Source organism: Triticum urartu, chromosome 3A (assembly GCF_056163025.1).
Source record: "Triticum urartu cultivar PI428250 chromosome 3A, HENAU_Tu73, whole genome shotgun sequence".
NCBI lineage: Eukaryota > Viridiplantae > Streptophyta > Magnoliopsida > Poales > Poaceae > Triticum > Triticum urartu.
Window position 1 is genome coordinate 737743546 of NC_141875.1, and position 72089 is coordinate 737815634.

The following is a 72089-nucleotide window of genomic DNA, read 5'->3' on the forward strand; positions in this document are numbered from 1 at the left end:
TCTTCTTTCCACCAAATCCAAATCCTATGAGAGAGAGTTGAGTGTTGGGGAGACTATCATTTGAAGCACAAGAGCAAGGAGTTCATTACCTACACACCATTTGTTACTTCTTGGAGAGTGGTGTCTCCTAGATTGGCTAGGTGTCACTTGGGAGCCTCCGACAAGATTGTGGAGTTGAACCAAGGAATTTGTAAGGGCAAGGAGATCGCCTACTTCGTGAAGATCTACCGCTACTGAGGCAAGTCCTGTGTGGGCGTTGTCCATGGTGGGATAGACAAGGTTGCTTCTTCGTGGACCCTTTGTGGGTGGTTGCTTCTTCGTGGACCCTTCATGGGTGGAGCCCTGTGTAGACTCGCGCAACCGTTACCCTTCGTGGGTTGAAGTCTCCATCAACGTGGATGTAGGATAGCACCACCTATCCGAACCACGGGAAAAAACATCCGTGTCTCCAATTGCGTTTGAATTCTTCAAACCCTTCCCTTTACATTCTTGCAAGTTGCATGCTTTACTTTCCGCTGCCTATATACTCTTTGCATGCTTGCTTGAATTATGTGATGATTGCTTGACTTGTCCTAAATTAGCTAAAAACTGCCAAGAACTAAAATTGGGAAAAGGTTAAGTTTTTATTTGGTCAAGTAGTCTAATCACCCCCCCTCTAGACATACTTTCGATCCTACAAGTGGTATCAGAGTTTTGGTCTCCATTTGCTTGATCTCCATAGCTTTTGGTGGTCATAGCCTTGGTTTCACAACCTAGGAGAGTATGGCGTCTAGCGAGGGAAATTATCACCGTAGAGGTCCTTACTTTAATGGTACTAATTTTGCTAGTTGGAAGCATAAAATGAAAATGCATATTCTTGGACATAACCCCGCCGTTTGGGCTATTGTGTGTGTTGGCTTGCAAGGTGACTTCTTTGATGGGAGAGAACCAAACCGTGAATCTACCGCGGATGAGTTGAAGATGTTGCAATACAATGCTCAAGCTTGTGATATTCTCTTCAATGGATTGTGCCCCGAATAATTCAACAAAATCAGCCGTCTTGAGAATGCAAAGGAAATTTGGGACACTTTGATTGATATGCATGAAGGTACCGACTCCGTCAAGGAATCCAAGTTGGATGTGCTTCAAAGCCAACTTGACAAGTTCAAGATGAAGGATGGTGAAGGTGTCGCTGAAATGTACTCTAGGCTTGCTCTCATCACAAATGAGATTGCCGGCTTAGGAAGTGAAGAGATGACCGATAGATTCATCATCAAGAAGATTCTGAGAGCCTTGGATGGAAAATATGATACCGTGTGCACATTGATCCAAATGATGCCCAATTACAAAGATCTCAAGCCAACGGAGGTGATTGGAAGAATTGTTGCTCATGAGATGTCACTTAAGGATAAAGAGGAACTTCACAACAAATCAAGTGGTGCCTATAAAGCCTCATGTGAAGCCCCTACATCATCGAGTGAGAAACAAGACTTCAATGAAGAATTGAGCTTAATGGTGAAGAACTTCAACAAGTTCTACAAGAGTAGAAGCAAAGATAGAAGCTTCAAGTCAAGGTCCTACAATGACAAAAGATCTTCTAGTCGAGAGCGAAACTGCTACAATTGTGGAAGACCCGGACACTATTCCAATGAGTGTACGGCTCCCTACAAGAGAAGAGCAGATTCTCCAAGAAGAAGAAGCAAAGAATCACCACCAAGAGAGAGAAGGAGTAGAGATGATCGTTATGAACGAAGATACTCACGGAGAAGCAAGGATTCGGAAAGGAAGGAAAAATCATCAAGGAGCTACACAAGACAAAGACATCAAGCTCATGTTGGTGAATGGGTATCCGGCTCCGACTCCGACAGCCACTCCGAGAGAAGTTATCACTCCGACTCCGAAGATACTCAAGATGAAGGTGTTGCCGGTCTAGCACTTGTGTCAACCAACTCCTACGACATATTTGACTCACCAAATGAAGGAATTGGAAGATGCTTCATGGCCAAAGGTCCTAAGGTAACACACCCCGAGTATGTTGATTTCAATAGTGATGAAGATGACCTGTTAGGTGATGATTTGCTTGTTGAAAACTCTAGTGATGAATACTATGATGAAACGTCAATTAAACATGCTAATCAAGATAAAACGAATGACAATGATAAGGAGAAGATTGAGGCTCTAACTAAAGAACTAAACACTCTTAAGTTAGCTCATGAAATTATCTTCGAAGATCATCAAGAACTTTTAAGAGCTCATGAGAAATTACGCTTTGAAAAGCTCAATCTTGAGCAAGAGCATGAGTTCTTAAAGGCGATCAATGATGATCTCCGCAAGAAAAGTTCTTCTTACATTGCCAAGCGTTTACTCTTATCTACTTACATGCCTCAAGTCAAGTCTAGTAACAAGAAAGATTCTTCCTCTAGCAGTAACAATGATCATGCTAAATTCAACATTGTTGCTTCTAGTAGTTCTCTTGATTCCACTAATGATTCTCTTAGCCAAGTTACACTTGAGCAAGAAAATAGTTTATTGAAGGGAATTATAGAGAAAGGAGTGTACAAAAGCCTTGCCGGGAGTAAGCAATTCGAGGAAATTGTGCGCAAGCAAGGAATGCACCGGAAGAATCAAGGTGTTGGTTTTGAACGGAAGTTCAATGCCAATGGAGTTGAGTGGGAAGAAGATCAATACCCCAAGACAAAGTTTGTTCCTCAACAAGAGAAGTATGATACTTCTTTCAAGGGGACACAAGCTCAAGATGATCTTCCACCACAAGACTACAAGCAAAAAGGCAAGGACAAGCTTCAAGAGGAAATTCATGCATTTGAAGAAGCTCCAAAGACCTTAGTCAAGTGGATTCCCAAGACTACTTCAAGTTCCACTTCATCAAGTACGACTACAACTCCAAGGATTCCCATCAAGATGATGTGGATCCAAAAGAAGAAGAACTAGAGAGTTCTTGAGGGTGACTCCGCCAACATACTTCACTCTTATCATTTTGGCAAGAACAAGTGCAATCAACTTCCACATCTTGCACTAGTTCAAGGATTCACAAACCCTCTTGTTGGTAAGACAAGGGACAAGGTAACCTAAAAGTTTTCATGGACATCATCTTGTGGGTGCATCACTCTATGTCTATGGATATCCTTGTTTGTTCCTTGTGGGACTAACCCGTGTAGGTATTGAAAGTGCAATTCACTCAAATGGATAGCTCCAAGAGATCTACATCAACATTGAGCATCCACATCTTCAATATCTACATGAAGTCATCATCGACAAAACCCAAGGTTAGTTCATCCCTCTTAGGGGGGATATCACATCTAGGGGGAGCTTTACTCTAAGACTTGAGCTAAAGCAACTCTAAAGATGTGAACACAACAATGCTTTATGTAAAAGTGGTAACCCCACTTGAGCTTAAACGATGAGTATGACCTATGATCAAGTGTTCTCACTTGACTCCTAAGTCAATATACTCATATATAGATGACCTAGTCATCGCAAATTCTTGATAGATGCTAGAATTGGTTGTGCATGCCTTGCCACATATTTCATTTGCCATCTTATTGTGTGAGCATGTTGGTTGCATATTTTACTCATTCGAGGACATCCACTTGTTGTTTTTGATTGTTTGGTTTTACTTTCTTTTGCCAAGTGGATGGACAAGAATGCCTAAGTACCTCCTCTAGCTATCTATGCTTTTCTCGTCTCAAATTCTATTCATGCTGCATCACAAAATTTGATCAAGTCAGATTTGAACCACTCTGTGTGAGGAGCGCTCGGAGTCCCCGATTCGTCATAGACTTAAACTTCCAAAACCTCTTTATGATTCTTGGTCTGACCGATACTCCACTTTCGGTCCTACCGAGATCATTAAGTTGATCTAGGTTTTCGATCTTGGTGCAACCGATTTGAACATTTCGGTCACACCGAGTTTCAGTAACTGCACGCAGTTATGAATCTCGGTGCCACCGAGTTGTTCCACTCGGTCACACCGACAGGGTCGGGCTATATATAGTCACGGGCAAAATTTTGGAAATTTCTTCGAACTCCTTCGCCCGCGCGATAGCCTGCTCTGCCCTCGTGGTCTCCGGATCGTCTTCTCGCCGCCAGCCGCCTCCTAGCTGGTCTCCGTCGCCGTCAACGGGAATTCTGCCCCGCCGTTGCCGCCGTAGCAAGTCCCCGCCGAACTAGGGTATGGACTTGATCTTTGTGCTATTCCTCAATCTGATTCCTAGCACATTGTGATCATATTGATTCTTGCCATGATTGAGACACTCCTATCCAGTCAATACGATCATAGATTAGGTTTGATTCGAAAATTCTAGGTTTAGATTTCCGCCGAAACCATCTCAGACCCACCGAGTTGAAAAACTCGGTCCCACCGATTCGGCTTATGCCATTGCACAAGTGAGACTCGGTCTGACCGAGAATTACTTATCGGTGTGACCGATTTTGGAACTCTGTGAAACCCTAGCAGTCTCGGTGCCACCGAACTGTGACTCGGTCCTACCGAGTTCACTAGTTTAGGTTCCAAAACTGCTTCGGTATCAGCGAGTTTGAAAATCGGTAGATCCGAGATGATTTCAGTGGGAAACTAAAACTAAGTTTTTGGATCATTCTTTTGCAAAAATCTTTGCATTTTGTGATGCTCATCCTTTCTACCTCATCTATAATCTGTTCACAGGGTCAGCAGTCAGTTTGCAGCATGTCTGATCAAAGAGATAGCCAGAATGTGTCAGAACAGCAAGTGGTGATGAGTGAGGGCACTAGTCCCTCAAGTTCTTCAGATGAAGGCAGCAGGAGCACTCCTAGCAATTTGCCAAAGGCTGCCACGAGACAGAGGAAGAAGAGGACTTCAGATTCCGAAGATGAGGACTATGTGGCAGAGGAAGAGGCCACTTCCAAGAGAGTTGAGCCAGCTCAAGGCACAAAGCCAGGGCTGAAAATCAAAAGGCCAGCAGGCAGGCAGCCAATGTCAAAGGCTAGAATGTCAACTGAGAAGCCCATAGAGCCAGTTGCAGCTGAGAGCAAGAAAAGAAAGGAAAGGGTGAAGAAGACTGTGGCTAGAGTGCTTGGCAAAGCTTCCATCATGGAAGAGGAAGAAGAAGAAGAGGTAGTTGCACCAGCGCCCAAGGCACCCAAGCTAATGGGAGATGCCATAAAATCAGGGGGAGCTGCCTCCAAGGCCAAGCCAGCTCCAAAGCCAAAGCCAAAGAGGAACACAAGAAGCATTCCTGCAGCTGAGAAGAACAAGGCCCCAGTGCCTGAGACTGTTGCTGAAGAAGAGGAAGAGAATGTCCTAAGGAAGCTAAAGCCCAAGATCCCAGACCACAACGATGCTCATCCTGTGGCTGAGGATATGAAGCTCAGGAGAGATTCAGGGCTAAGGAAGTGGAGAGAAGCAGACCCGTATGCTTCAAGGAGAAGGAGCGCAGTTGACTACAGGTTTCACACCTAGGAGCAGCAGGATTTTTATGAGACTGTGCTGCTAGATAAGAAGCCCATTGTATGTGATATGAGATGGGTCGACTGGGAATATATCAAGGAAAACGAAGAGCACTATCCTGGAATGCAAGACAACTTCATAGCTTGTGGAGTAGCTGACTTTGTTGGGTAGAAGCTCACAAAGTGGAACGAGGAGCTTATCGTGCAGTTCTACTCCACGGCACACTTTTATCCAGATTGGAGGATCACATGGATGTCTGAGGGTACGAGGTACCAATCCACTGTTGAGGAATGGGCAAAGTTGATCAATGCCCCAGAGGAGCATGATGATGACATGGACATATATGCCAAGAAGAAGATGGACCAAAACTCAATGTCAAATATGTACAAGGAGATCCCAAATGAAGCACTTGATACTTTCAAGTTTGGCTCAGTACATTACCTTCTGTCAGGGCTCCCGACTATCAATTGGATCTTGAGGCACACCTTATTGCCCAAGTCAGGTGATCACAAGATGATCAGAGGCCATGCTATCAACTTGCTACATGTGTTTGATGTGCCTCAGAAGTTCAAGGTGATGAGCCTCATAGTGGAAACAATCAAGAGGACTGCAGCAGATCAGAAGAGGAGTTGCGGATATGCCCCTCAGATTCAGGAGCTCATCAACTCCAAGATGGGCACGGGCATATATTTATTGGACAAGGAACATTTGCCCATCCGTCCAGATTTTGAGAACAATGAAGTTGTGATGAATGAGAACGAGCCATCGTCTGCACAAGCTTACGCAAAGAAGGAGAAGGCGAGGAAGGAGAAAGCTGCCAAGATGCCAACTCAAGAGGAGGCATTTGAGTATTTCTTGAAGACTAAACAAGAGCAGCTTGGTTACTTGATTGCATCCACGCTGAGGATTGAGCAAAGTCTGGCCACCCTCACTTAGAATCAGCAGAGCCTAGAGAGAATCATGGAACAGAAGTTCTATGACTTGGATGTCAAAGTAACGGAAGTTTAGTCTGCAGTGGAGCAGCTCCAGGAGGACATGCAGGAGAGGAGAGGCAGGACTACTACTCATGCCTTTGCCAGAGTGCCAAGAGGTCCGAGGTCGTCTGCCGTGCCAGTTGCTGACACAAGAGCCACCACTTCAGCACCAGCTACAACCTCAGTTCCACCAGCTCCAACATCTACTTCAGCTCCAACTCCAGTGTCTACTTCAGCGTCTACCGAAGCCTTCGTCCTTGGAGTGATCCGGACTCCACCACCACCTGAAGATCAAGCCTGAGCGTCGATCTAGCACTATGCATTTTCTAGGAACTTTTTGGTAACTTGTTTCCAAAAGGGGGAGAAGATGTATAGATCATAGGCTTCGAGAGAGAGAGTGTTGCTTTTCTCTCTTGCTTTATTTGGTGGTTTTTCGAACTTGTTTGCTTTTGAGTGCTTGAGATACTATGTCATTATTTGTGAGACATTGATGATCATGTGTTTGATCATAAGCTACACTTAATGCTTGATGAATGCTATTATCTTATCTATCTTATGTGATCATTCACTTTTCTTGGTGATGAGTGCATGTATTTCATTCTTATCATTTTAAGCGCTCCACCAAGATGTATGTGACATGGAAGAGTAACCCATGACTCTAACTCCTTGTGCATTTGCAGTCCAAAGCAAATTTTAAATATGCACAAATTTAGGGGGAGCTCTTACTTATCACATACTTCTCAAAGCGACGATATATTTCATGCTTATTATCATTTGTCGAAGCTTTGATCTATATGTTGTCATCAATTACCAAAAAGGGGGAGATTGAAAGTGCAACTATCCCTAGGTGGTTTTGGTAATTCATAACAACATATAGCTCATTGAGCTAATGCTATTCCAAGATGATTATTTCAGGAAAGCTCAATGATTGGCATGGCATGGATGCGAAAGTGGAACCCTCAAAATGCTAAGGACAAAGGATTGGCGCAAGCTCAAAAGCTCAAGACTCTTCATTTTATATTTTAGTGATCCAAGATCACATTGAGTCTTTAGGAAAAGCCAATACTATCAAGGAGGGATGAGGTGTTGCTTAATGAGCCTCTTGCTTCATGTGCTTAGTGATATGCCCCAAAACCCTCAACTACTTTCCCATATCCACATATGACCTAAACCCTAAGCCAAACTCGGTCCTACCGATTCTTCCTATCCGGCGCCACCGAGTTTTCACTTGTCATTAGCCACTGCCAAACTATAGCAATTCGGTCCTACCGATAGGGATCTCGGTCTCACCGAGATGGGGTTGCAAACTCTTTGTTTCCCTTTCGCAACTTTTCGGTCTCACCGAAAGAGCGAATCGGTCCCACCGAGATTGCAATGTAAACTCAGTGTTTCCCCTTTTTAACTTTTCGGTCTCACCGAGTTCCACTCGGTCTCACCGAAAGAGCAAATCGGTCCCACCGAGTTTGCCTGACCAACTCTCTGGTTAGCTAATTACCAAATCCGGTCTCACCGAGTTTGTGTAATCGGTCTCACCGAGATTACGTTATGCCCAAACCCTAACCATATCGGTCCTACCGAGTTGCATGTCAGTCCCACCGAAAATCTCTAACGGTCACTAGGTTTACATTTTTGGTCCGACCGAGTTTATTGATTCAGTCCCACCGAGATTGGAAAACTATGTAACGTTTGGATTTTGTGTGGAGGCTATATATACCCCTCCACCTCCTTCTCATTCGATGAGAGAGCCATCAGAACACATACACCATTCCAACTCATATGTTCTGAGAGAGAACCACCTACTCATGTGTTGAGACCAAGACATTCCATTCCTACCATATGAATCTTGATCTCTAGCCTTCCCAAGTTTCTTTCCACTCAAATCTTCTTTCCACCAAATCCAAATCCTATGAGAGAGAGTTGAGTGTTGGGGAGACTATCATTTGAAGCACAAGAGCAAGGAGTTCATTACCTACACACCATTTGTTACTTCTTGGAGAGTGGTGTCTCCTAGATTGGCCAGGTGTCACTTGGGAGCCTCCGACAAGATTGTGGAGTTGAACCAAGGAGTTTGTAAGGGCAAGGAGATCGCCTACTTCGTGAAGATCTACCGCTAGTGAGGCAAGTCCTGTGTGGGCATTGGCCATGGTGGGATAGACAAGGTTGCTTCTTCGTGGACCCTTTGTGGGTGGTTGCTTCTTCGTGGACCCTTCGTGGGTGGAGCCCTGTGTGGACTCGCGCAACCGTTACCCTTGGGTGGAGCCCTGTGTGGACTCGCGCAACCGTTACCCTTCGTGGGTTGAAGTCTCCATCAACGTGGATGTAGGATAGCACCACCTATCCGAACCACGGGAAAAAACATCCGTGTCTCCAATTGCGTTTGAATTCTCCAAACCCTTCCCTTTACATTCTTGCAAGTTGCATGCTTTACTTTCCGCTGCCTATATACTCTTTTCATGCTTGCTTGAATTATGTGATGATTGCTTGACTTGTCCTAAATTAGCTAAAAACTGCCAAGAACTAAAATTGGGAAAAGGTTAAGTTTTTATTTGGTCAAGTAGTCTAATCACCCCCCCCTCTAGACATACTTTCGATCCTACACTCCTCCCTCCTCCTCCTCCCTCCTCCCACCCCCTCCTCCCTCCTCCCTCCCTCCCTCCATCTCTCCTCACTGATCTATTCTTGTATAATGTAGTTTTTTCAAGCGTTTTTTCAATACAATAGAATGTAGATTATTTGCGTGGAATAGAAAATTTTCAGTATAGGTCTTTTGAATAGAAAATTTTCAATGGAGGTATTTGAATATAGTAGATTTTATTTAGTAAGTGGTTAATAAAACTAGTTTATTTAGTAAGTACTTAATAGAACTAGTTTATTTAGTAAGTGCTTAATAGATCTAGTTTAGAGAGAGGGACCTATATTGGCAAATTTAGTTATGTTAGGATTATATATAAGATATTTTGAAATGTTTTTGTTCATATTTTCAACCAAGTGGCTCAATAGTGTTGCTCAAATAGGATATGTGCTTGCCCAAGTGGCCATGTTTGCAGGGAACACCTCTGAGTGGCATATGTTTTGCTGGAGTGTTGATTAATATCCGTTCCGGCAAATTTCAGGCGCTCGATATGTCCTTTTTAGCCAAAGGTCATGCCGGATTTTTCTATGAATTTTGGCATGACTTGTGATAGAATATGTAGGAAATAACGAGTGGCTCGGATTTTCGAGAAAGATAATTAAACGACATTTCGGGTTGACTTTAAATCTATCGGGACTCCACCAATGGCGGAGCCAGGAAATGTGGATCAGGGGGGCCGAGTGCTGTCAAAGTAGGTTAGGGAGGGCCAAAGCATAGTAAAATAGAGTTTTAGCATCAAAATAGTGCTAATTATGCACTGTTCATCAGTGAATTATTAGCAAATTCCCAATGTCAGGGGGGCCAGGGCCCCTGCTGGTCCCCCTGTCTCCGCCACTGGACTCCCTCATATATGAGAGAAGAAGAATGCCGACTGTTGTCGTGGGGGTCGTTCGTCCTCTTCCTTCTCGTGATAGACCTTTTGGTAATGCACGGGAAGGAAGAGAAGAACGACCATCACCGACGGTCGCAAATGTCAGAGAGGAATCAGTGAGGGAGAGTCTCCACCATATATGTGAGGACGAAGAATCCCGACTGTTGTCGTGGGGGTAGCTTCTCCTTCACTCCCGTGTGCTAGACAATTTGGTGTAATGCACTCGGGGACGAAGGGACGAGCTACCATCACCGACGGTCGAATATATACACCACAGTAGCTGAGAGTTTTCAAGAAAATACTCGAAAGACCGATAGTCAATCCGTGATGAATAATAATGATCTAATTTAGTTTTTGTAGTACATATATTTAATTTTAGAAGTTTAATCTTTGAATTATGAACATGAGAAATGTCGTCCGACGACGATAGGCACCCGGAGTGCGACTGGTGCGGTGACGACCGGGGTCTGTGCGACAGGCCTCACCTGGTAGAAGGTCGGCGCTTCAATATTAAGCTCCACGAGACCTTCTATGTTGAAATGGTACGCAATGACGACAAGTGTTTTTTTGTAATTAAGCACGACTTCTGCTTATTCAACGTGTAATTTCCGTCTTTTACAATTCGACTAGCTTATCCCATGCCATGCAAGACTCTATGTCTTGGAGAAGCTGGATTTTGAAGATCATGAAAATATGCAGACAAACATAGTCCACCTAAGGACCCATCATGGTTATGATTTTTCTATAAATCTATACAATTCTGACAGCGTATCCCATTTTGGTTGCCCAAATTGGGAAGCACTTTGCAAGACGTATGATTTTCATGAGGGTATGCTTGTCACCTTGGATCTTGGTGATTCTGACATCGACGAAGAGAATATGGACATTTGGGTCCTTGTTGATCCGCTTCCAATTCTACCAAATATACGGAAGATGGTAGAATTAACTTACTACACCGATGGCGCAGAATTAACTTATCAGGAAAAAGATCAGCTTATCTCATTTTTTTATTGATGTTGAGAATTACAATATCAATTATCAAACTCCTAAACATTATGGTCAATACGTGCCACTAGTGCACGTGTTGAACTACGATAACATCCATGGAGATGGCATGGGAAGATTTTTTTACTATTACGACATCCGTGCATCTTTTGCATAAATTCTTCTAAAGCTAAACTAGATTGCTAACTACGACGTTATTACTATGTGTTTCAACAGAAAATCACAAAGGATTGTGTGCCTCATCTGATGTTTCAGAAAGGTCACCTTGATGTTATTAGCTTACTGCCAGGTCATCCCAGGCTTCACTTCTATTCATATCGGATTTCTAAAACCGATGAAGACATGACAATCAAAGCATGGAAAAAATGTATGAACAATCGTAGGGAGCTACTTGGAAATAACATTGTGCAAAGCACAAGAATTGGAGACAGGATAGTTTCCATTCTCCATAATGGAAAGTCAGGGCATATCTTGTTTTATATTATTTTACCTTAGAGAGGGTAGTAGGTCCTATGAGAGAGGATTAGGTCCTAGGTACAATGTATTATTATGTGCTACAACGTGTTAGAGTCATTGATGATGATGATGAGGAGGAGTTGTGATTATGACTAGTGGCCAAGTTGTTATATGAAGTCTCATGGACGAAAATGATGATCATGAGGAGTTGTTATATGAAAATGATGTATTATGATGATAAGTTAATGATATGATGATGATCATCATCATGGTGATGATGAGTTATTATATCATTGGTGAAAGAACCGCGGATTAGTTTCAAGTGGATGGATCCTAAGTGGTCAAGTCATAACAACCTCTAAATTGCTACTGTATGAAAACTTGTATAATGGTGTATGAATACGACATAAAATAAAAATGAAATAAAATACGTAATAATAGTAGTAGCGCGGGTAGAGAGACGCGATGCTAGTAATTACCAGTAGCGCCTTCTGCAAGAAGCGCTACTACTAAGTAGGTATAGCAGTAGCGCGGGTAAACCAATGCTACTGCTAACCTTTAGACCATAATACACACATGAGAGCCTGGAACGGAACTCCTCGAAGGTGGAAGTCGGCAGGCCCTTAGTCATCACATCGGCGAACTGTTGTGCAGTCGGGACATGGAGGACCCGAATACGTCCAAGGGCCACCTGCTCGCGCACAAAGTGAATGTCCAGCTCAATGTGCTTAGTCCGACGATGATGAACGGGGTTGGCGGAAAGGTACACCACAAAAACATTGTCACAATAGACAACCGTAGCCTGGGAGACGTCATGATGCAACTCCTGAAGTAACTGTCGTAGCCAGGTGCACTCGGCGACGGCGTTAGCCACAACTCGGTACTCAGCCTCCGCGCTAGAGCGCGAAATCGTAGGTTGTCGCTTGGACGACCACGAGCCGAGTGAAGGGCCGAGGTAAACGCAGTAGCCAGAGGTGGACCGACGGGTGTCGGGGCAGCCGACCCAGTCCGCGTCGGAGTAGGCCACCATCTCCAAAGAAGTGGACGCCGTGAGAGTAAGCCCAAGAGCCACCGTGTCGCGGATGTAACGAAGAATCCGCTTCACGAGGGTCCAATGGGAGTCACGAGGGGCATGCATATGCAGACACACCTGCTGAACAACATACTGTAAATCCGGCCGGGTGAGAGTCAGATACTGAAGAGCACCAACAATGGACCGGTAGAATGGAGCATCCGACGCGGGAGAGCCCTCGAGAGCAGAAACCTTGGCCTTCATGTCAACAGGAGTAGCAACAGGGTGACAGTTGAGCATGCCGGCACGCTCAAGTAGCTCGTGCACATACTTCTGCTAATGAAGAAAGAAGCCGTTGGGTCGCTGAACGACCTCAATGCCAAGGAAATAATGTAGAGTGCCCAGGTCCTTGATGGCAAACTAATAACGCAGCCGGAGAGTAATCTGCTGAAGAAGGGCTGTGGAGGAGGTCGTCAGGATGATGTCGTCGACGTAGAGGAGCAAATATGCAGTCGTGTCGCCGCGGTGATAGACGAACAATGAGGCATCCGAGCGAGTGACGCTGAAGCCCAGTGTCTGAAGGAACCTGGCGATACGCTGGTACCAGGCGCGAGGTGCTTGCTTGAGCCCGTAGAGAGACCGGGACAACAAACACACATGCCCAGGAAGAGATACGTCGACGAAACCGGTCGGCTGCTCACAGTAAACCTGCTCCTCAAGATGGCCATGAAGGAAGGCATTGGAGACATCCATCTGATGAACCGGCCAGCCTCGGGAAACTGCCAGCTAGAGAACTGTGCGGATCGTGCCCGGTTTGACAACCGGGGCAAACGTCTTGGTGAAGTCGACTCCAGCGTGCTGCCGAAAACCACGGACCACCCAGCGAGCCTTGTAGCGCTCAAGTGTACCATCCGAGCGGGTGTTATGGGGAAAGACCCACTTGCCGCTGATGACATTGGCGCGAGAAGGCCGATGAACCAGTGTCCAGGTACGGTTCCGCTGAAGAGCGTCGAACTCTTCCTGCATCGCGGCAAGCCAGTGAGGACCACAAAGGGCTGCACGAGCAGACACAGGGACCGGTGACGGCTCAGTGGTGGAGGCGGCGAGAAGATACTCGTCGCTGGAGTACCGTAGACTCGGGCGATGGACGCCGGCTCGAGCCTGAGTGACGGGGCGAGATGGCAACTCGGTGACTGGCGAGGCGGTCGGTGAAGCAGCCGGCGAGGCAGCTGGCGAGGCCGCCGGTGAGATGGGTGGTGAAGAAGCGTCGCCCGAGGCCGCCGAAGCGCCCGCGCCCGAGGCCGTCGAAGCGCCCGTGCCCGAGGCGTAGGGGGCGGGCGAAGTGGGGGTGGCGGGTGAGGCGGGGGCGCCGCCCGAGGCACCCGAGGCGGCGCCTGAGGTGGCTGGTGAAGATACCGGTGACGGGGCAGCCGACGAAGAGGCCGGCGAAGATGCCAGCGAGGTGGGCGATGCGGAGGCCCTTGACGGAGTCGGCGAGGACGTCGTGGGGGCGCGAGTCGCAGCTCGTCCCACGACGGGAGGACCGCCGAAGCCCGATGGCGGTCCAAGACTCGAGCGGGCCTGTCCACCTGACGGGGTCGATGGAGGGCCGCCGGTGGCCGGCGGCGACGGGGCGGCGGGAGGTACCTGCTGAAATGGAAACACCGTCTCATCAAAGTAAACGTGCCGGGAGGTGAATACATGATGTCAGAAGGGATCGTATCAGCGGTATCCTTTGGTGTTAGGTGGGTAGCCGAGGAAGATGCAAGCGACTGAACGTGGTGCAAGCTTATGAGGCGCAGTGGCGGCGAGGCTAGGATAGCAGAGACAACCAAAGATGCGAAGGCCATCATAAGATGGGGGCGCACCAAAGAGGAGATGGTGAGGGGCATAGTTCCAGCGTGGGCGACATGGGCGGATGTTAATGAGGAGGGTGGCGGTGGCGAGAGCGTCCGGCCAAAACCGGGGAGGCACATTAGAGTGAAAGAGTAACGTGCGGACGCAGTCATTAAGAGTGCGAAGGATACGCTCGGCACGACCATTTTGTTGGGACATGTAGGGGCAAGTGAGGCGGAAGATAGTGCCGTGGGAGGCTAGAAGGTTACGAACAGCGGCGTTGTCAAACTCTTTTCCGTTGTCAGTTTGTAAAGCAAGGATAGGACGACCGAACTGTGTGGTGACGTAGGAATAAAATGTAGTGAGTGTGGCAAGAGCGTCGGACTTTCGACGAAGAGGAAGCGTCCACACATAATGAGATAAATCATCTAAGATCACCAAATAGTATAGGTAGCCCGTGTTGCTTGCAACTGGGGATGTCCAAACATCACTATGCAATAACTGAAACGGAAAAGTGGCAATAGTGTAGGTGCGCTAAAGGGAAGACAAACGTGCTTGCGAAGACGACAAGCCTCACAAGTATGGTCGTCGATCTTATTGCATGAGAATGAAAAGCTCTTAAGTATTTGACGCAAAGTGGTGGAGTTCGGGTGCCCCAAACGAGCATGTCAAAGGTCGACACCTGCGGCGAGGGAAACTGGGATGGTGGAGGCGGCAGTGGAGGAGTGCACCGGATAGAGCTCTTCAGGACTATCACAACGGTGAAGGACCATCCGAGTATGGGCGTCCTTCACAGAAAAACCGACATCATCAAATTCAATGGTAATGGAATTCTCACGGGCAAGACGACGAACAGATACAAGGTTTGTAACTAAATCAGGAGACACAAGAACATCAGACATAGTGATAGGTGTAGATGTGGAAGGAAACGAAGCACGACCAACATGTGTGATAGGTTAAAAGGAACCGTTGCCAACGGTGATGCAAGTAGGAGTATGAACCGGAGTGGAGGAGGTGAGAGTACCGGGATGAGATGTCCCATGTTTATTTTGTGTTGCACAGCCTATTCTTTCGCAGCTTGCCCGCGTCGCCTGTAGCTGCTTCCCGCGTCGCCCGTACTCCAGCTTCCCCCGTCGCCCGCCAAGTCCTACCTCGCTAGCACCGCTCAATAGGAGCTCATGTACGTCCGGCTGGCAACGGTGGCTTCCCGATCGCCCGTACTCCAGCTTCTACTTCGCCTGCTAGCCTGGACGAATCCTCGTTTCCTTCTACTTCTATATTAGTTCTCATTATTCACCTGCTAATCACTCCGTCGCCGTCGCCGTCGCCATCGCCGCCGCTGATCACCATTAGCATAATCCATCCATCTAGTCTAGCTCTGATACCATGTAAAAGGGAAAAAATAGACTGTGCAACACAATGCATTGATCGGTGCACCAGGCATGAATATATGAGTACAGAAGGGGCCACAACCTCAACTATACAGAGGAACTAGGAGGTGGGCCCAAGACACAATATACACGTACACAATATATTCAACACGTTTCATTACAAAATAAACACGGGGCATCAGCAGTAGTCCTACGCTTGGCCAAATTGTTTGTTATTGACCAACAACCAAAGACACACATGATTTTTTGGCGGTGGCGGGGGGGAGGGGGATGGCACTTTCCAAAAGGCACCCTTAGAGCATGATTAATAATATAGCCAGCTACTGGCTATAAGTCAGTGCCATGTCATCTACAGTCCATCTTATAGTCAACATGTACAATAGTAGATCAAAAGAGTGTACTACTTTTTTATTATGTGCCCGCCTTTCATTCTCACAAAGTGCCTAGGAGCACGTGATTGAACTGGCTCTTCACGAAGAGCCCGCTTACCTTCTCTCTCCTCCTCTCTTTCCTCTAACTAAACAGAAATATATTAGTTTAATTCTTATAGCCCGCTGACTCAGCTCTATTGTACTTGCTCTTAACCTGCGAAATCATACCACCATAGTAGACCACCTCGCAAAATGTTTTTGATTGAGTACAAACCACTAGCATGTAGCATCAATTTAAGAGTGTCAGGGGCAGATGTGAGGACAACAGGTTTAACCAAATCAACCAGTTCATGCCACAAGGCAATGCCATTTTGATCCACACACCTCTTGAAGGTTAATTTCAATTGGCGACCATCCCAAACTTGGGGTAAAGTGCTCTCTTGCTGAATACAAATGATAAACAGATCCCAAAATGCTTTAACGGAGAAATCTCTCACCCACAAATCATGCCAATAGCTGACACTATTACCACCAGCAACCGCCCACGTACAAAATGGTTTTGTTGCATCAAGTGCCCATGTGACCGCTCTTCCAAAAGGAAGATCCAGAACCATGTTTAGCCCACAAAATTTTATTCTTTCCTATTTCTCTTTTTGCTTTTCTCTCCTTTTGCCGGTTTTTGTTTCTTTTTTCCCAATTTTCGTTTTCTTTTTTTCCTTTTCCAATTGTTTGTTTATATGTTCGAGTTTTCCCAAAAAATTCGCAAACGTTTAAATATGTTCTTGTTATGAAAAATCATTCATGTTTTCAATATTGTTTGTCAGTTTTGAAAACTGTTTATGTTTGAAAAAAAGGTACTTGTTTTTAAAAACTGTTCGTATTTCCAAAAAATGTTTGCGTTTTTCAGAAAATGTGCATGTTTTCGAAAAATGTTAAAAAATTGAAAACAATTGTGTTCCTTTAAAATGTTCAATAATTTAAAAATGATAATGTTTTTAAATATTGTTTGTAAATACAACAATGTGCAGGATTTTCAAAATTTGTTCGGGTTTTTGAAAAATTGTTGCGAATGTTTTGGTACTAAATTTCACAATTTTTCGAAAAATGTTCGGAATTTCAAAAAATGTCCCCATTTTCGAAAAATGGTCACAAATTTTTAATATTTCATGTTTAATGTTTTTGCAGGAGTTTCAAAAATGTTCCAGAATCAAAAAATTGTTCGCAAATTTCAAAACATGCTGAAAATGTTTCCGTTCAAAATTATCACAACATTTCAAAAATGGTTCCTGTTTTGAAAACTTATTCAGAATATTTTTAAAAGGTCCATATTTCCATTTTCAGGATTTTAAAATAATGTTCCTGTTTCAAAAAAGTTTGCAGATTAAAAAAATGAAATGTTTTAATTTTTTGTTCGGGAGTTTAATCTTTTCACCTTTTCAAATTTTGTTCTGGAATTACAGAATGTCCCCGTTTCAAAAAATTGTTCATGATTTTCGAAATTGTGGCAATTTTATAAAAAGAATTTCATGGTTTTCAAAATTAATTGCATTTCACGAAACATTCAGGTTTAAAAAATGCATTTGAAATTCCAGAAAAAACATCGGATCTGTGCTCGATAATTTCTTAAAGGTTTGCGCTGTATGCGACTGTTAATGCTTGCTAGCTCTATTGGTAGTAGCGCAATGTCCCCAGGACTAGATTCCCGGTTCGATCCCGCCGGGCGCTTTACTTTTTAGCCCGGCTCGTAGTGCGTGCGAGTACAACCTGCAGCAGAGAGTGGTAGCTAGGGGCTCCCGCTTTCTCGAGCCGCACGTCCCCCTTTCTCAGCCAATTTTTTCGTGCCGGCGTCTAAAAAATGGCTGAGTCGCGTCTATAGAAGCCCGTTTTTTATCGATTTTGCCCGAAATTGATGCCGGCAGACCCAGGCCGAACCCGGCGCGTTAGGGGGCACCGGGGGACGCGATTTTGGCATGAACAAGGATTGGCCTCCCCGAGTCAGCGTACGCCGCTTCGTCGTCCTCATCGCCTCGGTTCCCGCGGAAATCAATGCCAAGGCTGCCGCGTCGGTCAGCCTCCATTGATGCCTCACGGGCGGCGAATGAAGGCGCCACCGACGCGCGTCCCGCCCGCTCCCGCCACGCGTCACCCGCCATGCAGCCTCTCGCCGCCCCGCTGCGGCTATAAAAGTCGACCTCCCCGCCTGTGAACGCCACACAGTCTCAAATCTCCCTTGCATCCGCCGCACAAAAAGCACCACTCTCCCCCCTTCCCCGCCGACGAGCAAATGGCCGAGAGGTTTCCAGGCGACGGAGCGGCGCCGAACGGTTTCGGCCGCCGCCATCTCCAAGAGCCGGAGGCGCGCCTCCTCTACGGGGCCGAGTATCCGACGCTCCCGGACATGCGTGTGCCGGGGGCATGGAGGCTGAGCGCCGCCGGCGTCCCGGTGCCACCGGTGCCCGAAAGGGCGGCACGACGGGGCGAGATCGCCTGCATCAACTCGTCCCTAACGCAAGAGCAGCGGAACGAGCCAAGGTACGCCGCTGACAGCGAAACGCTGTGGACGATGTACTTCGAGCGCCGCCGCCAAGAGCAGATCGCCTCCGCCAACGGCATCATCCCCCGCGGCCGCCTCAACGCCGACGGGCGGCGCGAGTGGTGGGGCATGCCGGGCCGTACCCTCGAGGCCGTCCTCGAGCACATCAAGACCGGCAACGTGCCGCGCCTCGAGTACCCGCCGCGGCCGGCCTTCTCTCGCCGTCGTGGCAGCTCCTGGACGCCGAGGCGAATGGAGCCGGGGACGTCCTTGTCGTCGGGCTCCGGCTCGCTCTCCTCCGGCTTGACGCCGCTCCGCCCTGTCAAGCCAGAGCCGGAGGAGATGCCGCTCCGGCGCCGCACCGGCAGCGGCGCCCTCGTCATCAACGAGGGTGCCCAGCCCTCCCCGCGTTCCCTCCGCCAGGTCCGGCCGAAGCCCGAGCCGGGTCTGCTCCCCGTGAAACCGGAGCACGTCGACATGGTGGCCCCCGACGACGAGGCCGCCCTAAAATGGGCGAAGGAGGACTACGTCCACGAGCAGGTGCGCCGCCAGTGCCAGGCATACGCGGAGCTCTAGGCCCGGCGCCGCAGGAGCGAGGAGGACGGCGTCATCGTCCTCGACGACGAGGACGGGGCCGGGCCATCCAGCGCCCCACCGCGCGTCAGCGACCTTGGCCAGGGGTGCAGCAGGGACGACGTGGCGCGGGACGACAACGACGACGACGGCGACTACACCCGTTTCTACAGGCTTCTTGGCATGTAGATGGCGGGTGGTGGACGCGGCGCACTGGCTAAGCGTAGTTTGGCGTAGTAGTAGGGTGTAGTTTACATGTTTTATCTTTTTTGTACAAATTTTAATAAAATTTCGCTGAGTTCGTGCTAGATCGCCGAGTTTGCGCAGATTTGTACGAAATGTCGCCGAGCCGCGTGATATTGGCGGCGACTTGGGGGCCAACGACTGGGAACGGAGTCGCCCTCACGCGCCAAGCTAGCGTTGATTCGTCCCCAGGCGGCTCTTTTTCGGCGCCCTGGGCCAAACGGCTGGAGATGCCCTAAGAAAGAAGTCCATTTTTCACCCTCAAATGTGGCCAGAGAGACAAATAACCCCCTGAACTTCAATTTGGTGTGATTTTGACCCCAAAATCCTTAAAACCGGGAAAATATTTCCCCTAAATCTTTCAATCTGTTAAATAAAAAACGAAAGTGCGTGCTGGTGTCAAATTATAATAGTTTAGTTGGGCCCGGCCCCAGCTGAACCCAATACGTCGTCAACAAGGCCCATCCTTCTCCTCATTCTCGACTTGGATCGGATCCCTAGGGCAAATTCCCTTGCTTCCATTCCGTCTCCTCGGGCACTCATGGCGGCGGCGCAGCCACCAGCAGCAGACTAATTGCCGAACCCGGCCGCCATCGCCCCATCCTCCCTACCGCTGCAACCCAAATCGACGGAAATGGTCGGGGCAGGGCGTTCCACCCCCACTGACGCCCCCGCCAAGCCGAAGCGTCCGTGCCATGCACATGGCGACGGCGGCGGCGATGCCGATGGCAGCAGCGGCGGAGAGGCCGACAGCGACCGTCTGAGCGCCCTGCCGGACGAGCTCCTCCACGACATCCTGTCGCGCCTCAATGCCCTGGAGACGGCCGGTACGTGCGTGCTGTCCGCGAGGTGGCGGAACCTCTGGCGCGCCGTGCCGTGCCTCGACATCGACGAGCGGGAGCTCACCGCCAAGCAGCCTTTTTTCGTCAACTTTACCGGCAACCTTCTCCGCGGACATGAGGTCGCTCTCCTGGAGGACCTGAGGGTGTACCTGCGCTGCGGCATCCTCGGGTGGTCCGCCCCTTGGGTCCGCCGCGCCATAGGTCTGGGCGAGGCATCGCCTTGCCGGCTCAAAAGGTTGCATCTTTCCCACGTGTCATCTCTGCAGCCGACGGAGCTCGCTAGCCATGTCAGCTCCCGCTGCCCTGCTCTCGAGGACTTGAAACTGCAAGAGTGCGGCTTCTTGGCCACCGGCTACATCAGGATCGTCTCCTCCTCGCTCAAGAAATTGGTCCTCGACGGCAACTATGATGAGGACGGCGCCGATGAGTTTTTCGTCTTCATTATAGATGCTCCTGCTCTTGTCTCTCTTCGCTTGGGCACCTCCTATGATGTTGATTCCATTGTTGCTCCTAACGAACCACATACCATGCCGTCTCTTGTTGATGCATCCATTCAGCTATCCATTGGCTGCGACCTCGCCACAACCGCGTACGAATCTGGTCTTCTTGCCGCTCTCTACAATGTCACAAGCCTGCACTTGTTACATTTTGGGGTCACTGTATGTTCCACATCTTCTTGGCATCCATTTTATCCTGTGGTTTTTAAATGACATAAACTGATTTCTTGGGTTACAGTTGTTGTGCCGTCAGGATTATTTGGAGTTCCCTGTATTGAAGAACCTGAGGACCTTGTCTCTGGACGAGTGTCATATTTCCAACGACTTTATGGGTCTGGAGCCTTACCTGCGCAAGTCGCGAAACCTGGAGAAGCTCACTTTGCGTCGTTGCAAGGTGCACCGCTGCTTCTCTCAACAAATATTAGCATAGCACAATTTAGTCAGTCTGTAATATTAATTCTTATATGCTGTCAATAGGTGTTGGATTCTAGATCTAAGAAGAAGATGGAGGGACACCTTCATGACCCTTCCGATGACCTGGTGGATTTCAAGTGCGAGAACCTTAAGCTTAGTGAAATCATATACCAAGATGGTGATACTTCTATCCACCTATTGGTCAAGTTTCTGGAGGCCATGTGGAGGAATCTGCCAAACAACAAGATCGAACTCACTAAAGTCAATTAGCCGAACCGCGTGAGAATACACTATCATGGTGAGGATAATTCATTTTGGAATCACATAACAAAGATTTGTCTCTTCTAATTTATTAATTAAGAATGCTGCCCTGGGACCATCTGAGCATGTGCGGCTCCACGAAATTCATACTCATATTTGTTTCTACCTAGGGTAGGGAGTGATCATACTCATGTTATGTGGGACTCCTGTGTAGATCGAAAATTAAGGAAGAGTAACTTCAAGTTTGAGAAATAGTGGCTTACTAGGTCTTATGTTAAAGAGATACAGAGTAGTATTTAAGGATTGGTCTACTAGACGCAACAACTCTAATGGATATCTGGCAAAACAAGGTGATATTGTTTAGGAAGACTGCTAAAGGGTGGAGTGCCAACCTGGAGGCTTCCCTTGGGAAACATAATAAGTTTTTAACGGAGGAGTATGACAGGTTTGATATCCAAATTGTGTCTAGCAATATATCTTCTAATGAGAGGAATAGGATGGATATTATTCTAGTATAACTTAATGAGGTTTGGAATAAGAAAGAGATTACAGCTAAGCAGAGATCCCTGGATAGGGACATCATGGAAGGCGATAGGAACATTGCCTACTTTAGTATTATAACTAATCAGAGGAGAAGGAAAAGGATGATTAATGTGCTAGATGGTCCTAATAAACCAGGTAATGTGGAGATGAAGAAAGTTGTTGCAGATTACTACAAAGATGTATTTAGATATGAACCTATACCTGAGATTCCTCTTAGAGATGATTTTTATGGCCCTGAGGAGAAAATCACTGAAGAGGAGAAAGTTAGGTTAAAAGTCTAGGTTTTCTAAGGAGGAAACCAAGCATGTTATCTTTCATACAAACTCTGATTGTGCCCCTGGGTCTAATGGATGCCCTTTTTGTCTTCTAAAAATTTCTGGGACATCATGAAAGTAGATCTTGTAGCCATGTTTGAGGCCTGGTTTGAGCTTGATTTAGACATCTTTAAGCTTAATTTCACTATGATTGCTCTGATCCCAAAAGAGAATTATGCTAGAAACATGTAGAAATTTAGACCTATTCGTCTCCAAATTGTTGTTTTAAAATTTTCACTACAGTTCTTAAAAATAGACTAGCCGCTCTAATTGGTAGAATAATTTTTTAGCATCAATTTGCTTTTGTTAGAGGCGGGTTTATTTTGGAAAGTGTGGTTACTGCAAAGTAGTTCATGTCATGCATTTCACTGGCCAAAAAGGTTTGATATTTAAAATTGATTATGAGAATGCTTAAGATAAGGTCAACCTACACTTTCTGTATGAAATACTCGCCCTTAGGGGTTTTGGCAATAGATGGATAAATTGGATTAGGAAAGTCACTCAACAACAATATGTGGGTGCTAAAGTCAATGGTGAGGAGAGTGGTTTTTTTCATCAATGGCAGGGGGCTTAGGGAGGGAGATCCTTTGTCCCTGTTGCTTTTTAATTTAGTCATTGATGTTTTTGCTAGGATGTAGGTTAAAGGTTGATATGTTAGGTTAGTTAAAGGTTTATGCCCAATTTTTTTGTCATGTCGGGGTGGTTTGTCTGGAATATGATGATGACACTCTGCTGTTTTTGGATACTCATAAGAGAGTTTCTCTTAATCTCAAATGGGCATTGACCTGTTTTTGGGTAGTATCTGGTATGTGTGTTAATTATGATGAAAGTGAGTTAGTTCCCATTAATCTAAAGCCTAAGGAGGTTAAACCTTTTTTCGATATTTTGAAATGCATCCAAGGAAGTTTTCGTATTAAATACTTTGGATTGCCTTTACATTTTGATAAGTTGAAAGGAGAGGGATTGCAACCCCTCATAGATAGAATGCTTGCTGGGATGGCATGTTGGAGGGATAAATTTCTTTCATTACTAGTAGAGTTACTCTACTAGTAGAGTTACTCTAGTTTAATCTTGTTTGTCTAGTATCCCCATTTACATGTTTTCTTTCTTAAATGTCCAAAGTGTGCTATTTTTTACATAAATATTGGTTAGTTAAATGCATGTGGAGTGAAAGTGATGGGGAGAAGAAGATCCATCTAGCTAGCAAGCCTCTATCTGTATGAAAAGTGAAGATGGGGAAGTGGGCATCCCTAATATCCAAGACCTTGACATTTGCTTGATTGGCTCATGGATCAATAGATACACATTAGGCCATAGATACTAAATGTAATACTAGAAGCCCAAATGTGCTTTGCTGCATCATCCCATCCCTCCCAGTTTTGGAAGTGAGTTATGTGGGCTAGGAAAGCTGTCAAATTTGGTTACAAATGGCACCTAGGGGATGGTAAATCTATCTTATTTTTGGAAGATATATGGTTTTATAATTCTCCTCTAGCTACATAGTATTGGGATTTCTACTCCAAGAAAAATAAGATAATCATGACCTCTGGGATGAAGACTATTAAGTACTATTTCCGTAGAGCATTCTTGAATGAGCTTATCTGCCAATGGTTTGAGCTTGAAGGTATAGTTAGCTTATTGTCTTCTCTGAACCAAGAGATAGTCTAACAGGACTGAATGAGTCTAAAGGGGTGTACTCCTCTAAATCATTATATGCTATTGTGAATTTTAAGGGAGTAGAACCAAATTTTTTGCCTGTTGTTTGGCATCTCAACTTGCCACCCAAAGTTCAGGGGTTTCTCTAGAACTTTTGTCAGAATAAAATCATGCCCTAATAGAATCTATATACCATCTTTCCTTTGAATGCCTTGTGTCTAAAGTAGTCTGGGCAAATGTTATTGAAATTTTTAGTGTTGATATTATACATTTTACTTCCTTATCTTCTTACTGGCTATGCAACAAGAATTTTTTGCATTTGCATGTAGCTTCTTCAGTTGTCCTGTGGGGACTATGAAATACTAGGAATGCTATTTTTTCAATAGGTCTAAATGATCTTCTATTAAACAGGCCTGTCAACAAATAATGATGTGTTGGAGGATCACCGGGACAAATGAAAATCTTAGGATGGAACTGCCATGGTATGCTTTCGAACACGACAGATTTTTAGTTCATGGAGCTCCAAGGTCGGATTGTTGCGGATTTGATTTTCCTTTCAGTGTCTCATTTGACTTGTCAGGACGATGAGCTATGTTATACTTTATCTTTTGGTTCCATGTTTGTAGTGAAGAGTGATGGTCAGGCCGGTGGCCTCATTTTATTTTAATTGAACTATTCATCAGCTAATTTTAGTGATATTTTTTTTATGGTTAAGAACATTGTACAATGGCGCTTTATGAGTTTTTGTTGTCATCCGGCTTGGTGTCCTCTTCATTTGTTTTGGCATGATATCCATAATTTGCATAAAAGGGAGCTCAGCTTTGCGTGGTTCTAGGAGATTTAAGTGAAATTTTATACTTGTCCGAAAAAGAGTGAGGCAATGCGAGTCCCGATGCAATGATGAAATATTTATGTGAGTGTCTCATGTAGTGTGGCTTTGAATATTTGATTTTGTTGGCGATCCTTTTACTTGGAGAAGAGGCGATGTCAGGGAAAGACTTGATCGGGGCAGTTTGTAATGTGGAATGGGCAAATAAATTCCTACATGTCACGGCTATCAATGTAAACATGTGCATTTTGACCATCAGACCTTTGATTTTGTACATTCACAAAATAGTAACTTATTTATCGAACCTTAGTATTGTGTAAAGCACTTTGAAGCTAGATGGCTTAAAGAAGAGACTGTTGAGGAAATTGTGAAGACAACATGGGGTAAGGCACAAATGGCAGGTGTTGGTCCGTCTCTTGCGGCTCGTACTCGGGTGGTGCGGATTTGCATTCTTGGGATTGTGATATTCTAAGAATTAACAAATTAGGAAAATGAGTTAGAGAAGCTGAGGTGTGGTTCTATGAATGTCAATTCCCGCTCTAGGCAAAAGAAAATTCTTGTTCTCATTGAGAATCTTTTGGACCAAGAAAAAAACTGGTTACAAAGAGGCCGAGCAAAATGGCTGATGCATGGGATCACAATAGTTCTCTTTTTCATAATACTGCTATGACCAGAAAAAAGAGGAATATTATTAAGAAACTTCTGGAAAACTCGGGGGTTTGGAGGCATGGTACGGAATTGAAAGGTCACATCACCAGCTATTTTACTAATCGTTTCACTTCAGAACTTTTGTAACCGAGCTACGAAGTTTTATCCCTTGTTTGAAGAAGGCTGTCTGTTGACATGAAAAATGCTCCCCTTGCCCCTTACACTATCGAAGATTTGTTGGTAAGGCCCTTTTTGTTCTTGTTGATCTGAAAGCTCCAGGGTCAGATGGACTCCAGGCTATTATTTATAAGAGATTTAGCGGGACAATATGTTTGAAGACGTTCTACAAGCGGTAAATATGTCACTATTCCGTTTGGTTGGAATGATACTGTGATTGTTATGATCCCAAAAATTTATTCTACTCAGAAGGTTACCCAATTTAGGCAAGTAGTTTGTGTAATGTGGTGCACAAGATTACCGCAAAAATGGTGGTAACTCCTCTGAAGGTTTTTCTGCCAGAGATTATCAGTCCGAACTAAAGAGCATTTGTGCCTGGTAGAATGACAACATGCATTGTATTAGTGGCTTATGGGTGCTTCCATAAAATATAAAAGAGCAGAGATATCAAAAGAGAGTCGGTGTGCTATCAAACTCGATATGCAAAAAACTTATGATTGGGTAGAGTGGCATTTCTTAAGGAGATTATGTTGAAACTTGGCTTCCGGGAGAATTGCGTCGATTTCATTATGCAGTGTGTTTCAAGCATTCAAGGGGTTTACAGCAAGGAGATCCTTTATCTACTCATCTATTTTAGTATGCAATGTGTTTCCAGCCTTGGAGGACAACCGGAGGCCCCCGCACCCTTAGGGAACAATGCATGCCGCCACCGGCAAAGAAGCTGACGAAACTAGCGGCACGGGACATGAGGAAGATTCCAAAGGCGGCTAGGTTTAAGCCTCCCGGGTCATGAGAGCAAAGTGACATGGGAGTCAATTTACCGAAGGGAAAAACCCGCTTGGGTTAGAGTTGATGTGTCGTAAGGACTATTGGAAGTTTATTGTATTCGAGAAACCCGAGGACCTTGTCCCTGGACGAGTGGTATATTATCGATGACTTCATGGGGCTGGAACCTTACCTGTGAAACTCGCGTAAACTGGAGAAGCTCACTTGCACTGCTGCAAGGTGCTACTGCTGCTTCTTTCATCAACTATAACCATAGCACAATTTAGTCTGTAATTAATTCTTATATGTTGTTCATCAGGTCTCAGATTTTATATTTAAGAAGATGGGGAAACACATTCACACATCTTCTCAGGACCTCATGGATTTCAAGTGCAAAAACCTCAGGCTTTAACGAAATCATATACAAAGATGGTGATGCTTCTATCCACCTACTAGTCAAGTTTTTTATGGGCATGGGGAGGACTCTGCCGAACAACAAGATCAAACTCACTAAAGTTGATTAGCCAAACCGTATGTCAATACACTATCGACGCGTTTGGTTGGGCGGAAAAGTCGCGGCTTCCCAAACCAGCGCTTTCTGAAACGGCATCCAGTGTTTGGTACGCATACTACGTATTAGGTACCCGTGTCTTCCGATACATCGATTCACAAAACCGAAAACGGCCGGAGCGAAGGTGATTGGGAAAACGGGGTCGGATGCTCGAACCAAACTAAACGTGTATTCGGTAGAAAACCATTGGAAACCAGGGCTTCTCGATACCAGAACGAATCCGTTACCTGAGTGCGAACCAAACACGTCGTATATTTTGTTTGCTATGTCAAATTGTCAATACAGTACGGTGGTGCAGATAATTCATTTTTGAAATGGACAAAAGATTTTTGTCATCTTATTAGTTAGTTAGTTAGTAAGAATGAGAGTTCGCACAAACCAAACAAGGGCAAGGAGACCGACGTACTCACCGCATGATCGCACCTAATATTCCATGTTGGCAGTCGCCCTTGGACCGTCTGAGTATGCGTGGGTGTGGCTCCATGAAGTTCATCAGATTAATATGACAAATTCCCAACTAAGCGATGATACAGGTGACAGTGTCACGTACACTTTCGATAAGGTGCCTCATTACACTTACTTCACTAACTAACATGTAGATTAACATGCACACCTACGAATCAGAAAATTACATCTACAGAGATCCATCATGTAGCCTTAGTCAGAATTTGGACACTGATAACAAGATGAACATTACAAGACGGAGTAGCAAGCAAGCAACAAGTAAGCATTTAATGTTGTTTGAGTCTGATGATCAGTAGTAGAACGCTGGGAGCCAATCCTTGCCGTTGATGAAGTCGACGGTGAGGAACTTGGCCGCCTCCGCCTGGTCTAACCGTCGCGACCATGGCACACGCTGCGACGCGTCGGCCCCTGGCCCCGTGCAGTTGAACTCCCCGAGCATCACATGTCTGCAAAATCAAAGCAAGCACATACATATTATTGATCATTTCAAGATTTGCAATTTATTCATTGGTCGGATGCTTGATCGTGTTCGAATTTATTTGTGCGTTCGTAACGTACTCGGTGCTGCCAGAGAAGTTGTAGTTGGTCCAGCCGGCAGGGTTGACAGTCTTGGAGAGGTAGGTGTCGGCGAAGACGACGCGCGAGTAGGCCTCGTTGGCGCGGCCTAGGTACACCTCCCCAACACCATACACCTTCCCCTTGAGGAAGACGAAGCCGCTGCTGCCGCTCTCCTCCTTGCGGTCTTGCGCGGTGATGGACCCCAGGATCGGCGTCCGCCGGTCGGGCTTCACGAAGATCTCCGCGCACTGGAATATGGACTGGCCGCCGCCAAAGATGAAGTCGATGTTGCCCTGGATGTAGCAGCTCTCGTAGTAGTGTCGGCCGGTACTATCGAAGAGGGTGTGGTGGGGACTGTAGAAGGCGCAATGGTAGAAGGCCACCTTGTCGCCACTGACCATGGTGGCCACCGTGCGGATCTCCGGGTTGTTCGGCAGCCCCGCGCGCGCCGCGTTCTGTGCGCACGTACAAAACTAAGTTCTTCGGACGAAGTTTTACACAGGCTAGCAATTCGAGAATAGGAAGAGAAATAAGAGGAAAGCAACTAGGAGCGCACCCGGAAGCTAATGCCAAAGACGACGACATTGTCTGCGTGCACGGCGAACGTGGCCGACTCGGTGTTGTGCGGGGAGGCGGACTCGTAGGAGATGGACGTCCGGCCCTTGCCGTTTCCCCTCACGAAGATGAACGGCTTCGTCTCCGGAATCACGACTTTCTCCCTGCATCCATAAGAACACACACGCATTTGTGAAAACCCACCCACACCCAACAAACACATGCCTTCTTCTAGTTGCGCTGCTGCGTCCCACATGAACAAATAATTGTGCATGCATATATACGTACGCGTAGACGCCGGCGCGGAGGTGGACGACAACCCACTCGGTGTTGCCCTCCGGGACCGCATCGATGGCGGACTGGATGGTCTTGAACTCGTCGTTGGGGCCGACGATCAGCGTGCGCTTGGCGTTGAGCTTAGAGGTGAGGAGGGGCCCGTTGACAACATCGTCGCTCTTCTTGGCGAGCTTGTTGTGTGCGTCGCAGAGTGACAGCGAGAGGACCACCGCTGCGGCGAGGAGGAGGAGGCTAGGCTGGGCCATCATGGGGGGCGTGCGTGGGTGTGCTCTGCGAGAATAGTTCGCTACGCCCCAGGACATTGCCGGGGAAGTGGCTGCTAATAACACGGAGCTCGTTTGTGGCCACTCGCTACTGGTGAACATGCGAAGGCTAGGAGGGCAACGCGGGGGCATCTTGATGGTTTGCCATGCATGATTAAAGAAGCCAATAAAAAATGATCTGCGTTTTGATGGATTGTCTGGTGTGGTCTATTTTTTTATTATTTTTTTGAGGGGGGTGTGGTCTAATTTTGTAATGTGTGGCATTGCAGTATTCTAGTTCAATTTACCCGAGACCAACACACAGTATGTCAAAGAGGCGTATGTGTAAATTATTCAAGTGTGATCAAGCTCAACCTATCGAGTATTGGCACACGTGGACAGCCTTGGAGTTGGAGGCGGCCCTTTTGATGGCTCTTAACAGTCTCTAATAACTGCACCACCTGGATGATGACAATCGCTAGCAGAAAAGGCACTCACCTTCGGGTTCCAGCGTCCACCATACTGCTGCAGCAGCGTCTTCCATTCCGGTCCCGAATTCTACCATCCTCCACTTTGGCGTTCTCCAGATGTTGCTGCTGCTTCTAGAGAACGCCGAATAGTATAATCTCCTCATCCAAATAGTAACATGACCTCTGCACACCAGTAGTAGAATGTCGGTGGTAAATTGCAAACCTTTATTTACACGTGTCCCTTCTAGGACATTCGACAAAATTAGAACGATGTAGAGAGATCAAAGTGGCCAATGAGAAGGCGGCGTCTTCCCCTGCTTTCATCAGTCTGTCCACCCATATTCTGACGGTGATCGGTTTTTGTCCGGTTTTCCGTTAGTTAACTGGGCAATTCTTTTATGCTTAATTAATCGATGAGGCAAATCTTTTGCCTCCGTTTCGAAAAAAAAATATTCTGACGGTGAAAGAGTTAAAGAGTTACATGTTACCTTGATACTTCATTTTGGGTCAAAACAAAATCCACCCTTTGCCTTTCCCGAATAATTCAGAGATGAACCAACCAACCAACAGATGCACTTGTCCGAGTACCCATGCATGTTGCCCAAGCATTCCAGTTCCAGACTGTTGGTGTATAGCAAACCAGGGCTGAAAATAAACAAAATCTGCTTCTATTGCATACCAGTGGAAGGTTTTGCCGATGATTACAAGTCTTTTTAAGTCGAGAAGATTGTGTATGCGCTGGCATTCAAACAAACAAAAAAAGAACTTCATAAGTATGGTTCATCTTGAGACGTCTGAACACAAACAAACATCCTTGGCGCTGGCAGAAGTTAATTGCGAGAGGGGCCTGGGCTTGCGGACCATGCATACTACTAGTAACCTATGATTCCGATCTCAAATTCATGAACATTTTTTCGAAATTCCTGAACATTTGCCATTTTTCGGAACTGTTTTTAATTCATAAATCTTTTTTTTCAAATTTGTGAACTTTCTTTAATTCTTGATTTTTTAAAAAAAATTGCATACATTTTTCAATTCAAGATTTTTTGATTCGTGTAGAGAATGTGAATTTTCGAACACTTTTTGGAATTCATGAAGAATTTTTCAAATTCGAACATTTTTTAAGTCATTTTTGAAATCTATGAATTTTTACAAATTCACTTTTTTTTCAAATTTACAAACCTTTTGTATTAAAATAAAAACTGATTAAATGTATAAAATATATATCTATACCTACTAATAAAAGAAATAGGTATTCTTAATCCGTCATACTATTTTATAGATAACCCCTGATGTTTCTGACATTAAACCCGCTGTACATATCAAATGTTTTTTTTTAAATACTCATATCTTCTAAACCGTAACTCCAATTTAACATGTTATATATGAAATTTGATCAGAAAAACATATAGAATCAGAATATAATGTTATTTTACCTGTATACTATTTAGGGTGCAATCTTAATCAACAATGCATTACCCGTTTTTCATTCATATCGGTACTGGTCCGGATTGTGGATGAACATCTCAGCAAAATCAGGATTGGAGACGAAATTGAAGATCACTTGCCCGTTTCTTTCTACGTATTAAATCCACATGCAAGCCATGTATAAATAAAAGACATGTGAAATCTTGAACTTGCGCTTTTGTTGACAAAGATTATCTTTGTTTGGGCCGTAGCTACAAATACTTAAATTATAGATCTTTTTCTGTAAATTAAAAACATGTGGTATTCTTTTTTTCCGTTGCAATGCACGGTCCTTTTGCTAGTTCATGAAAAACGGGAGGGAACACATCGGCTGTCGCTCGCTACGTGATGGGCTTCCACCCGCTCTAGGTGAGCGGCGCATGTGATGCGTGTACATAGGACCACCGCGAGCGAGCCGGCGGCCGCCTCCGCCGCGTCCTCCCGCCGGCACACACCCGCGCCCTCGCCTTTGGCCTCCTCCCGGACCTCCTCCTCGACAACTTCCTCCTCGGCGGCTACTCCAAGCTCGCTCGCCGCCTGTTCGACCGTATGCCCGGCCGCAACCTCGTCTCCTGGGGCTCCGCCATCCCCATCTACGTGCAGCACGGCCGCGAGGGGGACGCGCTCGCCCTCTTCGCCGCCTTCCGGGGCGCCCAACGAGTTCCTGCTCGCCAGCGCCCTCAGGGCCTGCGCGGTGCGCGCAGTCGAGGGCGGCCCAGTATATTGCTGGCATGTATTCTTGGCTGTACTGACGATAGAAGCTGCTCCCAGATTATGTAATATGAGAAGCCCCTCAACAGCCTAGCAAGGTGAAAAAAAGCACTGTATGTTGTTTCTGAAGTTCTTGTACAGTTTTCTGTAAAAAAAAATTACCTGTTCATGATCTATTAGCAGACCTGTCCTGCAACTTTTGTGTGCTCATACCTGCTATGCATTGGACAGTCAGTGTAGTTATAGTGTGTATTTACGTACCACTGCAGGAAAAGTGAGGAGAAACTTGCAGAAAAAAGTGAAGAATAGGTTGAACATTTATGTTCAAGGAAACAAAAAGGAATTTATTTTTGCGGGTGAAATAAAAAGGAATCTATCCACCTTTCTGTGGCTGAGTTGTGTAAATTTTCTAATGCAGGTCTGCATCCATGAGACCATGACAATCCTTTCATCACACTCTTAGCTGTTTCTCAAAAAAAGAAATAGAAATTGACTACCTCCAGGTGCCTTATCTGCTTTTACTCCAACCCAGTAGCTCCGTTTGACCATTTTGTCACTGTGTATTTTGCATATGAATCAAACTTTGAGACTTCCCTCCTCTTTCTTCCATTATGTTCATAAACCTGACTTCGAGTCACTCATTGTTCGTTTCTGATTTTGCATGCCCTGAAGCATATGGGGATTGATGTGGCGTGAACTATTGGTTACATGTATTCAGACAGCTGGACGCGGAGGCTGGGAAGAAAGCTATAATTTTCTGTGTTCTGGTTATAGCTGAATGGTTCAGAAACAGAGTCCACTTTTTGCCATCTGTAGCTGCCCTGGCGTGTGCCCTTTTTGGGCGCAGCGAGTTATTTTGTTTACAATTCTTGGATTGGCATCTGTAGCTGTGTTTTGGGTGGTCATCTGGTAATTACAAGTTAACCTCGCCATGTATTTGCATTATCTGTTAACTGTACATAGTATTTTGCTCTATCTGGGTTAATTACTGGTAGGGTACAATAGATGCATTTCTGGGGAGTTAGTTTATGCAGCAGCTGTGTCTTATACTCCAAACTCTCTATGATAACTACTGCGGTTCCTTGGCTGGTGTTCTGAAATTATGTGGCGTGCTTATATATACTGTCGTTTTCCTATTCTTTTTTTCCAGAGAACTGTAGTTTTTAGCTATATATTAAATGACACTAAACTTAGACATTATGAACCATGAAGCATTAATATAACTGCCGTGTCAATGTCAACAAGCTTTTCCTATATATATGAACCATGAAGCATTTGATGGTCATAACTCATCAGTCCCACTTATAGAAGTACTCAACATTACCTCCGATCCTCAGCAACGATGGCCAAGTACACGAGAAATAGTGTCCAGGGATTTGTGCTACTTTGTTTCATTCTAGTGGTGTGTTTAATTTGTTAACAATTGTCTCAAGTAGCACAAGATCATTTAAGATTCTTGTCTGTATTCTGTTTCCCTTCCAATAAATATTGCTCCTTCTTAAGGTCACCAATACTATGCACTGACACTACCCAGTTTCTAGCAATCACAATTGTTGATAATTTTATTCTTTTGGTAATTCTATGCACCAAGTGTTTTGCATATCTGACTGTTGATTAGCATCTCCCCACACAAAAATGCATTAGCATCACTGTTAGAAGTTTTGGTCTGACCTATTTATTATCGACCAGGTACTTTACACTGCAGATGCTTCTATGGCTTTAGGCCATTAGCTAGACCTTATGGGGTTTTGAGTTAACACTTAATAGGGGCATAATTTCCTGTGTAGGCTCAACAAGGCTTTGCTTCTTAACACAAAAAATGCTTATTCTGTTGCAGGTTTGGATTGATATGTTCAGTGCAGTATCGAGTTCAACTTACGAGAAACAACTTGCCAGGAGAAACAATTTTCGTACACATGTTTTTTCAAGCTTTATTAGATGGAAATTTGAAATTACAGCTTCAACTTTGCTGTAAAAAATCAGTAATTGGTGAGTGTTCAACACATTCGAGTTAATTCGTTGCAGGTAGAGATTACCAAAGTGGTATTTGTATTCATGTACTGCCAGTCAAAGCTATTTCAGTGAGATCAAGACAATATGGTATGTAAGATGCTGGATTATGGACCCCATGGCTACCAACTTCCTGCTATGCTGCGTGTTCCAAGCTCAGCTCAGGTACATGATTCTGTGCCTATCATGAACCATAATTGTCATACTGGATCTGTATTAACTAATAATTGATGATAATTCAGGGGAGCTGCTCTACACAAAGACAGAAATATGTGTGCATTTGATTTTCTTTCTAACTGTTTCAGGAGATCAGGAGAATTCGTCTAATGTTCGGGATGTCAGCAAAGCAGCTGCAAGCTATGCAGGAAACAGGAAATCGGTCAAAGGGTGTTCAGCTATTAATCATTAATAGTCCTGTTACGGTAATTATTCATTAACCATGAACTTGCCTTTCTGCCACATTCCATTTTCAGATATTATTTGAAATCTATGATGGTGCACATGCTTTAAGTTGCACCTATAAAATTAACAGTTGGTGATGAATAAACAATTCAATATCTGTAGCCAACAATATCTGTTTGCTGATCAATCAAAAAATATAATTAGAAAGACACCATAAAGACATGTGACAGAATAAGACTTGCTTTGCTTGCTGAGAATGGTTGATTGTACTTATTGAGTGGTTGATTTTAGTAGTTGAAGGTTGACTTCTTTGAGACTGTTAGTACTTACAACAGCTTGTCGATTGACTATCTGACTTGACTGGTTAATACATATTGGAATTGACCGGAGTTGTAATGAGTAATGACTGATCAGATCTAATGCAAAATACTCAAGCATGCCTGTTTAAGCTCGGTGATTATGTACAATAATTGCACATAGCAATTCTGAAAACAGATAACACGCCGTCATCCTCATCACCGGACGGTTATAGTAGCCACCCACAAGCACCCGAATGGCCACCTTTTAAATAGGTGGATGGTTTCCCGGTGCTCAACTCTTCCAACCACCTTACAAATAACGATGATCTTTACAGATAAGGACGATTATGGCCACATAATCTCTCTCTCCTTTTCTTTATCCATATAACGATATAATGATAGCTAGCTTTCCATAGACAAATTACTAAGCACACATTCATCATATTGCACAACAACAGGCGTACAGGTGGCAATTTTATTACAATTAATATACTGTGTTTGAAGGTTTGGTAGACGAGTAGTGCAAACTAAACTTGATATTTTAAAAGTGTGTTACGATCACATACTTACTGTATAGCTGGGAGCATATTAATTTTGACCGGAGGTCAGCTGGTGTGCCGCCGGTACACTGTGGGCACCAGCACGAGCGGCGTCTTGAGGAGGAGGATTAGCTTGCCGTCCTCCTCCATGCTGACTGCCGTCCCCTCTGGGAGTGACCACTCGAAACAGCACAACAAGTTAGCCAGCGTGAACTCCACGGTGGCCGCACTCATAGAAATGGCGGGGCATATCCGCCGGCCCGCGCCGAACGGCGTTAGCTCGAAATGTGCGCCCTTGAAGTCTATCTCGCTCGCCTCAAACCTCTCTGGCTTGAACTCCTCCGGGGCATCAGGCCAGCTTGCTGGGTCCCTGCCAATGGCCCACTCATTCACATAGATCCGCGTCTTGGCCGGCACGTCATAGCCGCCAATGTGGGTGTCCCGTATGGCCTCCCTCGGCAGCAACATCGGCGCTGGCGGGTGCAGCCGTAGGGTCTCCTTCACCACCATCTTGAGGTGGGTCAGCTTGGCTAGGTCGTCAGGTCGCACCCTCTCGTTGCTGCCCACCACGGCCCTGATCTCATTTTGCACCTTCTTCAGTAGTAGCGGCTTCCGGAGCAGTTCCGCCATCGCCCATAGGATCGTCACCGAGGCCGTGTCCGAGCCACCAATGAATGTGCTCTGCGTGCATACATGATGGCGAGTGACCTCGGTTAGTTGATCTTTTTTCCCTCAGTCGGAACAGGACCAAAGACAGGATGTAGAGGCAACTATGTAACATACAAAGAGGATGGCCTTGACGTGGTCTCTCGTGATGTTGAGGGTGCCACGGTTGTCCTTCCAGAAGCCGATGAGGCGGTCGACGAGGTCACCGTTGTGACGCTTGACGCGCTGAGGGTCAAGATGCTGCTCAATGATGATCTCGAAGAAGGCATCAAGCTGCTTGAAGATTCGCTTCGCTCGCGGCGACCAAAGAGGCCGGTTATTCGGTCGACTAGGCGGCCGGCAATGTTGGGGAAGTGGTCCTCGGCGGAAAAGCTGGCCTGCACATGTGTGGCTTCCTCGAGCATGTGCTCCAAGTTCTTGTGGTGTGGGAACTTATCGCTGTTGTACATGTCGCCAAACCCCAGCATGCCGATGATGCCGTCGACCAGGGTGAAGATGTGCTCCTTGAGCGCTACCGGCTCTCCAGCCAAGCCGCTCAAGGTGTTCATCAGTTTCTCCACCTGATCATGAATACACTCCATAACTTTACAGTCCTCCTCGATCGCATCAGTTGCACTCATTCTACATGGTCATGGTCGTACCTGATGCTGACGTGCGTGCCATGTAGTCTTGGTGTGGTACACGCCGAAGAGTTCAACCACGAGGAGCTTGCGCATCTGGTGCCAGTAGGCACCGTACGGCGCGAACCCGACGTTGTTGTGGCCGTAGGACAGCTGTTTCATCCCTGGGGATACGGGCCGGGTGCAACAATCCTCGTCATGCGTCTTCATCACCTCCCGCGCCACCTCAGCCGATGACACCACTATCGTCGGCACCGCGCCTAGCTGCAGCTGCATCACCGGCCCATGCTGCCGCGCCATATCCCTTAAGCTCTGGTGCGGCAGCAGGCCTAGCTGGTGCAGGTTCCCCAAGATTGGCACCCGGGCTGGGCCTGGCGGCAGCCTGGGCCCTTTGTTGCCCAGCCTCCTCAACAAGAACATGAGGGAGATGACCGGAAGGAGTGCTAGCAGGAGCTGCCATTGTATTTGTTGGGCTATGGAGAGGAGCTCTGAGCTGAGTGCAGACATGGCCATTTTCTTTTCCTAATAATTTGGTGATGTTGCGTGCTGCTGCTTGTGTGCTAGAGGCCCAGCTTTTATACATTTGAGAGAAGCCTGGACTGTAGGAAGGATGGACAGCGAGTCAGTGTCTCAGTCACAGTGTTTAAGCAAAGCTTGTGTACTATATGTAAGCTTGTAACTAGAACTGCTCTCTACAGACAGACGTTTCACCTAGAATCCCAATCGATCTGCGTGCCACTTGTCTCTCGTGTCTTCTCCTTTCTCCAAACACTACTTGGATCTTTGCATGTCTACAGTTTTTTCACGATGTATTTGTTCTGGCATCTTGTTTTTGTTTAGAGAGATGATACTTGCTCATGAATTCATTTAGCCCAACCACCGTAACAGTTACTCTCTGTTTCACCTAATCCTTGTGAGTGGTACTGGTATCTTGTCGGCAACACGTTTTTGTTTTTGTTTTTTCAATTAACAACCTGTCATCCATCAGTTTTCATTAAAGAAACCCCAAAACAATTCAATGCATAGTTCAAAACCAACAGGAAAGTAGACCAAACAGTTCCAGAAAGAGCATGTACAGCCGCACCTAGCTAATCTGACCCTTCAAACGTCCGCAGCAAAGACTGATAAAAACGTCGCACACATAGTTCTCCAGGGTGGCTCAGTTGAACCTAACGTGTCGCCGCTGCCAACCCCCGCTCACCCCCAGCTCCCCCTTGCCGCCATCGGGCGACGTCGGAGGCGGCAGGACTCCCTCGCTCGGTTGCACGCAGTGGCCACCCATGGGTGGCGCGGTGGGTGACGTGAGGCTGGGCTCTGGGTGGCAGACCTAGGGTCTCTCTCTGGCGGTGGCAGGCTGTAGGGGCGGCTTTGGTGCAGGGTTCTCGCGAGGTTGTGGGCGCGTGGGCGCAGTGGAGTCCGAGAGGCGTGGACCTGACACATGTACGGCACAACTGTGTTGGGCGCTGGGTGCTGCCCCCTGCACCTCCCCACCTTTATATAGGTAGGGGGGAGGGCACTAGTAGAAAAAGGGTCAAACGTGAAGCACATTAGTGCCGGTTTGATTTTGGCCCGGTACTAATGGTACCATTAATGCCGGTTCGAACGGATTTGCATTAATGTCAGTTCGTGTTAAACCTTTAGTATCGGTTCGTGGCACGAACCGGTACTAAAGGGGTGGTGGCAGGCTGGCGTCAGGCCGGGGCCCCACGATCACCTTTAGTATCGGTTCGTGGCACAAACTGGTACTAAAGGTCTAACCTTTAGTACCGGTTCGTGCCATGAACCGGTACTAAAGGGGTCTGACCTATAGTGCCGGTTCCCCCCCCCCCCCCCCCCGGTGTGTCGCCATTTCAGTTCTGAAAAAATCAAAAGAAAATGATAAAAACTTCAAAAAATAAAATCCTTCGAGAGGTATTTATATTACTACATCTACTAGTTAGGAAAATTTGAAAACTACAATTTGGACATGTTTTGCAAAAAGTGTAGGGAAAATGTAAAACGGCTATAACTTTTGCATACGATGTCGGAAAAAAAACGTATAATATATCAAAAAATTCAGCACGAAAATTCGCATCCGATGGAGACTGCCTACGGCTTGTTTGGAATTTTTTAGAATCTTCAAATTCCAAAAGGAAAAAAAGATATGGTCAAATTTCAGTTTTTTTTTAAAAAATTTGGTTAAATCTGGTCAAACTACTTATTCAAGAACTATTAATGTTACTACATAATTATTCAAGAATATTAGTGTTACTAAATAATTATTTCAATTTTTTGAATTTTGGTCAAATCTGGTCAAACTATGGTCAAACTTATTCAAGAAATATTAGCGTTACTAAATAATTACTGTTTTTAGAATAATAGTTTCAAACTCAAACGGTGAAATGTGTGACTTCATGCTCAAGCTAAACTCCTGAGGGTTAATAGGATTGACATCTTACTAGTGTCAGGAAAACAACAAATGCAGACTCGGAAACGAAGGAGAATAGAACCCGAAAGTTAAGCGTGCTCGGGCTGGAGTAGTGAGAGGGATGGGTGATCGGTCGGGAAGTTAGATGATTTGGAATGAGTGATCCACACTTGAACAGTTAAGAGAGGTGACTAGAGACTAAATCATCAAATAATTCAGAAAAATCAAAAATAAAAAAAAATCAAAAAAAAATTCCAAAATTTTCAAAAAAAATTAAAAAAAACCTTTAGTACCGGTTGGTAACACCAATCGGTACTAAAGGTCCCCCATACCAAGGCGCGAGCTCACGCCACGTGGTGGCACTTTAGCGCCGGTTCGTGCCGAACCGGTACTAAAGGGGGGGGGGCTTTAGTGCCCACCCTTTAGTGCCGGTTATGGAACCAGCACTAAAGACCCTTACGAACCGGCGCTAAAGCTCCGTTTTCTACTAGCGGGGGGGGGGGGGGGGGGGGGTTGGTGACTTGCCCTCCAAACCCCTAGGGTCGTTGGTCAAGGGGTGGGGGGATCCCCTCTTTTTGGTCCCCACCAATTGCTATTCCTTTTTTAGGGATCTTGATTTTATCCTTGGGGATATGATGTTATTCCTTTTGGGGGATTTTGGTGCGCCTAGACCAGGGATGTGGGGTCTTGCCCCACTACCCACGTCCATGTGGGTCCCCTCATGCAGGTCGCCCCACTCTGGAACCTTCTAGAACCTTTTCGGTATAATTCCAAAAAATCATTAACCTTTTCTAAAACCCCGAATATGAATTCCCATATATAAATATTTACCTCCGGACCATTCCGGAGCTCCTCGTGATGTCCCGGTCCCATCTAAGACTACAAACAACTTTCAGACTTCACCATATAAATATCCCAATACTATCCTAGCGTTACCGAACGGTAAGTGTGTGACCCTACATGTTCGAGAACATGCAGACATGACCGAGACTCCTCTTCGATCAATAATCAATAGCGTGACCTTGATGTCCATATTGACTCCAATATGATCAACGAAGATCTTTATCGGTTTGAACCACGATGTCGAGGATTCAGTTAATCCCGTATATAATTCCGCTTGTCTGGCGATATGTTCCTTGCCCGAGATTTGATCGTTGGTATCCCCATACCTAGTTCAGTCTCGTTACCGGCAAGTCCCTTTACTCGTTCCAGAATACAAGATCCCCATGACTAAACTCATTAGTCACATGCTTGCAACCTAGTCACAATGTTATATTACCGAGAGGGCCTAGAGATATCTCTCTGTCACATGCGGCGACAAATCCCAGGATCCATGCAACCCAACAAACACTTTCCGTGATACCTATAGAGCATCTTTATGATCACCAATTATGAAGTGACGTTTGATAACCACAAATTATTCTTCCAACATTCAGGAGTGGCATGATCTCATGGTCTAAGGAACATATACTTGACATGAAGAAAGATGTAGCAAATAAACTAAGTGATACGATCTAATCCTAAGCTTACGGTTGGGTCTATACATCACATCATTATCGTAATGATGTGAACCCGTTATCAAATAACAACTTATGTCTATAATTACGAAACCTTAACTATCTTTGATCAATGAGCTAGTTTAGTAGGGGCTACCTAGGGACACAATATTTTTTATGTATCCGCACATGTATTTAAGTTTTCAGTCAATACAATTATAGCATGCATAATAAACATTTATCGTGAATAAGGAAATATCATAATAAATATGTATTATTGCCTCTAGGGCATATTTTCAATAGTCTCCCACTTGCACTAAGTCAATAATTTGGTTCACATATAGTAATGAATCTATCACCCATAGAGTTCTGGTGCTGATCATGTTTTGCTCGTGGGAGAGGTTGAGTCAACGGGTCTGCCACATTCAGATCCGTATGAACTATGCAAAGCTCTATGTCTTCTTCCTTGATGTAATCACGGATGGAGTTGAAGCGGCGTTTGATATGTTTGGTCTTCTTGTGAAACCTGAGCTCCTTTGCAATGACAATGGCGTGAGTGTTGTCACAATAGATAGTCACGGGATCCGATGCACAAGGAACCACTCCTAGATTGGACATGAACTCCTTTATGCATACTCCTCATGTGTCGCTTCCGAAGCAGCTATATATTCAACCTCACTTGTAGATGCTGCTACCACGCTCTGCTTGGAGCTACTTCAACTGAATATTTATGACCTCCATAAACGAGAAATATTTCCTTAGTCCTTTTTGAGTCATTCGAAACAATGCCAAAGCTAGCATCTATGTAACACTTCACAATGAGATCTTTATGACCTTCATAAACGAGAAATATTTCCTTAGCCCCCTTTAGATACTTAATGATATTTTTGACCACTGTCCAATGATCCACTCGTGGAGCAATCATCGTCCTTCACCCACGGCATGGCTCACGGCGCGGCCTAGCTGTCGCCCGACAGCGCATCACATGGGCCTGGCGTGGAGCAATCTACGCTCACCACCCGTGGCGCGGCTCACTACACGATCCAACCGTTGCCAGACAAATCCCAGTAAACATTTTAGCCCCACTACCCACGTCCATGTGGGTCCCCTCATGCAGGTCGCCCCACTCTGGAACCTTCTAGAACCTTTTCGGTATAATTCCAAAAAATCATTAACCTTTTCTAAAACCCCGAATATGAATTCCCATATATAAATATTTACCTCCGGACCATTCCGGAGCTCCTCGTGATGTCCCGGTCCCATCTAAGACTACAAACAACTTTCAGACTTCACCATATAAATATCCCAATACTATCCTAGCGTTACCGAACGGTAAGTGTGTGACCCTACATGTTCGAGAACATGCAGACATGACCGAGACTCCTCTTCGATCAATAATCAATAGCGTGACCTTGATGTCCATATTGACTCCAATATGATCAACGAAGATCTTTATCGGTTTGAACCACGATGTCGAGGATTCAGTTAATCCCGTATATAATTCCGCTTGTCTGGCGATATGTTCCTTGCCCGAGATTTGATCGTTGGTATCCCCATACCTAGTTCAGTCTCGTTACCGGCAAGTCCCTTTACTCGTTCCAGAATACAAGATCCCCATGACTAAACTCATTAGTCACATGCTTGCAACCTAGTCACAATGTTATATTACCGAGAGGGCCTAGAGATATCTCTCTGTCACATGCGGCGACAAATCCCAGGATCCATGCAACCCAACAAACACTTTCCGTGATACCTATAGAGCATCTTTATGATCACCAATTATGAAGTGACGTTTGATAACCACAAATTATTCTTCCAACATTCAGGAGTGGCATGATTTCATGGTCTAAGGAACATATACTTGACATGAAGAAAGATGTAGCAAATAAACTAAGTGATACGATCTAATCCTAAGCTTACGGTTGGGTCTGTACATCACATCATTATCGTAATGATGTGAACCCGTTATCAAATAACAACTTATGTCTATAATTACGAAACCTTAACTATCTTTGATCAATGAGCTAGTTTAGTAGGGGCTACCTAGGGACACAATATTTTTTATGTATCCGCACATGTATTTAAGTTTTCAGTCAATACAATTATAGCATGCATAATAAACATTTATCGTGAATAAGGAAATATCATAATAAATATGTATTATTGCCTCTAGGGCATATTTTCAATAGTCTCCCACTTGCACTAAGTCAATAATTTGGTTCACATATAGTAATGAATCTATCACCCATAGAGTTCTGGTGCTGATCATGTTTTGCTCGTGGGAGAGGTTGAGTCAACGGGTCTGCCACATTCAGATCCGTATGAACTATGCAAAGCTCTATGTCTTCTTCCTTGATGTAATCACGGATGGAGTTGAAGCGGCGTTTGATATGTTTGGTCTTCTTGTGAAACCTGAGCTCCTTTGCAATGACAATGGCGTGAGTGTTGTCACAATAGATAGTCACGGGATCCGATGCACAAGGAACCACTCCTAGATTGGACATGAACTCCTTTATGCATACTCCTCATGTGTCGCTTCCGAAGCAGCTATATATTCAACCTCACTTGTAGATGCTGCTACCACGCTCTGCTTGGAGCTACTTCAACTGAATATTTATGACCTCCATAAACGAGAAATATTTCCTTAGTCCTTTTTGAGTCATTCGAAACAATGCCAAAGCTAGCATCTATGTAACACTTCACAATGAGATCTTTATGACCTTCATAAACGAGAAATATTTCCTTAGCCCCCTTTAGATACTTAATGATATTTTTGACCACTGTCCAATGATCCACTCGTGGAGCAATCATCGTCCTTCACCCACGGCATGGCTCACGGCGCGGCCTAGCTGTCGCCCGACAGCGCATCACATGGGCCTGGCGTGGAGCAATCTACGCTCACCACCCGTGGCGCGGCTCACTACACGATCCAACCGTTGCCAGACAAATCCCAGTAAACATTTTAGCCAATCAATAATCCTAAAAAAGCCGACCAATATAGCCTAGCAAGCTTTTCTAAAAGAAATGTGATGCATATTACACAACGTTTTAAATAGCCAACTATAGCCCCATTATAGCTGTTTGAGCAGGTGCTGCTATGTGGCATAGCCCTCTAAACTTACGAAATCTATAGCCTTGCTATATCTTATTTAAAGAACCGCCGCTATTTGACATAGCCTGCTATTTAAGACACTGGTATTATATATGACCACCCTGACCGAGCGGGCGGGCGGCCGCGCATGAGTGGAGCCTCGGCCAGATGCTCCTCTCATGCCTCGTTGCCGACCGCCTCCGCCGCGTCCTCTGGCCGGCACACGCCCGTGCCCTCGTCTCGGCCCTACTCCCGGACCTCTTCCTCGCCAACCTCCTCCTCCGCAGCTACTCCAACCTTCCCCGCCTCCGCGACGCCTGCCGCCTGTTCGACAGTATGCCGAGTGGCAACCTCGTTTCCTGGGGTTCCGCCATTTCCATGTACGCGCAGCACCGCCGCAGGGGCGATTCGCTCGCCCTCTTCGCCGCCTTTCGGAGCGCCGCCGCCGCCTGCCCCGCCGGCGAGCCGCCCAATGAATTCCTGCTTGCCAGCGCCCGCGGGGCCTGCGCGCAGTCGAGGGAGGCCCGCTTCGGCGAGCAGATGCATGGTGTCGCCGCAAAGATTGGCCTGGACGCAAATGTGTATGTGGGTACTGTGCTGGCCAAGGCTGGTCGCTTCAACGCCGCGATGCTGGTCTTCGACGGCCTCCCGGCGAGGAAACCGGTCACCTGGACCGCAATGATCATGGGGTACTCTCAGGCTGGTCAGGCTGGTGTTACCTTGTAGCTATTTGGGAAGATGGGGCTCTATGGTGTCTGCCCTGACAGGTTTGTGCTGGCCAGCGCCGCCAGCGTTTGCTCTGCGCTTGGGTTTGTAGAGGGTGGCAGGCAGATACCTGGCTATGCGTACCGAACCGCGGCGGAGTCATATGCGTCGGTGGTCAACGCGCTGATCGATCTGTACTGTAAATGCTATACGATCTCATTGGCTCACAGGCTGTTTGATTCCATGGAGAACCGCAATCTTGTGTCTTGGACGACGATGATCTCTGGTTACATGCAGAATTCGCTCGATGGTGAAGCCATGTCCATATTCTGGCAGCTGAGGCGGGCTGGGTGGCAGCCGGATGTTTTCGCTTGCACATCTTGAACTCGTGTGGCTCTTTGGCAGCGATATGGCAAGGAAGGCAGGTACATTCTCATGCTACAAAGGCTGATCTAGAGTCTGATGAGTATGTCAAGAATGTTCTGATTGTCATGTATGCTAAATGCGATCGTCTAGCAGAAGCAAGAGCGGTATTTGAAGCCTTGGCAGAAGATGATGCGATTTCTTACAATGCAATGATCGAAGGATATGCAAGGCTGGGTGACCTTACAGGAGCAGTTGAAATATTCAGTAAGATGAGATATTGCTCACTAAAGCCAAGCCTACTGACATTTGTTTCGCTGCTTGGGGTGTCCTCATCCCGGCCAGACATTGAAGTGAGCAAGCAGATTCATTGTCTCATCGTAAAATCAGGAACTTCATTGGACCTATATGCAGGGAGTGCTCTGATCGACGTCCATTCAAAGTTTCCCTTCTGGACGATGCGAAAGTTGTATTCAGCCTGATGCACAACAGGGAAATGGTAATCTGGAATGCCATGATTTTTGGCCTTGCACAGAATGAGCGCGGGGAAGAGGCTGTGAAACTTTTTAACCAGCTTTGTATATCTGGGCTAACACCTAATGAGTTCACGTTTGTTCCATTGGTAACTGTGGGAAACACCCTGGCAAGCATGTTTCATGGACAGCAGTTCCATGCCCAGATCATCAAAGCAGCAGGTGTGACGGTGACCCCCATGTTTCAAATGCTCTCATAGACATGTATGCAAAGTGTGGCTTCATTGAAGAAGGATGGCTGTTGTTTGAGTCAACATTGGGAGAGGATGTCATCTGTTGGAACTCGATGATTTCGACATACGTGCAGCACGGTCATGCTGAGGAAGCTCTTCGTGTTTTTGGGATGATGGGAGGGGCTGGGGTAGAGCCGAACTATGTGACATTTGCCGGTGTGTTGTCAGGATGTGCTCAGAGGGCGGAGGCTGATTGCTGAAGTGATATATATGCAGTACTGGATGAGCTGACAAGTCTACTTAAAAAGGGTATCTCCCTGATACCTCTGAACTTACTTTGCTTGATGGGAATGGTTGATGGTACTGGTAATTATATACTCCCTCAGTTCCTAAATATTTGTCTTTCTAGAGATTTCAACAAATGACTACATACGCAGGGGCGGGCCCACGTTGGCCCAACAGGTAGCACAGGACACCGGGTAAGAAATCTCTCTACCTTATGCCCATATAGAGCCCAATAGAGAGGGACACCGGTACTGCTCCAATCGGCCCAACAAACATCGCGGGCACGCGACCCAGGAAGGAGCGCAGCCAGCGCGTGACGCTCGGATGGAGCCGCCCTCATGATGCGAGTCATCGGCCGCGAACGAACAGGTCGCCAGGTCCTCCACAGTCCACACCACATCGATCGATGTCGATCTGATCTATATGTGCTCCTCCACCTCTTCGTCTGCTTGTCGCCAGCGCCAAATCTTGCCAACTCGTTGCAGACCGGATTAGTGGAAACTAAATTGGTACGTCTGCTGCACCGGACGCCCAAATCCCCAATGCGATGTGATCTATAATATCCAAAATCTAATTATTGCTTGCTTCTCTAACCATAGACCACTAGCGTCTAAGGCTACTGGACAAGACTAGACAATTTAATCTTAGTATTTGGTATTGGATATCTGCACTGAGTGGAGATTGAAAAAAAGACTGAAATTCTCTTGAGCGCACGCACAAGAACAATGTCAAGTAAGTCTAATTCTATACCTAGTACTTCTTTGTGTTAATTCTAATAATTATCTGAATTAATCAAAGCTGTTTAAAAATGGAAGCTATCTGCTCGGCCGCTTTAATCCCAAAAGAATCATTCCGTGATTTCAGTTTCAATTATTTGATGTTTATCGAAAAGATTTTCATGATGGGGAACTGTGGGACCTTAGACATCACCTTCATTTTTTACTTTACATTGTTGATGTCCAAGCAGATGATCACTTCTTTTTTAAGTAATACTCCCTCTGTAACTTAATATAAGACGTTTTGTGACACACTTGTGTCAGAAAACGTCTTATATTAAGTTAGTGAGGGAGTATTTGTCAGCTCTCTCAAACAAATGGTGGAGGCAAGAAAACCATATTTCCTATCCTTTTGTTTATCGACTTTTGAAGGTAGTATTAGTATGACCTGTTGCCATTGCGACAGTTGAGAGATCTTTCAGCTAGGAGAATTGTAAAAACATATTTGCGCAATCGTCTTAGTGATGATGCTTTGAAATACAACCTTATTGTCAGGTGGAGAAAGGCGAAATGTGGAAGATTACCAATCACGCGGTAATTAATTGCTTGGAGTCCATGAAAGAACTTAGAAAACTATCTTAAAAAGGTACTTGTCTAAACTATTTGGTTATTACAAAACTATACTCGGTATGTTACTATGTGGTCTTGCTTCCTTTGTTTTGTAGGCTAACAAAGCTCTAACGTTGCATTTATTCACCATCTTTCGTAGTTTTTCCATAATTTGGACACGTTTGATGTTCTGCTATTGTTCCATTTTCTATAATCAATATTTCAAGTGAAAATTTTCAATTTGGATTTGTTCATAACGATATTCACTCTTATGACATATTCTATATAGGTTTTATCCTAAAGTGTGTTACTATTATGTATATTATTACTTGATATCCACACATATGCGATGGACACGGGACACCGGGTCATTTTTGTCCTGGGTCCGCCCCTGTACATATGGAGCAAAATGAGTGAATCTACACTCTAAAATATGTCTATATACATCCGTATGTGGTAGTCCATTTAAAATCTCCAAAATGACAAATACTCCCTTCGTCCCAAAATTCGTGTCTTAGATTTGTCTAGATACGGATGTATCTATCCGTATCTAGACAAATCTAAGACGAGAATTTTGGGACGGAGAGAGTATTTAGGAACGGAGGGAGTAGTTTTCAGTGTGTAATCAGATGGTCTTTGATGAACTGTTCTAGGCTTCTAGCTACGTTCCCACACAGAGCAGATGGTCTTGAATGGAGGATGATGCTCTGATATAGTAGTTCTGGCTGTCTTCTTTGATAACTTGTGTATTTTACAACAGCTTGTCCAACGACTATCTGACTAGGTACTACTTCTGATAGAGGCCAGAGTTGGAATGACTTGATCAGATCAAATGCAAAATATCCGAGTGTGCATGTTTAATATGGGCTTGACAATTTACATCTGCACATGTCCTTGCTTAACTCTGATATTAAAGGTTCAGTGTTGCTAGCTATCATGAGGTTATAAGAATACAGTATTTTTATTTCAGTCATTTCAATCTTTTAGCTTCTAAGAGAAAAAGGGAAATTTGAATCTTCTGTACATGAAAATGATGTTATAGGATAACACTAAACTACTAGCCAATAATACTGGAGCAGTAGCATGATTATTAAGGTGAAATTGTTCCTGAAACAGTGACAAGTGCTATTTACCTAATAAGATTAAGGCACACAGATTGTGAGTATGCTCTTTGTGTGTTGGCCTTGGAAAAGCAAGACCACATCAATGCATCATAGAGGTGCTCATGATCACACATTTCTTGGTCTAACTCACCATTTGAAGACAGTGTCAATCGACAAAAAATGCTCTTTGTGTTGACTTCACCTATACTGCCATTTCATAACACTGAAACTGTGCTGCATATGGAGATTTTGCTTCAGGTTCAGTATATTCCTAGCATGTATTTTTAGCTGTACTGACAATAGAAGTGCTTATGATCACGAGTTTCTTGGTCTAACTCACCATTAGCATGTGTTTTTAGCTGTACCGACGATAGAATTGTCATACTGGATCTGTATTAACTAAGAATTGATGATAATTCAGGGGAGCTGCTCTACGCAAAGATAGAAATATGTGTGCATTTGATTTTCTTTCTAACTGTTTCAGGAGATCATGAGAATTCGTCTAATGTTCCGGATGTCAGCAAAGCAGCTGCAAGCTATGCAGAAAACAGAAAACAGAAACCAGTCAAAGGCTCAAAGCCAAACTAGCAGATGAAGTCTTGCTGCTCACATGCGTAGCTGTGGAGAAGGGTGTTTTGGTCCTGTTTGATGATGTTGATCACAGGACCAATGCAGACCTTACGGTAACTATTCATTAACCACGAACTCGCCTTTCTGCCACATTTCTTTTTTCAGGTATTATTTGAAAATCTGTGATGGTGCATGCTTCAAGTTCAAGTTCCACCTATGAAATTAACAGTAGGTGATGAATACACAATTCAATATCAATGGTTAGACAATATCTACATCTACTGCTGACCAATCAAAAGGTATATTTAGAAAGTCACATCGGACACATTACTGAATCAGACTTGCTTTACTTGCTGGCATGCAGTGGGCACTAGAACGAGCGGCGTCTTGAGGAGGGGGATGAGCTTGCCTTCCTCCTCCATGCTCACCGCTGTCCCCTCTGGGAGCGCCAACTCAAAGTGGTACAGCAGGTTGGCCAGCGTGAACTCCACGGTGGCCGTGCTCATAGATAGGGCGGGGCATATCCGCCGCCCCGCGCCGAATGGCGTTAGCTCGAAATGTGCGCCCTTGAAGTCTACCTTGCTGTCCTCGAACCTCTCTGGCTTGAACTCCTCCGGATCATTAGGCCAGCTTGCCGGGTCCCTGCCAATGGCCCACGCGTTCACATAAATCCGCGTCTTGGCCGGCACGTCATAGCCGCCAATTTGGATGTCCCGTCGCTGGCGGGTGCAGCCGTAGGGTCTCCTTCACCATCATCTTGAGGTACCCTAGCTTGGCCAGGTCATCTGGTTGCACCCTCTCGTTGCTGCTCACCACGGCCCTGATGTCATCTTGTACTTTCTTCAGCAGTGGCGGCTTCCGGATCAGTTCTGCCATCGCCCATAGGATCGTTACCGAGGCCGTGTCCGATCCACCAATGAAGGTGCCCTGCAAGCATCCATGGCGGTGAGTGACGTCAGTTGGTTGATCTTTTTTTCCTTGATCAGGACAAGATGTAGAGGCAATTAATATAACGTACAAAGATGATGCCCTTGACGTGGTCTCTCGTGATGTTGAGGGTGCCATGGTTGTCCTTCCAGAGGCTGATGAGGCGGTCGACGAGGTCACCGTTGTGAGGCTTGACGCGCTGAGGGTCAAGATGCTGCTCAATGATGATCTTGAAGAAGGCATCAAGCTGCTTGAAGATTCGCTCGCGGCGAGCGGTGAGGCCGGTAATTCGGTCGACTAGGCGTTCCGATGATGTTGGGGAAGTAGTCCTCGACGGAGAAGCTGGCACTAGTAGAAAACAGGGCTTTGGTTCGGGCCTGGCCAGCCCATTAGTCCCGATTTAGTCACGAACCGGGACCCATGGGGGCATACGTCCCGGTTCGTGAGCCTAGGGGGCCGGCCGGGGCCTCGTGGGTATTAGTCCTGGTTCGTCTAGACCCTTCTGTTCCGGTTGGTGCCACGAACCGGAACCAATGGTGGTCCCGGTTCGTGGCACCAACCGGGACAAAAGGGGGAGCTTTAGACCTGGTTCCAGCCACGAACCGGGACAAAGCCTATATATAACCCCATCGCCGCAGCACAGCACTCCATAGTGCTCTGTTTTTTTCTGGCCGGCGAGGGGAGGGCATTTGGGTGCTCTAGCTCACCTCCTATGCACATGAGGTGTTCGATGAAATGTCCGAGCCACACTAGTTAAGCTTTCTCCTTTCAAAACTCGACCTCCAAGCTCCATTTTTCCCGAGATTTGCATAGGTTTAGCGGTCTGTCACGTCCCGTCCCCATCTTCACCGCCGTCGATCGCCCGCACCGATCTCGTCGCCGACACCACCGTGGTGAGCCTCTTGTTCTTATCTTTTTTCTGAAAGAAAAGAATTCTTACTTTAGATAGATACTTGTCTAATTTTCTTACTTTTATTATTGCTTGTTATTATATAGTGTGATGGTTTTGGTATCCATCCCCGTCGGCCCTCGTCCTGTCTATGATTCGGATGTGGTATATATTATCTTTTTATAACTATTTGGTTCATTTATTGTTTATGACAATTATGCCGACCAATGTGACATAGATTTTATTTATGTAGGAGGTAGTTGAACCGGAAATTCCAACCGGCCGTATTGTCGAGAGGTTAAATTTAGTTGAAGAAGAAAACAATTACATGAAGGAAAAGATAAAAAAATTGAGGAGAAGATGATATTGGAGTTGCATGTTGCGGATGTCGCCGATGATCACAAGATCAAGATGGATGCAATGCGGTTGAAGATTAGGAAGATTAAAAAATATGCCATTCATACCGAGGCTTGGTATCATTATGCCGTTGGATCAATTGTTACATTGATTGTGATTATGATCGCGTTTGTTGTTGCATTGAAAGGTTTTACATAGTTTCAATGTATGATTTAACTAGATGCTCTGGAGAGCTATATCTTGTTCAATGAGAACTATGTATGTACTTTGTTTTTAATGTTATGATAAACTTTTCTTAATTTGGTCACTTATTTATCCATGTGAATCTGTAATGGTTTTTGACACACATAATTATATATAATGCACGCAGTGCATCCAGTTTTTCCATAACCCTCTCAACTTTTTAGCACATGCTATGTGGGTGAAATGATGATACCATGCCAACTTTCAACTTTTTCAAAGTTCAACTGTAGTGCTTTTCAATTTCAGGGTCATTTAGCTCAAAAACAATCAGTAAATGCATGAAAAATAATAAATGAAGTCAGAAAGGGTTGAAAATTGATGATGTGGTTTTGAATGGTGCATTTTGAACACAAAAAAGTCTGGAGTTCAAATAAGTTCAAGAAAATGAAATCCCTTTGTAACGGATGAGTTTCTGTATGAAACCCTTATACTTCGAAAGATATTGTCCGTTTTGTACACGAAGTGCATCTAGTTTTTGCCGTAACCCTCTCAACTTTTATGCACATGCTATGTGGGTGAAATGATGATACCATGCCAACTTTCAACATTTTCAGAGTTTATTTGAAATACTTTTGAATTTCAGGGTCTTATAGCTAAAAAATCAGTAAATGCATGAAAAATAACAAATGAAGTCACAAAGGATTGAAAATTCATGATGTGGCTTTGAATGGTGCATTTCGAACACACACAAAGTCTGGAGTTCAAATAAGTTGGAAAAAAATGAAATCCCTTTGTAACAGATAAGTTTTCGTCCGAAACCCTGATACTTCGAAAGAGATTGTCCGTTTTGTACATGAAGTGCATCTAGTTTTTGCCCTAACCCTCTCAACTTTTTAGCACATACTATGTGGGGGAAATGATGATACCATGCCAACTTTCAACCTTTTCAGAGTTCATTTGAAATGCTTTTGAATTTTAGGGTCATTTAGCGCAAAAAAAATCAGAAAATACATGAAAAATAACAAATGAAGTCACAAAGGGTTGAAGTTGATGATGTGGCTTTGAATGGTGCATTTTGAACACACAAAAAGTCTTGAGTTCAAACAAGTTAAAAAAATGAAATTCCTTTTTGTAACAGACGAGTTTTCGTCCGAAACCCTGATACTTCGAAAGAGATTGCCTGTTTTGTACATGAAGTGCATCTAGCTTTTGCCGTAACCCTCTCAACTTTTTAGCACATACTATGTGGGTGAAATGATGATACCATGCCAACTTTCAACCTTTTCAGAGTTCATTTGTAGTGTTTTTCAATTTCAGGGTCATTTAGTGCAAAAATAATGAACTAATAGCAAAAATAATGAACTTAAAATAATCAATTAAAATATTATGTTATGATCAACTAAATCAAAACTATAATATTCTTCAATAGAAAAAACAATCAACTAAAAAGTTTTTGTAAAACTCTCATAGCAAAAGGAATCAACTAAAAATCTTTTATAAACGTCTAGTATTTTTTAAACTAAAATTATATAAAATTTATGCAACTAAAAATATTAAAGTATTTTCTTTTCAAAACATTAATGGCGAAAAGAATTTTCATAAAGAAATTTTTTTGTTAAAAACTTTAATAGAAAACTAAAATAACAAAATCTGTTCTTGATTAAAACAGAGATTTAAAATAACCTAAAAATTACCAAATTTAATATAATGATAGAACACAATAATATTAAATAGCTGGAAAAAGAATCACTCAAAAATCTAATTTTCCAGTAAAGTTATTCACAAACTAGTAATTCACACTAATTTAAAAGAATTCAAATTTAAACTATTCAAATTTGAAAATTAATGGCACTAACAAAATGTCTATTATTTTTGTGACCTAGTAGCAAAAAGAATTGAAAAAATAAAGCAAAAAACAAAAAAAAATAAATAATGCAAAAAACAAAACAAAAAAGTAGACAAAAATGCCACCTACTGGCCACCACGGCCTGAATACGACTAGAAACCCCATTGGGCAAGGATTCAGGCCCGCAACAGGCCCAACAGGCCCACGGGCATAGAGATAAGTTTAGGCCAGAAGGCCTGCAATAGTGAGGAGTTTGAATGAGATGGCACATCAGCGCTTATAAACAGGTGCCGGAGCTCCTCAACTAGCGAGGTGGGACTAAACTTCGCACCGCATCGCGCCAGTACAAGGCTTTTGTTCTCGGTTGGTGGCACCAACTGGTACTAAAGATGTGCATTGGTATCGATTCGTGGAACCAACCGGGTTGGTCCCGGTTGGTGCCACCAACCGGGACAAAAGGCCTTTGCTTCCCGCCCTTTGGGCTGTTGAAGAGAGACCTTTGGTCCCGGTTGGTGGCATGAACCGGGACCAAAGTGCGGCATTCGTCCCGGGTTGTGCCACGAACCGGGACCAATGTGTTGTGTATATAAGCAGGACTTGTAAATTTTTCAGTTTCATCGACCATTTGCCCCCTAACGACGCCGAACTCATCGATGCCGCCAGGTTGCCCGTGCTCGCCGTCGCCGCCCCACGGTTGCCGTCGCCATCGCCGCCCGCTCCTCGTCACCGTCGCCTTCGGCGCCCGGTCCTCGTCATCGTCGCCCCACGCCCTTGCCCTTCCCCGACGCGCCGCCCCGGCCCGTGTCTCTGCCCCGACGCGCCGCCCTGGCCGCATCCGTGCCCCTGCCCCGACGCCGCCCCGAGCACATGCCACCGCCACGTTCGGTCCGGCAGCCGGCCTTCCTCTCTGTATTTTTCATATATATGATGTTTTTTTGTCAGATTATATGTATGTGTGTCTATATGATTATATGTCCTCTTTTTTTTTCAGATTTTTTGTTCATATATATGATGATTTGTTTTCTGTATTTTTATAAAAATGTATATATGTATGTATGTTCTCTGTGTATATAAGTTCATATATGCAAACGTTAGATTTTTAGAAATTTTTTATCTATGTATGCAAAAGTTAGAATAAGAAAAAGTTTTATATATTCAAAAGTTACATTTTTAGAAAATTTTTATATATGCAAAATTTATATTTTTAGAAAAGTTTTATATATGCAAAAGTTAAATTTTTAGAAAATAAGAAGAAGAAGAAGGAGAAGAAGAGGAGAGGAAGAATAGGAGAAATAAATAAGAAGTGGAAAAAAGAAGAAATAATTTCTATTTTTTTTCTTATCCTCTATTCCTTTCTTCTTCGCCTCTTTTTTTCTTATTTTTTTCTTCGATCTTCTCCTCTATTCCTTTCTTCTTCTCCTCTTTTTTCTTCTTCTTCTTCCTCTTCTTATTTTTTATCGGGTATGACGTTGTAGAACTTCGCAGAACAACTTTGCAGAACAATGATAAAGACATGGTTTTGTTGAATCCTTTGTCACTAGACAAACGTGACATGAGGGGGTCAAGGGTCGGGAAATAAGGTATGTAGAGGATCGTGGATCGCCGAGCGGTCGAGGGTCTGGCAATGTGCACAAGTTGATCCAAACCCTAGAAGCGCTGCCGAGGCCACCCAAATTTACCAAGTTAAAAGAGCGTTGTCATCGAGGCCACCCCGAACCCTTGAAGCGTTGCCGAGGCCACCCCAAATCCTAGAGAAGCATCGAGGCCACTAATATGATTCCTTGTTGTGATTAGGTAGCTAGGTCTACGTTTGCCACTAATATATCCACCCGCTGTCATGTTTTAGGATGAAAAAAAGAAGAAGAGAAAAAAGGGAGGAGGAGAATTTTTGTTTAGTTTTAGGATTATTTTAGTTTATGTTTAGTTTAGGAAGAAGGAAAAGAAAAAGGAGAAGCAGAGGAGAGGAAGAAGAGGAGAAATAAATAAGAAGAGGAAAAAAGGAAAAAAATAGAGGAGAAGAAGAAAGGAATAGAGGAGAAGAAGAAAAATAGAATATCCTTCTCCTCTTTTTTTCTTTTTTCTTCTTCTCCCTTTTTTTATCGGGTATGTCGTTATCGATATACCCCCTCCTCGATAACTTCGACATGAGGGGGGGGGGGAGGGGTCGCCGAGGGGCCACCTCAAACCCTAGAGAAGCATCGAGGCCACTAATATGATTCCTTGTTGTGCTTAGGTAGCTAGGTCTACGTTTGCCACTAATATATCCACCTGCTGTCATGTTTGTATAATAATTGCCATCTTGTAATATTTGTAGAAACAATGGAGCACGGACGAGACGAGGCAGCAGAAGAGGTGTTGGGGGACATAATCTTAGCCGGAGGTGATGTCTTGTCATATCTTAACGACAATGATGGTCTGGAAGGACATGATGAAGGAGGCTACGGTGATCGAACAATGGAGGAGGAAAGACATGATTATGATGGCTCCGGTGACCGAATGCCGGTGCAAGAAGGAGACCGTGATGACGGCTTCGGTGACCGAACAGAGTCCGGCCAGGTATATATATATATATATATAAAGCCTGTGCTAACTAGCTAATTGATGCATTCATTGTTTTGGTATGTACACATATTAACTCTCGTCTTTCTTCTTTTTTCTAGCCCTCCGGATCGAGCATAACTTCGGTAAAGAAACGAGGCCCGAAGAAAAGGTTGCGCTCGGATGAAAGGTTTGAGATCATAGCAATCGCGTGCGATGGCCAACCGATTGAACCCATCCGGACAAAGGAAGCATTTGCTGCTAAGTGCGGGGTTCTTGTTAGGGACAGGATCCCGATCAGCATCCACCAATGGTTTAAGCCTAATAAGGAAGACCCTGAGGTGTCTTATGTCAACAATATGCAGAAAGATGATCTTTGGACCGCGCTGAAGGCGAATTTCACCCTATCGCCAGAGGAGGATCCGAAGAAGCCAGTTAAAGAGAAATTGATCAAGTCCCGTGCTCTTAAGAAGATGGCAGAACTATTCAGGAGGTGGAAGAATGATCTGAAAACAACGTTTGTAGACAAAGAAGAGACACCAGAATTCACCGGCCGGTATGAGAAGATCGAAGAATACTGGGACGCATTTGTGGCCCACAAGACATTGGAGAAGAGTAAGCAGATGTCAGCGATAATCAAGATAAATGCTGTGAAGAAGGAGCATCACCATCGCACGGGGTCAGGTGGCTACTGAAGGAAATATGCCCTAGAGGCAATAATAAAGTTATTATTTATTTCCTTATATCATGATAAAAGTTTATTATTCATTCTAGAATTGTATTAACCGGAAATATAATACATGTGTGAATACATAGACAAAGAGAGTGTCACTAGTATGCCTCTACTTGACTAGCTCGTTAATCAAAGATGGTTATGTTTCCTAACCATGGACAAAGAGTTGTTATTTGATTAATGGGATCACATCATTAGTTGAATGATCTGATTGACATGACCCATTCCATTAGCTTAGCACCCGATCGTTTAGTATGTTGCTATTGCTTTCTTCATGACTTATACATGTTCCTATGACTATGAGATTATGCAACTCCCGTTTGCCAGAGGAACACTTTGTGTGCTACCAAACGTCACAACGTAACTGGGTGATTATAAAGGAGCTCTACAGGTGTCTCCAAAGGTACATGTTGGGTTGGCGTATTTCGAGATTAGGATTTGTCACTCTGATTGTCGGAGAGGTATCTCTGGGCCCTCTCAGTAATACACATCACTTAAGCCTTGCAAGCATTGCAACTAATGAGTTAGTTGCGGGATGATGTATTACAGAACGAGTAAAGAGACTTGCCGGTAACGAGATTGAACTAGGTATAGGATACCGACGATCGAATCTCGGGCAAGTAACATACCGATGACAAAGGGAACAACGTATGTTGTTATGCGGTCTGACCGATAAAAGATCTTCGTAGAATATGTAGGAACAGTAATGGGCATCCAGGTCCCGCTATTGGTTATTGACCGGAGACGTGTCTCGGTCATGTCTACATTGTTCTCGAACCCGTAGGGTCCGCACGCTTAAGGTTTCGATGACAGTTATATTATTAGTTTATGCGTTTTGATGTACCGAAGGTTGTTCGGAGTCCCGGATGTGATCACGGACATGACGAGCAGTCTCGAAAGGGTCGAGACATAAAGATTGATATATTGGAAGCCTATGTTTGGATATCGGAAGTGTTCCGGGTGAAATCGGGATTTTACCGGATTACCGGGAGGTTACCGGAACCCCCCGGGAGGTATATGGGCCTTAGTGGGCCTTAGTGGAAGAGAGGAGAGGTGGCCAGAGATGGGCCGCACGCCCCTCCCCCCTTGGTCCGAATAGGACAAGGAGAGGGGGCCGGCCCCCTTCCTCCTCTCTCTCCTCTTTCCCCCCCTCTGCGAATCCTATTCCAACTAGGAAGGGGGGGGGGGAGTCCTACTCCCGGAGGGAGTAGGACTCCTCCTGGCGCGCCTCCTCTTGGCCGGCCGCCCCCCCTTTGAACCTTTATATACGGAGGCAAGGGGCACCCCTAAGGACATAAGTTGATCCACGTGATCATATTCTTAGCCGTGTGCGGTGCCCCCTTCCACCATAGTCCTTGATAATATTGTAGCGGTGCTTAGGCGAAGCCCTGCGACAGTAGTACATCAAGATCATCACCACGCGGTCGTGCTGACGGAACTCTTCCTCGACACTTTGCTGGATCAGAGTCCGGGGATCGTCATCGAGCTGAACGTGTGCTAGAACTCGGAGGTGCCGTAGTTTCGGTGCTTGATCGGTCGGGCCGTGAAGACGTACGACTACATCAACCAAGTTAACGCTTCTGTTGTCGATCTACAAGGGTACGTAGATCACACTCTCCCCTCTCGTTGCTATGCATCACCATGATCTTGCGTGTGCGTAGGAATTTTTTTGAAATCACTACGTTCCCCAACAGTGGCATCCGAGCCTAGGTTTTATATGTTGATGTTATATGCACGAGTAGAACACAAGTGAGTTGTGGGCGATATAAGTCATACTGCTTACCAGCATGTCATACTTTGGTTCGGCGGTATTGTTGGACGAAGCGGCCCGGACCGACATTACGCGTATGCTTACGCGAGACCGGTTCTCCCGACGTGCTTTGCACATAGGTGGCTTGCGGGTGACAGTTTCTCCAACTTTAGGTGAACCGAGTGTGGCTACACCCGGTCCTTGTGAAGGTTAAAACAGCACCAACTTGACAAACTATCGTTGTGGTTTTGATGCGTAGGTAAGATTGGTTCTTGCTTAAGCCCGTAGCAGCCACGTAAAACATGCAACAACAAAGTAGAGGACGTCTAACTTGTTTTTGCAGGGCATGTTGTGATGTGATATGGTCATGACATGATGCTAAATTTTATTTTATGAGATGATCATGTTTTGTAACCGAGTTATCGGCAACTGGCAGGAGCCATATGGTTGTCGCTTTATTGTATGCAATGCAATCGCGCTATAATGCTTTACTTTATCACTAAGCGGTAGCGATAGTCGTGGAAGCATAAGATTGGCGAGATGACAACGATGCTACGATGGAGATCAAGGTGTCGCGTCGGTGACGATGGTGATCATGACGGTGCTTCGGAGATGGAGATCACAAGCACAAGATGATGATGGCCATATCATATCACTTATATTGATTGCGTGTGATGTTTATCTTTTATGCATCTTATCTTGCTTTGATTGACGGTAGCATTATAAGGTGATCTCTCACTAATTATCAAGAAGTGTTCTCCCTGAGTATGCACCGTTGCAAAAGTTCTTCGTGCTGAGACACCACGTGATGATCGGGTGTGATAGGCTCTACGTTCAAATACAACGGGTGCAAAACAGTTGCACACGCGGAATACTCAGGTTATACTTGACGAACCAAGCATATACAGATATGGCCTCGGAACACAGAGACCAAAAGGTCGAGCGTGAATCATATAGTAGATATGATCAACATAGTGATGTTCACCAATGAAACTACTCCATCTAACGTGATGATCAGACATGGTTTAGTTGATTTGGATCACGTAATCACTTAGAGGATTAGAGGGATGTCTATCTAAGTGGGAGTTCTTTAAGTAATATGATTAATTGAACCTAAATTTATCATGAACTTAGTACCTGATAGTATCTTGCTTGTTTATGTATGATTGTAGATAAATGGCCCGTGCCGTTGTTCCGTTGAATTTTAATGCGTTCCTTGAGAAAGCAAAGTTGAAAGATGATGGTAGCAATTACACGGACTGGGTCTGTAACTTGAGGATTATCCTCATTGCTGCACAGAAGAATTACGTCCTGGAAGCACCGCTGGGTGCCAGGCCTGCTGCTGGGGCAACACCAGATGTTGTGAACGTCTGGCAGAGCAAAGCTGATGACTACTCGATAGTTTAGTGTGCCATGCTTTAGGGCTTAGAACCGGGACTTCAACGACGTTTTGAACGTCATGGAGCATATGAGATGTTCCAGGAGTTGAAGTTAATATTTCAAGCAAATGCCCGGATTGAGAGATATGAAGTCTCCAATAAGTTCTATAGTTGCAAGATGGAGGAGAACAGTTCTGTCAGTGAGCATATACTCAAAATGTCTGGGTATAATAATCACTTGATTCAAATGGGAGTTAATCTTCCAGATGATTGCGTCATTGACAGAATTCTCCAATCACTGCCACCAAGCTACAAGTGCTTCGTGATGAACTATAATATGCAAGGGATGAATAAGACTATTCCCGAGCTCTTCGCAATCCTGAAAGCTGCGGAGGTAGAAATCAAAAAGGAGCATCAAGTGTTGATGGTCAACATGACCACTAGTTTCAAGAAAAAGGGCAAAGGGAAGAAGGGGAACTTCAAGAAGAACAGCAAGCAAGTTGCTTCTCAAGAGAAGAAACCCAAGTCTGGACCTAAGCCTGAAACTGAGTGCTTTTACTGCAAGCAGACTGGTCACTGGAAGCGGAACTGCCCCAAGTATTTGGCGGATAAGAAGGATGGCAAGGTGAACAAAGGTATATGTGATATACATGTTATTGATGTGTACCTTACTAATGCTCACAGTAGCACCTGGGTATTTGATACTGGTTCTGTTGCTAATATTTGCAACTCGAAACAGGGACTACGAATTAAGCGAAGATTGGCTAAGGACGAGGTGACGATGCGCGTGGGAAACGGTTCCAAAGTCGATGTGATCGCGGTCGGCACGCTACCTCTACATCTACCTTCGGGATTAATATTAGACCTAAATAATTGTTATTTGGTGCCAGCGTTAAGCATGAACATTATATCTAGATCTTGTTTGATGCGAGACGGTTATTCATTTAAATCAGAGAATAATGGTTGTTCTATTTATATGAGTAATATCTTTTATGGTCATGCACCCTTGAAGAGTGGTCTATTCTTATTGAATCTCGATAGTAGTAACACACATATTCATAATGTTGAAACCAAAAGATGCAGAGTTGATAAAGATAGTGCAACTTATTTATGGCACTGCCGTTTAGGTCATATCGGTGTAAAGCGCATGAAGAAACTCCATACTGATGGACTTTTGGAACCACTTGATTATGAATCACTTGGTACTTGCGAACCGTGCCTCATGGGCAAGATGACTAAAACGCCGTTCTCCAATACTATGGAGAGAGCAACAGAGTTGTTGGAAATCATACATACTGATGTATGTGGTCCGATGAATATTGAGGCTCGTGGCGGATATCGTTATTTTCTCACCTTCACAGATGACTTAAGCAGATATGGATATATCTACTTAATGAAACATAAGTCTGAAACGTTTGAAAAGTTCAAAGAATTTCAGAGTGAAGTTGAAAATCATCGTAACAAGAAAATAAAGTTTCTACGATCTGATCGTGGAGGAGAATATTTGAGTTACGAGTTTGGTGTACATTTGAAACAATGCGGAATAGTTTTGCAACTCACGCCACCCGGAACACCACAGCGTAATGGTGTGTCCGAATGTCGTAATCGTACTTTACTAGATATGGTGTGATCTATGATATCTCTTACTGATTTACCGCTATCGTTTTGGGGTTATGCTTTGGAGACGGCCGCATTCACGTTAAATAGGGCACCATCAAAATCCGTTGAGACGACGCCTTATGAACTATGGTTTGGCAAGAAACCAAAGTTGTCGTTTTTGAAAGTTTGGGGCTGCGATGCTTATGTGAAAAAGCTTCAACCTGATAAGCTCGAACCCAAATCGGAGAAATGTGTCTTCATATGATATCCAAAGGAGACTATTGGATACACCTTCTATCACAGATCCGAAAGCAAGACTTTTGTTCTAAGTTCAGAAACTTTCTGGAGAAGGTGTTTCTCTCGAAAGAAGTGAGTGGGAGGAAAGTAGAACTTGACGAGGTAACTGTACCTGCTCCCTTATTGGAAAGTAGTGCATCACAGAAAAGTGTTTCTGTGACACCTACATCAATTAGTGAGGAAGCTAATGATAATGATCATGAAACTTCAGAAAACGATACTACTGAACCTCGTAGATCAACCAGAGTGAGATCCGCTCCAGAGTGGTATGGTAATCCAGTTATGGAAGTCATGCTACTAGATCATGATGAACCTACGAACTATGAAGAAGCGATGGTAAGCCCAGATTCCGCAAAATGGCTTGAAGCCATGAAATCTGAGATGGGATCCATGTATGAGAACAAAGTGTGGACTTTGGTTGACTTGCCCAATGATCGGCAACCAATTGAGAATAAATGGATCTTCAAGAAGAAGACTGACGCCGACGGTAATATTACTGTCTACAAAGCTCGACTTGTCGCAAAAGGGTTTCGGCAAGTTCAAGGGGTTGACTACGATGAGACCTTCTCACCCGTAGCGATGCTTAAGTCTGTCCGAATCATGTTAGCAATTGACGCATTTTATGATTATGAAATTTGGCAGATGGATGTCAAAACTGCATTCCTGAATGGATTTCTGGAAGAAGAGTTGTATATGATGCAACCAGAAGGTTTTGTCGATCCAAAGGGAGCTAACAAAGTGTGCAAGCTCTAGCGATCCATTTATGGACTGGTGCAAGCCTCTCGGAGTTGGAATAAACGCTTTGATAGTGTGATCAAAGCATTTGGTTTTATACAGACTTTTGGAGAAGCCTGTATTTACAAGAAAGTGAGTGGGAGCTCTGTAGCATTTCAGATATTATATGTGGATGACATATTACTGATTGGAAATGATATAGAATTTCTGGATAGCATAAAGGGATACTTGAATAAGAGTTTTTCAATGAAAGACCTCGGTGAAGCTACTTACATATTAGGCATAAAGATCTATAGAGATAGATCAAGACGTTTAATTGGACTTTCACAAAGCACATACCTTGACAATATTTTGAAGAAGTTCAAAATGGATCAAGCAAAGAAAGGGTTCTTGCCTGTGTTACAAGGTGTGAAGTTGAGTCAGACTCAATGCCCGACCACTGCAGAAGATAGAGAGAAAATGAAAGATGTTCCCTATGCTTCAGCCATAGACTCTATCATGTATGCAATGCTGTGTACCAGACCTAATGTGTGCCTTGCTATAAGTCTAGCAGGGAGGTACCAAAGTAATCCAGGAGTGGATCACTGGACAACGGTCAAGAACATCCTGAAGTACCTGAAAAGGACTAAGGATATGTTTCTCGTATATGGAGGTGACAAAGAGCTCATCGTAAACGGTTACGTTGATGCAAGCTTTGACACTGATCCGGACGATTCTAAATCGCAGACCGGATACGTGTTTACATTAAACGGTGGAGCTGTCAGTTGGTGCAGTTCTAAACAGAGCGTCGTGGCGGGATCTACGTGTGAAGCGGAATACATAGCTGCTTCGAAAGGAGCGAATGAAGGAGTCTGGATGAAGGAGGTCATATCCGATCTAGGTGTCATACCTAGTGCATCGGGTCCAATGAAAATCTTTTGTGACAATACTGGTGCAATTGCCTTGGCGAAGGAATCCAGATTTCACAAGAGAACCAAGCACATCAAGAGACGCTTCAATTCCATCCGGGATCTAGTCCAGGTGGGAGACATAGAGATTTGCAAGATACATACAGATCTGAATGTTGCAGACCCGTTGACTAAGCCTCTTCCACGAGCAAAACATGATCAGCACCAAGGCTCCATGGGTGTTAGAATCATTACTGTGTAATCTAGATTATTGACTCTAGTGCAAGTGGGAGACTTAAGGAAATATGCCGTAGAGGCAATAATAAAGTTATTATTTATTTCCTTATATCATGATAAAAGTTTATTATTCATGCTAGAATTGTATTAACCGGAAACATAATACATGTGTGAATACATAGACAAACAGAGTGTCACTAGTATGCCTCTACTTGACTAGCTCGTTAATCAAAGATGGTTATGTTTCCTAACCATGGACAAAGAGTTGTTATTTGATTAACGGGATCACATCATCAGTTGAATGATCTGATTGACATGACCCATTCCATTAGCTTAGCACCCGATCGTTTAGTATGTTGCTATTGCTTTCTTCATGACTTATACATGTTCCTATGACTATGAGATTATGCAACTCCCGTTTGCGAGAGGATCACTTTGTGTGCTACCAAACGTCACAACGTAACTGGGTGATTATAAAGGAGCTCTACAGGTGTCTCCAAAGGTACATGTTGGGTTGGCGTATTTCGAGATTAGGATTTGTCACTCCGATTGTCGGAGAGGTATCTCTGGGCCCTCTTGGTAATACACATCACTTAAGCCTTGCAAGCATTGCAACTAATGAGTTAGTTGCGGGATGATGTATTACAGAACGAGTAAAGAGACTTGCCGGTAACGAGATTGAACTAGGTATAGGATACGAACAATCGAATCTCGGGCAAGTAACATACCGATGACAAAGGGAACAATGTATCTTGTTATGCGGTCTGACCGATAAAAGATCTTTGTAGAATATGTAGGAACCAATATGGGCATCCAGGTCCCGCTATTGGTTATTGACCGGAGACGTGTCTCGGTCATGTCTACATTGTTCTCGAACCCGTAGGGTCCGCATGCTTAAGGTTTCGATGACAGTTATATTATGAGTTTATGCGTTTTGATGTACCGAAGGTTGTTTGGAGTCCCGGATGTGATCACGGACATGACGAGGAGTCTCAAAAGGGCCGAGACATAAATATTGATATATTGGAAGCCTATGTTTGGATATCGGAAGTGTTCCGGGTGAAATCGGGATTTTACCGGATTACCAGGAGGTTACCGGAACCCCCCCGGGAGGTATATGGGCCTTAGTGGGCCTTAGTGGAAGAGAGGAGAGGTGGCCAGAGATGGGCCGCGCGCCCCTCCCCTCCTTGGTCCGAATAGGACAAGGAGAGGGGGCCGGCCCCCCTTCCTCCTCTCTCTCCTCTTTCCCCCCCTCCGTGAATCCTATTCCAACTAGGAAAGGGGGGGAGTCCTACTCCCAGAGGGAGTAGGACTCCTCCTGGCGCACCTCCTCTTGGCCGGCCGGCCCCCCCTTTGAACCTTTATATACGGAGGCAAGGGGCACCCCTAAGGACATAAGTTGATCCACGTGATCATATTCTTAGCCGTGTGCGGTGCCCCCTTCCACCATAGTCCTCGATAATATTGTAGCGGTGCTTAGGCGAAGCCCCGCGATAGTAGTACATCAAGATCGTCACCACGCCGTCGTCCTGACGGAACTCTTCCCCAACACTTTGCTGGATCGGAGTCCGGGGATCATCATCGAGCTGAACGTGTGCTAGAACTCGGAGGTGCCGTAGTTTCGGTGCTTGATCGGTCGGGCCGTGAAGACGTACGACTACATCAACCAAGTTAACGCTTCCGTTGTCGATCTACAAGGGTACGTAGATCACACTCTCCCCTCTCATTGCTATGCGTCACCATGATCTTGCGTGTGCGTAGGAATTTTTTTGAAATTACTACGTTCCCCAACAGCTACCTCAAAGCCCAGCCTGTTTGCCAAGGCTAAGAATGACCTGCTTGATAAAGGGGTCGAATCAGAGACATTGAACTGGCCAGACCGTTGCCGGACTTGGTTCTTCGGGGTTGGCGGAATCTTGGACCCTGTAACAGGGAAGTGTGTTTGGACGAACGAGAACTGCGAATACCCGTCATGAAGCTTAAGTACTATATCGCCGCAGCGCAGCATTGGACGTTCGTTCCAGATAGAGAGAACGACGAGCTCACAATGGCCCTTGGGAATCCTGAGCACCCTAGACGGACACGAGGCACACCAGGCTCCATTTCGTGGAAGGCTGGGTTTCCGGACGCAGGCGGTTACAAATGCCAGGAGAGTGGGAAGAAAGTGGAGCAGACCCAACTGCATGCGCTGCACGCAAGGGTACAAGCGATAGAGAAACGAGAAGCAGTTCGCAACAAGGGACCTGCCGAAGCTACCCCGCCATCTCAACGGAGAAGTAGCGTGGCTTCCACCGAGCTGCTTCAGCTAGAGCCTGTCTTCACGGCCCCTGCTAGCTACCCCGTGGATGCTATCATGGAATCTCAACATTGCCACCTTATGACGCAATGGCGGAACTTCAAAGGCAAGGCGGCTGTCGGCTCTGTTCGACCTCCTGAACCCGATGCAACTTTTCACTGTCGTCCAATTCCAGAAGGATATGCTAGAGTGACTGTGGACGAAACAACGAAGGGATTTGAGGACCTCGAGCTTGACCACCCTACCGATGAAGGGGAGACTCGGCTGGGTTCTCCTCTGAAAATTCCATGCCTATGGCGGAAGGAGCTCATCAACCTTCCGAACTGGATGCCTCTGCCTCCTCCTCCTCCTCCGGCGAGTCAGGGCACTCCGCCTCCTCCTTCGGCGAGTGATCAGGGCACTCTGCCTCCTTCTCCGGCGCGTGGCTGCACTCCACCTCCTTCTCCGCCTGCGCCGGCGCGCCCGAGCAGCCAGCCTCCCCCTTCTCCGTCTCGTCAGCAAGGGCGGAAGAGACCCGCCGCCGCTCTGGCTGCTCCGGCGCGTCATAGTCCTTCTCCTCCGCCTCGTAAGCAAGGAAAGAAGACAGCCGCAGCCGCTCTGTCTGCTCCGGCGTCTAGCAGTACAACCAGAGGCGGGAGGCAAAACAGATTCGGTCCATCTATGAAGCCTCTAGAGAAGTTACCATACGAGAGGACCGTGGAGGAAAACGCGAAGATCGTGGAAGCCGAAGTGAGGGACTTCTTTGAAGCGGTGAAAGCAAAGAAACATCCACCTCCGAAGGAGAAGATAGATTCGGTGAAAGAAAAGCGTATTATCGTTGCCCTGAAGAAACCACCACCGTCTCCGCCGAAAAACAACTATGAGAGCATTATTGGAAAGTAATTTATCGAAGCGGAGCGGTCGGGAAGTACTATCAGTGATCGAAGGTTAGCAGAATGACGAGCTAGGAAAAAATTGTCCAGCTCGGCGAACAAGCGAACCAATCGTGCCCCCCGCTCAAGGTGTCTAGCGATATCATCGCTAATGATCCGAGGATGGTGCCTGGTTATACCAATCTTGGAGATTACCTGCGCGACGATGCACATTATGATATAATGGAGGTGGACGAACACAAATACCAGTACAGGAAGCCTCTCGTCAAAGATAGAACTACTCTGACAACGATGATGCGAAGATTCCATGATTGGTACACGAAAACATGTAGTGAGTCTGGGGAGAAGGATACTTTGACGTTGAGAGTTAAAGAGGAGCACGACCTTGTTGGAATTGAACTATTGTCTGTTCCATTTGAGGATTTCTTCCAGTGGTTCAATCAAAATTCCCTCGTTAAATTAACGGTCACTTGCTACTGTCTGCAAGTATTACTTCTATCATTAAGTCTCTCTATATATAGCTCAGCTCTTTCATTGCATTTATATATAATTATCCTCACTATATTATGCAGATTGAAGATCGTCGAATGCAGACAAGCAGAAATCTATGATATTGGGTTCATTAACACAAATCCCATAGATGAATATACGGTTAAATTTGATGCCAAAGAAACCGAGGCCAACTTGCTCAAATCGTTGCTTCAAAATCAAAACAAAGATAAAATACTCTTTCCTTACAACTTCAAGTGAGTGTTACTGTCTTGTGCATATTCGATTTCCCTTATTACTCGAGGTTATAGTAATGTAATTGACGAGTTATGCATGCGTGCGCAGCTTCCACTATATTCTCCTGGAGATTAAGCTTGAGTAGGGACTAGTAACCGTCTTAGACTCGAGACGAAAATCTCCCGAGACCTATGCGGACATGACTAAAATGCTCAAGAAGTAAGTTCAATCGATCATTATTGCACCATATCGGCAACTTTTTGTTCATTTCTGGATATCAAGTAATTGTTTTCTTTGTCTTGCAGGGTTTGGAAAGTATTCACCGCACAAGCTCTGGGACTGTCCGGGGGAGCTGCGATGGACATACCCGAAAGTAAGTAGTACTAGCTAGCTAGTTCCACGCATCTCGATCACGTTGATTCTAGCTACTTTTATCAATGCCATTTATAATGCTTCATTATCAGTTTGATTGACCTCTATTTCTTGTAAAGTGCTTGTGGCAGCAACAAGGGAATGATTACTGTGGATACTACGTTTGCGATTTCATCTACAACGCGACTTGAAAAAAACCCGGGGCTACTCTAAAAGACAATTTAATCTGCGTAAGCAATAATATTCACAATTTCATTATATTACCATCATTTGTGTTACGTTTCATTCATATATATGTATTGACCCCCTTCTTCAAATTAGATGTGGCCGATGCGGGATGAACTCCTACCACAAGATCGCATCAAAGAAATTCAAGAGGAATTGGCGGGATTCTTTCTTGACCACGTCATCAATAAAGCTGGAGAATACCATCTATGAAAGCACAAGTGCTCCCTAGGTGGTTTTGATAATTGATGACAACATATCTCTTGTTGGACTAACATTTCGATCTAGCATGTTTCAGATAAGTTCAACAATGGAGTGGCATGGACTAAAGGTTGTGGGAACTCCTTCAAGATGCTAAGGACAAAGGATTGGCTAAAGCTTCAAGCTCAAGACTCCTCATTTTACATTAGTGATCCAAGATCACATTGAGTCTTTAGGAAAAGCCAATACTATTAAGGAGGGATGAGGTGTTGCTTAATGAGCCTCTTGCTTCATGTGCTTAGTGATATGCTCCACCACCTAAACCCTAAGCCAAACTCGGTCCTACCGATTCTTCCTATCCGGCGCCACCGAGTTCCACTTGTCATAAGCCACTGCCAAACCCTAATCAGTTCGGTCTCACCGATGGGATCTCGGTCTCACCGAGATGGGCTTGCAAACTTTCTGTTACCCATTGCAATATTCTCGGTCCCACCGAGATATGCAATCGGTTCCACCGAGTTTGCTTGGCCAAATCTCAGTTTCACTTATTACCCAAATCGGTCCCACCGAGTTTGAGTAATCGGTCAAACCGAGTTTTGGATTTACCCTAACCCTAGCACATCGGTCCCACCGAGTTGATCCAGTCGGTCCCACCGAAATCCCTAACGGTCACTAGGTTTACATTTTCGGTCCGACCGAGTTCGCTGATTCGGTCCCACCGAGATTGGAAAACTGTGTGTAACGGTTGGATTTTGTGTGGAGGCTATATATACCCCTCCACCTCCTCTTCATTCGATGAGAGAGCTATCAGAATGCATACACCATTCCAACTCATATGTTCTGAGAGAGAACCACCACTGGTAGAAAAAGGGACTAAAGTGTCGGTACTAATACCTCCCCCCTTTAGTCCCGGTTCAATCCAGAACCGGGACTAAAGGCCCTCCACATGGGCAGTGCGCAGAGCCCAGTCAGGAGACCCTTTGGTCCCGGTTGGTGGCACCAACCGGGACCAATAGGCATCCACGTGTCAGCACTTCTGTGGCTGGGGTTTTTGTTTTTTTTTTGAAAGGGGGGGGGGTTGGGGGTTTTGCGGGGTTAATTTAGGTGTTTCATATATTGTGTTAGCTAGTTATAATTAATAGAGAGAAGTGTCCTCTCTTATGTCCGTGCTTGGTCGACGCTACGTACTATACATACGTATATAGAGAGGACTAGACACGCTAGCTAGCTAGTAAGCAAACGAAGGAAACAGAAGATCGTCATGAACATATATGCATATATACAGAGAGAAGTGATATCGACCACCTCTCCTTCTCCGAGAGATTGGTCGAACAACAAGTTCTCGTATATCTATCTGACACTACCGGCTACATATATACAATAATTATCTCTTACAAATATAATCATACGGACTCAGGGTCCACATAGAATTCTCCGTCTTCAGGGATCACGTGGTCAAGAAAGAATGCCGCCAATTCCTCTTGAATTGCTCGCATGCGAGCTGGTGGTAGGAGTTCATCCCGCTTCCGAAACATCTAATTTGAAGAAGGGGGTCAATACATATATATATATATATATATATAAATGAAAGAAACTCAACACAAATGATGGTAATAAAATAAAATTGTGAATGTTGTTATTTACGTACTTCATATTGTTTGTTAGAGTACCCGCCCGCTCACAGGTCGTGTGGCGGATGGACTCGCAGATGTAGTATCCACAGAAATCATTCCCTTGTTCCTGCCACAACCACTTTACAAGAAATAGAGGTCAATCAAACTGATAAGCAAGAATGCTAAATGGTATTGATGAAACTAGCGCTTGAATCACTAGGAGATGCGCAGAACATGCTACTATAGTACTTACTTTCGGGTGTCTAAATTCCAGCTCCTTCCGCAGTCCCAGAACTGTTTTGGTGAATTTTCTCCAAACCCTGCCGGACAAAGAAAACAATTACTTGATATCAGGAAATGAACAAAGTTGCTGATATGGTGGATAATGATCGATTTAACTTCTTGAGGATTTCAGTCATGTCTGCATACTCCTTGGGATCTTTTCGTTTAGAGTCCAAGACGGTTACTACTCCCTGCTCAAGCTTAATCTCTAGGAGAATATAGTGGTAACTGCACACACATGCATAACTCATCAATTACATTACTATAACCTTGACTAATATATAAGGGAAACCGAATACGCACAAGACAGTAACACTCACCTGAAGTTGTAAGGAAAGAGTATTATATCTTTGTTTTGATTTATTACGAACGATCGTAGCAAGCTGGCCTCGGTAGCTGCGGCATGAAGTTTAACCTGAGTTGCATCTATGAGATATGTGTTAATGAACCCAATATCACCGACTTGTCTTTTCTTCAATTCGACGATCTTCAATCTGCATAATATAGTGAGGATGATTATAAATACATGCAATGAAAGAGCTAAGCTATATAGAGAAACTTAATGACAGAAGTAGTACTACTTACAGACAGTAGCAGGCGACCGTTGTTTTATCGAGGGCCAATTGATTGAAAAACTGATAGAACTCCTCAAATGGAACAGGCAATAGATCAATTCCAATGAGGTCATGCTCCGGTTTAACTCTCGCATACAAAGTACTCCTCCCCCCAGAGTCTCTGCAGATTTTCAAGTACCAATCATGCAATCTTCGCATCATCGTTGATAGAGATCTTTCATCTTTGACGAGAGGCTTCCCGTACTCGTATCTTTGTATCTGCACCTCCATGGGTTCATAATGTACTTCGTCGGGCAGGTAATCTGCAAGATTGCTATAACCGGGCACCATCCTCGGAACATTATCGACGTTGTGGCTAGGCACCATGAGCGGGGGGCACGATTGCTTCGCTTGTTCGCCGAGCTGGGCAATTTGTTTCCCAACTCGTCGTTCTTTCAGCCTTTGATCACTGACAGTACTTCCCGACCGCTCCACTTCGGCAAATTCCTTTCCAATAATGCGGTCATAGTTTCCTTTTGGCGGATCAGACTTCGGTGGTTTTGTCAGGGCAGCCAGAGTGCGCTTCACTTTCACCCGATCTACCTTCTCCTCCGGAGCTGGATGTTTCTTTGCTTTCACCCCTTCAAAGAAGTTCCTCACTTCTTCTCGCGCGATCTCGGCGTTCTCCTCCAGGGTCCTCTCATATGGTAACTTCTCTGGAGTCTTCAGAGAAGGACCGAATCTGCATGTCCTCCCGCCTCTGGTTGTACTGCTAGACGCCGACCGAGCAGACGGAGCGGTTGTCTTCTTTACTTGCTTAAGTGGCGGAGGAGAAGGACTACGACGCGCCGGAGCAGCTGGAGCGGCGGCAGGTCTCTTCCGCCCTTGCTGACGAGGCGGAGAAGGAGGAGGCTGGCTGCTCGGGCGCGTCGGCGCAGGCGGAGAAGGAGGCGGAGTGCCGGCACGCGCCGGAGAAGGAGCCGACCGAGGGCCCTGATCATCCCTCGCCGGAGGAGGAGGCGGTGGAGGCGGAGTGCCCTGACTCGCCGGAGGAGGAGGAGGCGGTGGCGTCTAGTTCAGAAGGTTGATGAGCTCCTTCCGCCATAGGCATGGAGTCTTCAGAGCAGACCCCAGCCGAGTCTCCCCTTCACCGGTAGGGTGGTCAAGCTGGAGGTCCTCAAATCCCTCCGTTATCTCATCCACCATCACCCTAGCATATCCTTTCGGAATCGGCCGACAGTGAAAAGTTGCGCCGGGTTCAGTAGGATAAACAGAGCCAACATCCGCCTTGACCTTCAAATTCATCCATTGCGTCATAAGGTGGCAGTTTTGAGACTCCGTTATAGCATCCACGGGATAGCTGGCAGGAGCCGTCAAGGCATGCTCCAGCTGAAGCAGCTCAGTGGAAGCCACGCTGCTTCTGCGCTGAGATGGCGGGGTAGCTTCGGGGGAGGCTTCGGCAGTACGTTTGCTGCGATTTGCTTCTCGTTCCTCTATCGCGTCTACCCTTGCTTGCAGCGCCTGTATTTGGGTCTACTGCACTTTTTCCTCCTCTCATGGGATTTGTAACCGCCTGCGTCCGGAAACCCAACCTTCCACGGAATGGAGCCTGGCGTGCCTCGTGTCCGTCCAGGGTGCTCAGGATTCCCGAGGGCCATTGTGAGCTCGTCGTTCTCTCTGTCTGGAAAGAACGTCCCTTCCTGCGCTGTTTCGATATACTGCTTAAGCTTACTGACTGGTATGTCCATTTGATCGTTTGTCCAAATGCACTTCCCTGTTACAGGGTCCAGTGTTCCGCCAGCCCCGAAGAACCAAGTTCGGCAACGGTCTGGCCAGTTAATTGTCTCTGGTTCGATCCCTTTATGAACCAGATCATTCTCAGTCTTGGACCACTTAGGCCGGGCTACGAGGTAGCCACCTGACCCCGTGCGATGGTGAAGCTTCTTCTTCGCAGCATTTTGCTTGTTTTTCGCCAACATCTTCTTACTCTTTTCTGATGTCTTGTGGGCCACAACTGCGGGCCAGTGATCTCTGATCTTCTCATATATGCCCTTGAATTCTGGTGTCTCATTATTTTCGACAAACTTATTCAGCTCTTTCTTCCACCTCCTAAATAGTTCTGCCATCCTCTTCAGAGCAAAAGACTTGATTAATTTCTCTTTAACTGGGTTCTCTGGATTATCCTCAGGCGGTAGGGTGAAATTTGACTTCAGCTCAGTCCAAAGATCATTTTTCTACATATCATTGACATAAGACACCTCAGGGTCTTCTGTAGCCGGCTTAAACCATTGCTGGATGCTTATCGGGATCTTGTCCCTAACCAGAACGCCGCACTGAGCAACAAATGTGCTCTTTGTCCGGAGGGGTTCAATAGGTTGGCCGTCGGGCGCGATTGCTATGATC

At 45.3% G+C, this 72089-nt stretch overlaps 2 protein-coding genes and 4 pseudogenes across 3 annotated transcripts; 3 read left to right on the forward strand and 3 right to left on the reverse strand.

Moving 5' to 3' along the window:
- Positions 1-18254: 18254 nt before the first annotated feature.
- Positions 18255-19079, forward strand: LOC147982482 (uncharacterized; annotated as a pseudogene).
- A 719-nt stretch (positions 19080-19798) lies between these two features.
- Positions 19799-24664, forward strand: LOC147982483 (MEIOTIC F-BOX protein MOF-like). Its single transcript, XM_087545693.1, has 4 exons — positions 19799-20820; positions 20897-21052; positions 21136-21370; positions 24258-24664. Exons 1-3 carry the CDS (start codon positions 19954-19956, stop codon positions 21340-21342), a joined length of 1230 nt encoding a protein of 409 aa, XP_087401819.1. The 5' UTR covers positions 19799-19953; the 3' UTR covers positions 21343-21370; positions 24258-24664.
- A 2653-nt stretch (positions 24665-27317) lies between these two features.
- LOC125531817 (putative pectinesterase 67) lies at positions 27318-29013 on the reverse strand. Its single transcript, XM_087545694.1, has 4 exons — positions 28703-29013; positions 28416-28578; positions 27860-28314; positions 27318-27747 (listed from the first exon to the last, which is right to left on the reverse strand). The coding sequence occupies exons 1-4, from the start codon at positions 29011-29013 to the stop codon at positions 27591-27593; spliced, it is 1086 nt and encodes a 361-aa protein (XP_087401820.1). The 3' UTR covers positions 27318-27590.
- A 5258-nt stretch (positions 29014-34271) lies between these two features.
- Positions 34272-36664, reverse strand: LOC147982484 (4-hydroxyphenylacetaldehyde oxime monooxygenase-like; annotated as a pseudogene). The gene is made up of 3 exons (XR_015617852.1): positions 36159-36664; positions 35635-36077; positions 34272-35532 (listed from the first exon to the last, which is right to left on the reverse strand). The product of XR_015617852.1 is annotated as a 4-hydroxyphenylacetaldehyde oxime monooxygenase-like (transcript).
- Positions 36665-42473: 5809 nt separating this feature from the next.
- LOC147982485 (pentatricopeptide repeat-containing protein At4g39530 pseudogene) lies at positions 42474-45165 on the forward strand (annotated as a pseudogene).
- Positions 45166-48523: 3358 nt separating this feature from the next.
- Positions 48524-49745, reverse strand: LOC147982486 (4-hydroxyphenylacetaldehyde oxime monooxygenase-like; annotated as a pseudogene).
- Between the last annotated feature and the right edge of the window lie 22344 nt (positions 49746-72089).

Excerpts from the sequence above, each read along its gene's own strand:
- LOC147982483 (XM_087545693.1), top strand. The coding sequence starts at position 19,954 with ATGGTCGGGGCAGGGCGTTCCACCCCCACTGACGCCCCCGCCAAGCCG. Across the intron at positions 20,821-20,896 it reads TGTTACATTTTGGGGTCACT|TTGTTGTGCCGTCAGGATTA; the intron begins GTATGTTCCACA and ends CTTGGGTTACAG. Across the intron at positions 21,053-21,135 it reads TCACTTTGCGTCGTTGCAAG|GTGTTGGATTCTAGATCTAA; the intron begins GTGCACCGCTGC and ends TGCTGTCAATAG.
- LOC125531817 (XM_087545694.1), bottom strand. The coding sequence starts at position 29,013 with ATGTCCTGGGGCGTAGCGAACTATTCTCGCAGAGCACACCCACGCACG. Across the intron at positions 28,579-28,702 it reads CTCCGCGCCGGCGTCTACGC|GGAGAAAGTCGTGATTCCGG; the intron begins GTACGTATATAT and ends TTATGGATGCAG. Across the intron at positions 28,315-28,415 it reads TCTTTGGCATTAGCTTCCGG|AACGCGGCGCGCGCGGGGCT; the intron begins GTGCGCTCCTAG and ends ACGTGCGCACAG.